This window comes from Camellia sinensis, chromosome 10 (assembly GCF_055761805.1).
Source record: "Camellia sinensis isolate YWXY chromosome 10, ASM5576180v1, whole genome shotgun sequence".
In the NCBI taxonomy this organism is placed as follows: domain Eukaryota; kingdom Viridiplantae; phylum Streptophyta; class Magnoliopsida; order Ericales; family Theaceae; genus Camellia; species Camellia sinensis.
This window is the reverse complement of record NC_138970.1, coordinates 119620065-119692153: the sequence shown is the minus strand read 5'-3', so window position 1 is coordinate 119692153 and position 72089 is coordinate 119620065. Positions and strand designations below refer to the sequence as shown.

The 72089-nt window shown below is 39.0% G+C and overlaps 2 protein-coding genes across 5 annotated transcripts; both read left to right on the top strand.

Moving 5' to 3' along the window:
* The first annotated feature begins 2528 nt into the window (after nt 1-2528).
* LOC114295905 (beta-D-glucosyl crocetin beta-1,6-glucosyltransferase-like) lies at nt 2529-4514 on the top strand. The gene is made up of 2 exons (XM_028240207.2): nt 2529-2967; nt 3092-4514. The coding sequence occupies exons 1-2, from the start codon at nt 2529-2531 to the stop codon at nt 3997-3999; spliced, it is 1347 nt and encodes a 448-aa protein (XP_028096008.2). The 3' UTR covers nt 4000-4514.
* A 25547-nt stretch (nt 4515-30061) lies between these two features.
* LOC114323586 ((S)-coclaurine N-methyltransferase-like) lies at nt 30062-68242 on the top strand. 4 transcript variants are annotated; one of them, XM_082892158.1, is made up of 10 exons: nt 30062-30362; nt 33208-33316; nt 35114-35338; nt 35544-35643; nt 35737-35847; nt 35989-36072; nt 62629-62713; nt 62887-62919; nt 67008-67792; nt 67964-68242. In XM_082892158.1, the coding sequence occupies exons 1-7, from the start codon at nt 30176-30178 to the stop codon at nt 62638-62640; spliced, it is 828 nt and encodes a 275-aa protein (XP_082748284.1). In that variant the 5' UTR covers nt 30062-30175; the 3' UTR covers nt 62641-62713; nt 62887-62919; nt 67008-67792; nt 67964-68242. The 4 variants fall into 4 exon arrangements, with proteins under 4 accessions (XP_082748284.1, XP_082748282.1, XP_082748283.1 ...); XM_082892156.1 differs by having other exon boundaries at nt 67008-67086; nt 67742-68236; XM_082892157.1 differs by lacking the exon at nt 62887-62919 and having other exon boundaries at nt 67008-67086; nt 67742-68235.
* Nucleotides 68243-72089: the final 3847 nt, after the last annotated feature.

Genomic DNA, 72089 nt, shown 5'->3' with positions numbered 1-72089 from the left:
CATTATCTCAAATGTTATTGGAGTTATGAGACATTATCTCAAACTTAAGTGCATGGTGTCATAATTTAAACTTTGGTGTAGTTTATAAAGTTGTTTGTAATTTTTTATTTTATTTTGGAAGTTTGTAATAGAAGATTGTCACAATTTCAGTTGACAATTTATGAGGCAAAAATAATTTTAAAAATTAATTCTTAAGAAGTTAGGAGATGAATATTTTTAATTTTTACTTTTTTATGAGGAAGGGTTATGTGTAGGTACTACTAGGTGGACTAATTGTGCATTTATTGTCTAATAGGTCATATGATAATTAATAGCGTTTTTCACTAAACACTATTAAAAAATGTCATTAATTGTTAATTTTTAACAACAGTTTAAAAATTTTATCACAAAAAATATCATTAATTATAAGTTTTAGCGACTGTTTAAAAAAATTGTTACAAAAAAAAAAATTACTAATTTTTAACTTTTAGCTACAGTTTAAAAATGTTATCACAAAAGAAGTTACTAATTGTAAGTTTTCGCAACAATTCATAAAAATCGTGAAAAAAAAATGTCACTAATTGGAATTTTTTTAGTGACATGTGCAAAAATTGTCATAAAAAATTATGGCTAAATTACCAATAAGGTCCTAAAAGTTAGACTTAATTTCTATCAAGTCCTATTAAAAATAAGACTTATTAGTAAATCATTGCTAAAAATAATTTTTAGTGACGATTTTTTACATATGTCGTTAAAAATTGACAATTAATAATTTTTTTGGTCAAGATTTTTATAAATTATTGCTAAAACTTACAATTAGTGACGTTTTTCAATGACGAATTTTTCAAATTGTCACTGAAAGTTAAAAATTAGTTAATTTTTTGTGACAATTTTTTTAAACCATCACTAAAACTTATAATTAGTAATAATTTTGTGGCAATTTTCAAACTGTCACTGAAAATTAACAATTAGTAACGTTTTTAAATAGTGTTCGATGAAAATACCATTAATTCTCACATGATCTATTGGACAATAAGCCTACCTATTAGAACTTACATGTAAGTTCATCAAAAATTATTTTTAGTGACGATTTTATTAAGACTTATTTTTAATAGGATTTGATGGAAATTAAGTGCAACTATTAGAACCTATTAATAGTTTACCCTTTTTGGGGTGTTTGGGAAGCCAAAAATTGGTTTTTTGGGGCTAAAATCCGAACAAAAAAATAAAATAAGCTAAAATAGCTAATAAGATAAAATGTCACATCAAACTCATAATCATCTCATTTTTTCTCTCATAAACATCACATTCAACTATAAAAAAATCCAACATTCTTCCCAAATATAAATATTTTAGCCTATTAAATTAGTCAAAAACTAAAATAGTTTACTAAAATAGGTGGGGGTGTTATGTAAAAATAAATTAAAGTTCCAGACAGTATTAATTAGCTAAAACAAAGCTAATAAAGAGATTAGGAAGGCTGTTCACACTAAATATAAGGGTTGCACTGACCTATATTTTAAGTTAAACAAGAGATCCAAAATAAAATAAAATAAAATAAAAAAATAAAAGAGGAAGAAGAAGAAATATAAAAATGGGCAAGGATAAGAGAAAGAAAGGGGTGGACTTAACAATGTTAAGTGCATGAAAGCGGAGGATGAGAAAGTGATGGTGAAGGGAAATGAGTTTAATTTAAGAAACAATAGAGGTGTAATTTACAGAAGTTATTTAATGAAAATCGCATTGGGAGCGTAAGTTTAGGAGAATAACTTGGGCAATAATGTCAACGATTTTCTCCCAAAAAAAAAAAAAGGGGGGGGGGGGGGGGGGGTTAGAAGAGCTAAATAAGGCTTTGAAAAATAAAAAGACAGGAAAAGTTGTAGAACTCAATGAAATTCCTATTAAAGCTTGGAAATGTACAAGTGATGAAGGAGAAATTCAGTTGGATAATTTGTTTAACAAGATTTTATAAACTATGAGTACATGTCAAATGATTGTATGATCATATCATAACCAAAAGGGGTGCACACTACCGATTTTGCTTCCCGCTCTTATTACAATGGGATGTGCTCAAAATTACAACTCTCAAGTCCTCAAAGTTACAACTTAACTAGTGAGTTTTGATTCACTGACATAATGTGTTGAGTTGTAACTTCAAATACATCACATTGTTAGCTTAAAGGTTAGAGATCATTATGTCCTAAACGAACTCGAGATGGTGTTTATTCAGCCATTCCCCTATAGTATTATATGTTTCCATAATCAGTGAACATAAAATCATTCTAAATAAAAAATACATCACTACAGTTGCAATATATTCCCAATGATTTTTATTCTTTCCTTCTTTTCTTTTCTTTTTTCCCCTTTTATTCACACTTAATGAATTATTTAATCCCTCCATATTTTCCATTTTAGCCCTGTAACAGTTGCTATATATCGAACAATATGGATCAAGATGTACACACCTAGAAAAGAGAGAGAGAGAGCATTCAGAGAGAGAGAAAGAGAGAGAGTTAATGGCGTGTGAGCAGAGAAAGATCAAAGTTTTCATGTTCCCATGGCTAGCACACGGACACATCTCACCTTTCCTAGAGCTAGCCAAGACACTTTCAAGCAGAAACTTCATGGTATACTTGTGTTCAACAGCGGTGAATCTTAGTTGCATTAAGAGAAGACTCACAGAGAAGGATGCAAATTCCATACAACTAGTGGAACTCCATGTTCCGACCTTGCCTAGTCTTCCTCCAAATTGCCACACAACCAAGAACCTCCCACCCCATCTCATGCCTACCCTCAAAAAGGCCTTTGATTGGTCACGCCACAACTTCTCCAAAATGCTAAAAACCCTAAAACCAGACCTCCTTATCTATGATACTATTCAACCATGGGCCCCGATTATCGCTTCTAAGCATGATATCCCGGCTGTGGTTTTCATAAGCACCAGCGCTACAATGACTTCCTACATGTTTCATTACTACGACAATCCAGGTACAGACTTTGTTATTCGCTATGAGTATATGTGAATCTAGTTGAGAAATGTTGTTTTAATAGTGAAAAGTACTTTTTTTCTGAGTTAATAAAAAAAATTTTGTCAATCAAAAAAACAATCCAGGTACGGACTTCCCTTTTCCGGAGATACATCTTAATGCTTATGAGGAAGATAAGTTCATTCATTTGATTCAATCTTCTGAAAATTACTATAAAGAGAAAAACCGCTTCTTTGAAACCCTTAAAGAATCATCGAGCATAATTTTGATCAAGAGTTCGAGAGAGATTGAAGGAAAATACATCGATCACCTCTCCCTTTTAGCTGAAAAGAAAATTGTACCGGTTGGTCCACTTGTCCAAGCCTCTGTCAATGACGACGAGCACTTGCACATCACCGAGTGGCTCAACAAGAAGGACCGAGGCTCAACCGTGTTTGTTTCCTTTGGAAGTGAGTATTTTCTCACCAAGGTAGAGATGGAAGAGATGGCTCATGGGTTAGAACTTAGCAATGTCAATTTCATATGGGTTGTTAGGTTTCCAGTGGGACAAAAAACTAGGGTTGAGGAGGCACTCCCAAAAGGGTTTCTTGAGAGGGTAGAGGGGAGAGGATTGGTCATCCAAGGGTGGGCCCCACAAGTAAAAATTTTGGAGCATCCAAACGTTGGTGGCTTTGTGAGCCACTGTGGGTGGAGCTCAGTAATGGAGGGGATCAAGTTTGGAGTCCCTATAATATCTGTGCCTATGCACCTTGATCAGCCAATCAATGCTAGGCTCTTGAGTGAAATTGGTGTTGGTGTGGAGATCATGAGAGATGATAATGGGAAGATTTTAAGAGAAGAAGTGGCTAAAGTGATCAAACAGGTTGTGATGGAGAAAAGTGGTGAGGCTGTGAAGAAGAAAGAGAGAGAATTGAGTGATGAAATAAGGATGAGAGAGGAGGAGGTGGTGGATGGGGTGGTGGAGGAGTTGGTGAAGCTTTGTAAGAAGGGGAAGAAGAGGCAATTGAATGGTCCGTCTGCTATAGTTGCATAATGTGGGGCTGAGATGACTTGACATGTTCATTTTCCCCTCAACTAGAGGCATGTTGCTATGGACTTACTATGAGCACATATTGCAGTTGAAATTTTGTTCCAACTGCTTTTGTTTTTTTTTTTGTTTTTTTTTTTTTTTTTGGGGTTTGGTTTCATGTCCTAACTGCTTCTAGTTTTTAGAAAACTTACAAACTGAGTTTGTCAATTCCTTCTAAGGTAATGAGAATTGAAAACATCCTTCAGTTTTACTTCATAGCATTTTGTGTGTTTTAATTACTTTTCTGTTTTTTAGTTTTATATCATTTTAGAATGTGCATTGTTGGGAAGGACTGACTTGTTAAATATTTTTCCTGACTCATTTTTGTTTGAGAACTATTATATATCACTAGATAATTTCAGCATTTTTTTTCACCTTCTACATAGATTATGCAACAAACGTTATATGTACATGTAGGACATTAATATTCTTATTTCCCTTTTTGTTTTGTTCATATATCCCAACTGTTTCTAATCTATAATAACTTAAAAGCTGATTTTATAAACTTCCTATTAATGTAGCAATTAGTGAATGAAATATAAGATAATTTTTTAGACAAATTATATAATAGTCAGAAGTTTGTTTCTTGTGTCAATATTTTTAGATAAATTGTACCTATAGTCTCTATAGTTTATTTTTTGTGTTGATTTAGTCTTTATAATTTTAATTGAATCAAATACTTGATTCAAATACAACCTTAAAATATTTCACAAATTTATTTGAAATGAAAATTTCAGCATCAGTTTTTTCTCATTTCTAAGAAAAGGATTCTATCCAAGCTTTTCTCAAGACAATTTCTAAGAGTGTCTAGTAGGATTGCATTACACAGTGCATGACTTTGTTTTCAATCTCGAACAGGTGAGATCGAGGGAGTGGTTAGGTGCTTGGTTTATTGAATTAGTTTTGTGTGTTTTTTTATTGTTTGGTTTGGTTGTGGTGCAAACATAATTGGCATTGCAAAGTCTACCCAGGATTGTTTTTTTATATACATGTTTCTTCATCAATAAAGTTCCCTTTTGACTATCAAAAAAAAAAAAAAAATTATATACACAAAGTCACCAAGAGTGCCTTGACGAGATAATTGAGTTGCTCATATATGACATGCAATACTCGAAACTCTCACGTGCATAAGAACAAAATTTAAAATTGAAAATATGAGAAAGCCTCTATTTTCTTCCATTTCTATACTTCCCTCTCCATAGGAGCCTTACTTCCCTCACGTGCATAAGAACAGAATTCAGAATTCAAAGACAACTGACTGAACCAATCAAAATTATCTCAATAAAATTAACAATTAATATATAATCCAACACATATATATTTTAATTTTATTGAGATAATTTAATATAATATATATTATGTGTTGGATATGATATTTTATTATCATCATATATTAAGTGTTGGATTAGATATTGTTAATTTTATTGAAATAATTTAATGTAATGATATTTTATATTATGATATGTGTTGGATATAATATTTTATATTATGATTTGAGAAATACTTATTTTTCATATAATTTTCAAGAATCACAAAATGCTATAGTTCTTGCATATAATTTTTGAACTTATTCAAAAGTAATTCGTGAGATATTGTACATTTTCTTTTCTAGTTATAAAGGGAAAAAAGTATAGCTAGTTGGATCCAGTCTATTTTTGAAATAAACAACTCGCATACATCCCTTTTTTCATAAAAGACCAATACACCACCAAGTACTACACTTTAGATTTATTGGATTTGTGACTAAAATATCGATATTAAACCCAGTACTCCCGAAGGATGGCCAGTAGTCCAAAGAAACAAAAGAATTGGTTATATTTTTCGTATGATCTCCTCTTATGGATAGACTAAAAAAACCAAACAAAGCTCTTTTTTATCACTTAACCACTTTTTTCTTTTCTTTTTTTTTATATATAAATTTTCCAATTTCTAAATAAAATAAATATTGTTAATTTATATATGTGTTGGATTAGATATTGTTGATTTTATTAGATATTCTTAATATGTAATGATATTTTATATTATGATATGCGTTACAAAAAAAAATAATATTAATTTTAATTATTTATTTTAACAATTTTACCCTTATCATTCTATAAAAGTACACTTGAATACTTATATATAATAGATTTAGTTAAATTATTTGTGTATTTTGATGCTTTTAGATCTATTATGCTATAAAAGTGTAATTGTTATATATTGATTCTACATGATATATATTAAACTAATTATGTAGAGTATTGATTTTTGCTTTAATATTTGTTTTTGAATTATTCATACATATTGTATATAGGCATATAAAATTTAAATTAAATATAAATATTTTATAATAAATAATCTCATGTTAAATAAAAAATTAAATATAAATTAATATTAAGAGACAAAAAAATAAAAATATATATAAAAGAAAATTAATTTGATTAGTGCGATGCACATAATTAAGTACATTCTGTCTTAATTATTTATTTATTTGTATATCGAGTAAATTTTTTTCAAATATCATAATAATTAAATTAAAATATCAACTCTACAAAAGAAATCTTACAACAACAAAATTGAATACACAATGACAAATATATAAAAAAATGAGTATTTCTCAAATAGAGTCCATATAAAATTGGTTATTATAATTGAAATTAAGTTTGTGTAGGGAAAAAAAAAATTTTGATTAGCAAAGAAAAGAAGACTTTATTGATGATTTTCAAACATGAAGAAGAACATACATCAACAAAGTATAGACAAGAGAAAAAGAACATTGCCATTTTGTATCGAAGGTATGGTCGTCCCTGTTACCATGGTGGGGTCTGTATTGGGCTATGCCTGGCACAATTGATTGCTTGTTACATTGGAGGAAGAGTGGTAAGTTTAAGAAGAAAGAGAAGGTGATTTGGAGAAGTGTCCCTCTTGTAACCCTTTGGTCTATATGGAAGCAAAGAAATAACTGTGTATTCAATAATGCAGAAGCTGATGTAGAGGTTCTCTCTGATCTTATTAAACATACAGTGGCTCTTTGGCTCAGAACAACATCTAGGGAGTGGCAGTATCCTGATTGTGACTTCATACACAATCTCAATCAGATTAGAAGGTGTATTGGTAGGGGTTAATTGATCCATTGATTGTTTGGTCTTTTGTAATTTTTTGGTTTTTCGACTATTTTCTTTATTTTCTTGTTGGTGCCTCACCAACTTGGACTAGAGATAACATTGTAGAGATGGTCATCTTTGTGCCAACTTAGTTGGGATTTGGATGGGCTGCTTGTGTAGAACTTTATATATAAATAGAAAAAGTTTTAGAATGTACCACATAAGAAAGGGAAAAACACTATTTTTATATATATGATATATATGATGTGATATTTTAGAGTATCTCCACCCGATACTTAACAAATGATGTGACACTCCAACGATCATATTTTGGCATTAAGTATCAACTCCACTGAGTGTGCCAAAAGATAATGTGGCATTTGGCATTTACCCATTCATGCTAATTTTGAGATGTTCCTACTTCATACATTTTTTTGAAATAAAAAAACTTTATGTAAAATAAAAGAGTTCAAATTTAAAAAATTATTTTACATATCAAGTGAAGAACTTCTATATCAAATTAACATATGTGAATTTGCCACCTAAACTTTTAAAAAATTTTAACATATCAACGTTTGAAAGTTTGAGCGAAAATGCTCTCGCTATAAATTTTCACGGCATGTGTTAGGATGACGTGTAAAGTATAGACATAGAAATATTCAAATATCAATCATCTTGTTTGGTTTGATTGATTTTTTAAAGAGTTTATTATACATTTTACCTCTAAATTATGGTCAAATTATCTATTTAGTCCATGAATTATCAATTGAATCTATTTAGTCCCTAAAGTATATAAATCAAACTCTATTTAGTCCATAAAATATTTAATTCAAATCTATTTAATCCTTAAAATGATTACACAACTAAAATATATGCCCATACGTATTATAAATTAGCAAAAAAGACGCTCCCCAATTAAGATTTTATTACAGAAAAATCTTTTAATTTTTTAATTTGTCTTTAAAAGATGTATTATTTCGTTGTATGTTTAAATTAATATTAGAATTTGATTTTTCAATCTTGTTAATAAATTATATGAATATTAGATATACTAAAGAAGTAGAATTAGATAATTTAAATAATGACACTTCTCTACAAATAGTAATAGAACAAAATAATACATTAATTAAGCAATAAAAAGAACTTAGCAAAAAACCTAAAAACAACCAATTAAAAATTATAAACGAAATCTGACATATAATACTAGATAAGTGCAAGCACGTATTCATTGTAGAAGATAAATAAGAAAATATTATAGATAACTATCCTTATCTATAATCCTGATGGGTTATTATGGGCTGTAGATTTTTCAGGATTGTTCGGTATTTCTTCAGTTTACAATTGGTGTGAGGCTAGTCTTGGGCCTGCTTTGGACATGGCAGGATTAATTTGGAACAATTGTGCTCCACCAAAAGTGCAATTTTTTTGATGGTTAGCCTAGCTTGAAAAGGTTAAAACTGCTAGTTTTCTTCATAGAATTAGTATTTTGGGTGGTAATGTTAATCTTGCTTGTGTCTTTTGTCATAATGAGGTTGAATCAGTGGGCCATGTTCTGCTTTTCTGCCCTTTTGTGTAGCTGCTTTGGTCTAACAGTGTAAGATGGTGGAGTTTTTAGTGAGTCTTGCCTGGCTCTGTGAATGGATTGCTGATGTGGTGGTCTGGTTGCAAAATGAAAAAGCTGGAAAAGAAAATTTGGATGGCTCTTCCCCTAGCTATTCTCTGGTCTACTTGGAAGCATCAGAATGAGTGTGAGGTCAATGGTACTCAACCAAACTTGGATGAACTGTGTGACCTTGTTAAGGTGAGAGTAGCATTGTAGATCAAGGCCTCTCCAACCTTTATGGTGTTCTCTGTCAATGATATTTTGTCGAATCTGCAACAAATGCAGTACTGCATCAGGAATGGTGGCTGAGTTGGAGTGTTGGGTTAGAAGGTGCCTGGGTTAGTAGGAGCAACAACAGCAGCTTTCAGTGGTTTTGTACATAATCTGTTGGGAAGGTCTGGTTCGCTATCTGTTATGTCTTAGAATTGTGGATGGAGGGGTATGTTGCTTGGACCCTAGTTTGGGTCGGTGTTGGTGAAGAGGCACTGCTGCTGCTGTTTTGTTACTACTGCTGGTTTGGTTTGGTAGCTCATTATTTATTGATGTTGCTCTATTGTTGCATTGCTGCCTGTTTTGCTGTTCTTTTTTTTCTTTCTTTCTTTGGTTGCTTTTGATTGGTTTCTCACCAATCTTGGGTCAAGTGCTAGCAAATGATTGTGCTTCCTTTGCGGTGCCAACCTAGTCAGGATTGTTAAGGTTAGTTATGATGCTCTGTGTATTTTCCTGCTTTGTTGATGTAAATTTTACATGTATTGTGTTTTTTCGTCAATAAGGCTTTGTTTTGTGGAGCCAAAAAAAACTGTGCTTGTTCTTATAAAGGAAATTCAATATATGGATTGACACCCACTTTTGAAATACAGAATAAAAAATTAACAATTTTTTTAACTAGATAGAGTCTTACTAATTTATAATATTTATAAGCTTATATTTTATTTTTGTAATCCTTTTAGAGACTAAACAAGTTTAAATTAAATGCTTTATAGGACTTAATGGATTTAATCGATAATTTAAGGACTAAATATACTTTGATTTATATACTTTAGGGACATAGTATACACAATCAATAATTCAGGAACTAAATAAACAATTTGGCGATAGTTTAAGGGTATAAAATGTAGGGATATTTACCAATACGTCTCATCTCACAAACAATTACTCCAATTAGTCTCAAGTTTTTTCTATTGATCTGTTAAGTCATATTAGTGGAGAGTTTCTTTTCGTATGGTTCTATTTTCAATTTTGGTAGTATTTTGGTGGACGACTATACCCTTTTATTAATGTGGCAGGTATTAATATAACACTCTAATGTGACGGGTATGATGTGACACTCCAAAAAAATTAAAAATTCCTTCATGTATTTTTCTCAAATGTGAAAACGTTGCGGGTATGATGTGACACTCTAAATCTTTTACTCAAAAAAAATTAAAAATTCCTCAGCATACTTTTCCCAAGTGTAACGACGTGACAGATATGATGTGACACTCTAAAAAAACTAAAAACTCTTTAATGTACTTTTTTCAAATGTGACAACGTGGCGGGTATGATGTGACACTAAAAAAACTAAAAACTCATTAGTGTACTCTTTCTAAATGTGACAACGTGGCAGGTATAATGTGACACTCTAAAAAAACTAAAAACTTATTAGTATACTTTTTTCAAATGTGACAACGTGGAGGGTATAATGTAACAGTCCAAAAAAATTAAAAAATCATCAATATACTTTTCCCAAACGTGACATGTGACACTCTAACGTGGCAGGTATGATATGACACTGCAAAAAATTAAAAACTTTTTAGTATACTTTTTTCCTAAATGTGACACTCCAATGTAGCGAGTATAATGTGACACTAAAAACCTCCTTAGTATACATCGACTAAAAAGGATGGAGAAACAAGGAAGCCAGAGGTCATTAGGTGAATGGAGGTCACATGGTGCCCAACAGGGACGATGGAGGTCACAAGGCGACCAACAAGGAGGATGGATACCTGTTCTGAGGCAAAGGGGGAGACAAGGAACATGAAAGAAGGAAGAAAGCATAAATGTCTTCACTGTGTTTGTGGACAACCTACTAAACTCAGTGAATCCAAAGAGCCTCTTCAATCTTTTTACAAAGTTTGGGGTGGTAAAGGATGTCTTTATCCCACATAAGAGAAGAAGGGTTACGAATACAAGATTTGGCTTTGCGAGGTTTGATTGTATTGCGGCTGCCATAATTGCAGTTCAAAAAGCAAATTGTCTATGGATGGATGATAAAAGGTAAAGCATGTAAATTTTGGTAAGGAAAAAGCAAATGATAAAGCTGTAAAAGGTCTAGTGCGTACTCAAACCAAGAGTCTAAATGTCCAAGGTGGGGTAGGAAGAAGTGAAGTAAAACCATTTGCAGATCAAAGATCATATGCAGTGGTTATAACAAGACAAAGGAGTGGTGGTGAAAACATTACGTTGAAGGTAGAGGAAATTGGAAATGGGTGGTTGTATGAAAGTGTAGTGGTGCGTTTGAAGGCCAAATATGCCAATATTAGCTTGAAACAAGAGCTTCAATCAGTAGGTATTGAGGATATTATGGTAAGAGAAAGTGGAGGACGTGATGTAGTTATAACATTCAAATCAAAAAAGGATATAGGATTGAAACTGAAGCCAATAAAGGAGTTGATCTTGGACTAGTGTGATGATATTACTAAAGGGAAGTCAAGGGTAGTGTTGGAGCATGAGAGAAATGTTTGGATTAGTTGTTATGGTATCCCACTAAATTTGTGGAACAGCACAAATCTTAAAAGGATTGGTGGATTGTAGGGACAAGATATAGGCTTCGATGGTGATACAAACCAGCCAGAGTCATTTGTGTGTGCTAAATGAAGATCTCCACCAGATGTATGGAACCAATTAATAGGGCCGTTCATCTGGAAAACAGTGGTTCACTACATCCTGTGCGTATATGTGTGGAGTAGTTGGTAATGGTAAAAACAGTGATAAGAAAGTTTGGGTGTAATAAGCATCAAGATATGGAAGAGAATTGCAATTCCAATGCGCTGAAAAGACAAGAGATGGAATGGAGCAGCAGTGAAGAGGAAGAAGATGATGACATGGAGGATAAGTCAGGCCTTGAACTGGAACATCTGTCTAATGTGGCACAAGATCATAGGCTAGGTAGACAAAGTAGGAGTGAGAAAATGGAGAAGGAGGTGAGCTGGAGGAGTGAGAATGAAGTTACAGAGTCAAGAAGTGGTGTGGGAAAAGAAGCCAATAGAGAGGAATGTAACATCACGATGAAGGCGAGAAACCAAAGAAACAGCTCAATAGATGAAGCTGGTGGGAGATAGAGAATTAATGGCCAACTACTCATGCCTAGTTATGTTAGAAATTTGAGTGGATCGAATCTGTTTAGGCCTAGTGTGAATATTGAAGTGGTATTAGGCCAAAATCAATTATCAAGACAAGAACATGGGTTGTAATATGTCCATAATGGGCCTACAATACAAGTTACTAATACAACTGTAAAGAATGGGGCAGTAGGACCAGTTATTAGAAACTCAAGTATGTCTAAAGCTTATGATTAAGTGCCCAGTAGTAGACCTGAAAGCAAGAAGAAATGAAAGATGAAGTTAAGTAGCAGAAGGAAATACAATCACCAGTGGGCAAAGAAGGGCTACTTTGACTTAGCTAAGAGGTATGGTTGAAAGGGGCTTCAGCAAGTATATCAGCTCCAAAGACAGCAATTTGGAGAGCAGCAGTGGCAGCAATCTCTCTATCAGCATCGATTGAAAATGAGAGGGATAAAGGGAGGTATGTTTTGAATGAAGCTCAAGAAACTCTAAAAATGGGGGAAATTTTGGGACTAGAGTACAATGGGAAAGAAGCTGAAGTGCTGACCAAGATTGTGGAGCTAGAAATGAAGGCTATGGAAAGATTGGAAGGGGGAAACAGAACAAGGGCTTAGGATTCTTTAATTAGGGTGATACAATGGAGTAATATAATGTTATGATAAAGCTTTTATCATAAAATGTCAGAGGAATGGGCAGGAAGGAAAAGCAAGGTAAAATTAGGAAGTTATTGAAGGAAAGAAAGGTGGATGTTGCAATGTTTCAAGAAACAAAAAAGTCACAAATCTTAGAGGCTGAAGTCAAAACATTGTGGGCAAAGGACAAAATGTAGTTTATGGCTGTGGATGCAGAAGGTTCAACAGGAGGTCTCTTATGCATCTAGGATTTAGATATCTTCCAAATGTCAGAATGCTACAGTAATAGAAGGTTTATCATTATCTCAAGTACCTTTTTCAATTCAATTGATTGTACTTTGTTAAATATTTATGCACCTAATGAAGTGGGTACAAGAGGAGAATTTTAGGATAGACTGGTAAACTTAAAAGAGGAGTTCCCTAAGCCTTGGTGCATAGCTGGGGATTTTAATGAGATTAGGAATATTGGTGAAAAGAAGGGGTGTTCTAGAAGAGATAGGAGTATGAAAGATTTGAATGAGTTTATAGATGAATATACGGTGTCTGATTTACCACTGTTGGGAAGAAAGTTTACTTAGTGCATATCAGCAGATGGGGAAAGGTGGAGTAAAATTGATAGGGTCTTAGTTGATCCAAGATGGCTTGAAGTGTTTAATTTAAAACTATGGGGATTACCTAGAGTAGTCTCGGATCATTGTCCTTTACTGCTAATGGAGGATGAGAGGGACTGGGGTCCTAGACCATTTAGGGTTCTAAATGCATGGTTTTTACATAGAGACTTTCAAGCTTTTGTGGAAAATAATTGGAAAGAGGCTAATGTAGTAGGTTGGGTTGGGTATGTATTACATAATAAGTTGAAGACTCTGAAATTAGGTCTAAAGAAGTGGAATGTGGAGATATTTGGGAATGTGATCAACAAATTGAAGATAGCAGAGGCAAATTTGCATCCATTTGATCTTTTGGCTGAGGATAGAGACCTTAATGACTCAGAAAAAGCAAAAAGGAGAGAAGTCAGAGAAGAGGTGTGGAGATTGAGTAGAATGGTGGAATGGATGTGGCTCCAAAAATCAAGACTTAACTGGGCAATGAAAGGTGATAGAAATACAAGTTTTTTTTCCATGTAATGACAAAACGTAGACAAGCAAGAAATGAAATTAGCTCTATTACAGTGGGGGAGGTGGTGTTTGAGGATCCTTGTCATGTGAAGGCTAAAGTACTTGAGCATTTCATTATCCAGTATTCTGAACATTGGGCATCAAGACCTCAATTAGGAGGGTCTTTTAAATCAGTGGCAAGAACCATGGAGTTTGGTATGTTGGAAGCAGAGTTCACAGAAGCTGAAATAAGAGCAGTAGTGAAGGAATGCGATGGAAATAAAGCACCTGGGCCAGATGGTTTTAATATGTTATGTTTTCAAAAGTTTTGGAAAATAATAAAGGGTGAGGTGTTAAACTTTGTAAAGGAATTTCATAGGCATGGAAGATTGGTGAAGGGGATCAATAGCTCATTCATAACTCTTATACCTAAGAAGGAAAAGCCAATAGGGCTATCTGATTATAGGCCTATAAGTTTGGTGAGGTCAATTTATAAGGTCCTAGCCAACTATTGGAAAATAGGTTGAAAGCAGTACTGCCTCACATAATCAGTGAAACACAGATTATATTATGGTCTGTCTAGAAGCATCGTAATGAATGTGTGTTCAGAGTTGTTATTCCAAATCTGATCGAGTTATGTGAGTTGACCAAGATTAGAATTGCTGTGTGGATGAAACTATTATTGAAGGATTTTAACTTTTCAATTCACGACTTTAATTTCAATCTTACACAGATCATGAGGTGCTTGGGAAATTGGCAATCTAGCTGAGTTCTTAGTCCAGCAGGTGTCCTATTTTCTTCTTGTTCTGTTTTGGGCAGCAACAATTAGGTGTTTAGTAGTAGTATTGATGTCTTCATGAGGAGCTTTGGGCTGCTGCTAGTGTTGTTATCTGTGTTTTGTGTTATTGGTTTCTCACCAACATTGGGTGGTGCTAGCAGATGATTGGGTAGCCTTCGCGATGCCAACCTTATTGGGATGGCGTAGGATACTGTGATGCTTATTGCACCCCTCCCTCTTTTTGATGCATCTTTTGTAATAGTTGGTTTATTCATTAATAAAATTCTTTTTTTTTTTTTTGGCTGATCAAAAAAAAAAAAAAAAACTCCATAGTATAATTTTTTCAAATGTGACACTCCAATGTGGTGGATAAATGAGTCATTATACATAAAAAAAGAACTAAATGGATCACAAGAAAAAATATGGGACTATATGGATTACAAGTTCAAAATATATGACTTATTGATCAATCTTCCTAAAATGTAATATATCCTCTTTTTAAAAATTAGCTTTTATTTTTATATTTTATGTTTTTTGTTTCTATTAAAAAATAATATTTGTGAAAAAATTCAGTTTTCTAAAAATTGAATCTTTTATTTTTCATATTTTTTTGTTTTTAGTGAATATATTTAAAATTTTAAGAAATGTTTTAACTTTTTTATATGCACTTTACTTAGATGTATCTAAATAGTAAAATATTTGTGAAAAAATATTCTAAAAAATTAATAAATACACAAAAAAATATGAAAAATGTACTGAATTTTAGTATTTTTTTATTATATTTTTGGTATTTAGTGAAGTTTTTAAAGATTTTTTCACGAATATTATACTTTTTAAGTGTATTTATGTTAGATGTATCTCAAAAATTTAAAAAAAAAAATTCTTAAAATATTAAAAAAATTCATTGAAAAAAAATATGGAAAACAAAAAAGTAAAATTTTTTGAAATGTGTTTTCTGAAAACCAAAACCAAACAAACTGACTATTATTTTTATTTTGAATATAAAAATAATAGCACCTTTTTATTCTTTTTGGATATGAGCTTTTCATTATTTGGCGTTAAATTTGAATTTTTCAATAAAAATTTTCATGATATGCTAATACATGTATAAAATTACGATATATCACGACGCGAAATGCATACCGTCTTAAGTGCAAATATCTTGTAGATCTTACAAGTATAAAATTTTTATGACATATTTTTACATGCTATAAATATATAAATCAACAACTTACATGATATGTATGTCGTTAAAGATAAAGCATTAATGACTTACAAAAAAAATGTCATAGAATACATTAACTACGACACGCATTAAATGCACTCCATAAACTTAAAGTCATGAATAGTCAATTTTGTTGTAGTGACAAAGAGATGTGAGAGAAAGTATTGAGGAATTTCATAAAATGAGATACAAATATAAGACAAAGTTATATGATTCATTGGTGTGAAGTCCACATGTAATAACTATTTTTTGTTCCTAATTTATATCTTATTTTGTGAAATTTTTTTGTACTCCTAGCAAACCTACTTCCATTGCCCTTTTGTCTAGAATCACAAAATAGCTACGTGCACATAAGGAATTTCACGAATCCAAAATATTTACAATTATAATTTTAAATGTTTTATCTCACATTTGTGCATTCATAGCTTTTTGGATCACAAAATTGGCTCCATTATCATAGTATTGACAGCACAAATGAAACGAGACAACTCATTTTATGAAATTCCTCAATACTTTCTCTTACATCTATTTACAACTATTTATACTTAAAAAATACTATGAATCCTAAATAAATTATCAAATAAATTAACAAATCTGTCGTATGGGTGTGGGAGCCACACACATGTGATTTGTATGGGTCTCACACCCATGTAAGAGATTTAATAATTTATTTGATAATTTATTTGAGATCTCCAGCATAACTCTTTACACTTTCCGTGCACATAGTTTTTTGGATCACAAAATTGGCTCTATTATCATAGTACAACAATGATTGAGACCTCTTTTTTTAGAAATCTCTACAACTCTTTTGGATCTCAACCATTGATAGTGTGAGCCCTACACATACATGAGTGAGTCTTACAATGGGATATCCAAAAACGGAGTCCTAAGTATTTTTCTATCATAGTATTGACAGCACAAATCAAATGAAACGAGACAGCTCTGCATTACATCAACAAATCCAAATTTTGAAAAGCTATATGCATTCTGTCTGTATCTTTCCTAGAAAATTTCTTGATTACTATCACTTGAAACCTAACAGCTTTTCTTGAATAGTAAGACACCTCCTCTTCTTGCACGATGACAAACCCATTCACTGGGAAGCCAATTTCAAACACTCTTATTCTAGATTCACATGTTACATAGAAAAATTTATTCTTTTTGAATATGAGCCTTTTCATTATTTGGTGTTAAATTTGAATTTTTTAGTAAAAATTTTCATGATATGCTAATACATGTATAAAATTACGATATATTACGACGCGAAGTGCATACCGTCTTAAGTGTAAATATCTCATGGCAAATTTTTGTAGATCTTACAAGCATAAAATTTTTATGACATATTTTTACATGCTATAAATATATAAATCAACAACTTATATGATATGTATGTCGTTAAAGATAAAACATTAATGACTTACAAAAAAAATTGTCATAGAATACATTAACTACGACACGAATTAAATGCATGCCGTAAACGTAAAGTCGTGAATAGCCAATTTTGTTATAATGACAAAGAGATGTGAGAGAAAGTATTGAGGAATTTCATAAAATGAGATATAAATATAAGACAAAGGTATATGATTCACTGGTGTGAAGTCCACATATAGTAACTGTACGGGGACAAAATATCCTCTGCTTTCCGTACTCCTTGGAGTCCAAGCTTCACGTGACGGCGCCTAACCTGGCAACACAGAGAACGGTGAGCTGCCCGGCGGTGGTGTGCCAGATAGACCCTCCAACGATCAAGTCAGATCACTTGAAGAAGAAAAAGAAGGCCGTTAGAGAGAGAGAGTGTGTGTTTTGGATAGCGCAAGTTGCTTACCTCTAACGTTCATCCCCCCTTCCTTTTTCTAGGCTAGCCATGCCGCCTCAGGATTGTGCACGCACTACCTCTGCTATCCTTCCTTGGACAGTTGGCTGTGCTCGCTTCCCACCACCTTACACGTGTAAAGGCCAGATCCTCTATCCAGTACATGCAAAACTGCCAAACGGTACTGACGCGTGCCTGGAGCAGATATCCTCTCCCTCACGCCATTGGCTCAAGTGACACACCTGACCGGCATACCAAGACCGGCCTATTCCTGCGGAGAAAATCACAACCACAAAGAACATGACCGAGCTTCCGAGCTATTCGGTCGGGCGCACGCCGACCTCTTCCCGGCCTAGACTCTTTCCGGACTGGCATCTGCTCGGTCGCGCCGTACTAACGCGCCCTACCGCCGAACACCTAACAACAATAGCCCGGCCTGGCCTTAGACCATGCCTGGTCGGCAAACCTAGCTCGGCCGTGTAAGACAGGTCGAAGGACCGTGCGATTGAGGGGATAGCTCCGCACCGAAAGGTTTGCCACACCTGCGTTGCCGTAGCTCAGCCATACTGTCCGATGCAAATCTGCCTTCTCAATTACCTCCTAATCCCATCCGAGCTAATCGTGATTGGGGTTACCACCATAACCGAGCTAACGGTCCCTGAGTTGCGCCAGTACCAAGCCGAGCGTGATTGGTTTTAAAGTCGTTACCGAGCTATCCCATTTGGTCGGTCATTGCTTCAGTAGTCTTGTCAAGGGTCGTACAGCCGTACTGACGGAGTCGCCCTCGCGGTGCCACATAGCCTCACGCCATTGGTGACGTGCAACCCTACAGTTGTCTTTTCGTGCGCGAAATTCAAACGACTGCTGCCCATTGGCTTTCCCACCACTTTTATACACACAAACGAGGGGTCAAACACCCCCCACTGTTCATCTCTAACCACGAGCCTCCAAACCCTAGCTCTCAAGACCTCCCAACCTCTGCCATTGCTGCCGCTGTTGCCCCCTTGGCTCCTCTTCATCCGTTTTTGCACCCTCAGGAGCTGCAATCGAGCTCGTGATCGACTGACCCCTTCTTGGACTCCGTCGTCGGTAAGCCCCTTCCCCCTTGTTCTTCGTGTTCTTCACGTTTTCACGCCTGTGTTCTTCATGTTCGTCATGCACTTTGTTTAGGGCAATAGTTGCATACCCTAGGAAGAATTGGAACTGGAATCGGAAAAGCAGATGGGGCTCCCATGCCCCTTGTTTCTTCGAGTAAAACGTACCAACTTTGAATCTAGGATGAACAACTTGAATCTAGGTAGGACCGAGCTAAATAGGTAACTTGGATCCATAAATAAAACTTCAGCCGAGCAAAGATCAGTTTGCAGCTTCCCGTTGAGGCCGCGACAGTGCTGGATATAAGGAGTCAGAACCGAACTAGGGAGGCCATATCGGCCGAATAGACGAGCCGAGATAGGGGTAGACCGGCCACATATAACGGGGGATTTTGACCGGGCTAGGAGAACCAATAGGAGCCGTGCAATTTATGCCGCACTAACCCTTGGGCTTATTTTTTAACAATGCAGAACTAGGATTGACCAGGTCCCTACAGCATTACCACTGGTAGAGCTTAAAGTCCGAGCAAATACACCAGAATTTTCTGCCGAGATATAAATTAAACCACCAAATAAGTAAAACCGAGGTAGATGGGGAAGTACCGGTTCATGGTGAGCTCGCTCGGTGCACTAGCTGAGTTTCGTAGGGAGTACAACATTCCAGACGATGTCCATTTAGAGCTGGCCAAGAAGGGAGATACCCCCTGGGGTGACCTAGATCGGTGCCCCTTCACGGTCGTATCCATCGTGGAAGGAGGGCTTCGCTTCCCGGTCCAACCCTTGATCTGCGAATTTTTGAGGTAGACAAGGCTTTGTTCGACCCAAGTCTCAAACAACACGTACAAGATAATAAACGGTGTGGCTGAGCTGAATAGGAGGCTCGGTCTCAATCTCGGTCTCGCCGAGATATTACATCAATACAGCCTTAGCAAAAATAACGGTGGGTTTTGCTGGTACCTGAAGGTCAAGAAAGGCCGAGCAAAATTCATAAAGGGTAACCCAGATAAGGAGACAAACGACGATGACTTCTTGTGGGTGTCCGGTCGTTATGAGGACACCGAGGCGCCCATACCGAGCTGGTATATTAGGAAAGATTTTGGCAGTGCTGGTGAATAGCTCGGCAAACTGCACTACTTTCTTTTTGCATTGATTTTCTTCAGCCGATCTAACACTTGTCCTCCTTTTTGCAGATTACAAGCTCTTGGCCGACGACTACTCCCGAGCTAATCAAGAGGCCATCAGAGTTCTGCTTCGTCACCCGGCCGAGGAAAGGGAGTCTCCAAAACTCCTCGGCTTCGAACCGACCTACCACTACACAGCACCGCGTAAGAGCAGGGTGACTGACTTTCTTCGTGCGCCCTCTCCAGAACCAGATCCAAATCTCCCAGCGATCAAACTTGTTCCCCTTATTGCCGAACAAGAAATGGCAAAAATCCGGGCAATCATATCAATGATCACCGGAGAACCGAGCGACTCCCAGCCACCGGAGGTACCTAGGGGGACTTCCTTCACTCCAACCGAACAAAGGGAGGGGGTTGTGCTGGCTCTTGCAAGCGAACATCCAACAGGCCAGTCGAAGAAGCGACCGAGAAAAGACCAAACCGGGCAACAACTAGTCGACAAAGATTCAACCGAGCACGCATCCACCGAGTTGGGTGACCAGACCGAACAACTAAGCGGGCCATCCAAAACCCCAACGACCCCCCCGGTCTGGGCGCCCGAGATTAAGTACAAAGGTCGGGCTGTCTCTGAGGCCGATTCAGTGTACGCAGACAAGGATTACTCCCTCGGTTTCAACATGACCAAGGGTCTGATCCTTCCCGCCGTCATGAAGAAGCACGACGAGCTGTTCGACCTGAAGGCGCTTCACTCGGCAGCAAAATCGATCGTTTTGGTAAGTTCCACTATTTTTTCTGCAAGTTGTTGACCGATTTTTGCTCGGTTTTCTGAACGTTTACAATCTTTCATTTGTTTTCAGGCCACGCAAAAGAACTATTTAGCGCACGACCGAATGATGCAGTGCGGCAGAGCTTGCGGGATGCCATAGCTGAGAACAAGGCCCAAAAGGCCGAGATAGCGAAGCTGAAGGCCGCGCAGGAAGCAGTTGTGGCCGAGCGAGATAACCTGAGCCAAAAGGTTGACCGAGCTGAAGCAGACAAACAGCGGGCCGTGAAGTCGACCAAAGCCCGGTATCTCGCCGAGCTGAGGAAGCTGCGCGATGCCCATAAAGAGGAGAAAGATAAGGCGGTTAACGACGCCGAAGACAGGGGTTATGCTCAAGGCGAAAAAACGTATGAACGGCAAGTGCAGGCGACCAAGGACATCTTTTTCCAGTGCGGTTGGAAAGCTACCATGGAGAAAGTTGGCCTTGGTCAAGATGCTGACATGTTCCTACATCCGCCTGCGGCCTTCATACCGCACTATATGCAGGCCTATGCGAGCGTCGCGCAGAAGAGGCTCATAGAGGAGGCCAAAAAGGAAGCCGCGGAAGAAGCCGTCGTTGCGCAACAAACCGAGCAAACTTCTCCTGAAGCATCTCAGGATGCCGAAGTAGCCGATCGGGAGGTTATCACAGTGGAGGATGCGGATGATGAGTCAGACGAAGGCTTGCCCGAGCACACTGCAGAGGTTGTCGAGCAGACTGTGGAGGTCGCCGAGCAGACGGTTGACCTGGAATTGGATTAAAATGCCCCCTCCTATTTCCTGCTTTGTTTTCGTTTCTTTTCTTTCTTTGTTTAATGTAACCGGGCTAGGGCCCCGCAATTGTAATGCAATTTCCTCAATCAATGAAATTTGAATGTTTTGCCCGCGGATCTTCACTTTTTGTTCGGCTGCAACGTGCAAAATTTCCTGATTCAAACTTTAATGTACCACAACTGATAGGCCGGCTAGCCGCGCAATATGCCAAGCTAAAATCAGAATTTCTTCAACTTAAATGTTCGCGGCTACTCTCAGCTCGTTTTTTTTTTTTTTTTTTTTTTTTTTTTTTTTTTTTACGAACCCAAAAATTTTCATTCGGCCGAGCAAAAATTACCACTGTCGTTCTGGCTTTGGCAACATTTCAAGTCTCGTATTTGTGCAGGCAAAAATCAGCTCGGCCCTAAAGGAAGTTGGACAAATCACAGTTATTTCACTTCGGCCGGGCCAAACCAGCTCGGCCAGTAAATTGGACAAAACACCAATATTCCGACATGGAGTTGGATAGAACGCCAACATTCCCTTTCTCCGAGCGAAGTCAGCTCGGACTCTTGTAAGTTGGACAAGGCACCAACATAGCGCTTGGCCGAGCAAAGTCAGCTCGGCTATTATTTGTTGGACAACACCAACATTTCGTTTTGGTCGAGCAGAATCGGCTCGGCCTTAACATTGGGCAAAACACCAATATTTCACTTAAGTTGGTCATGACGTAATACACCAACTGTTGGTGCGGTCCGCTTCTATACCGGCGAGAGAAAATCAGTCCGGTCCCATTCAGGTCGGTCCCTCTGCCCCTGGCATCCACAGTGGCCTTGTATCCTTGCGGTGTCATTGTACAGAAAGATGTGATACAAAACAACAAGAGGGCTATTTTTCATTACAAAAAGCAGTGCTATCTTTACATCAAATGCCAAAAGGCTAAAGGTCTAGAAAGCTAAGCAATTACATTTTAAAAGTAAAAGATCTTAAGGTTGGCTGCATTCCATGGTCTGGGGAGAGCTTTGCTATCTAAATTTTCCAGATGGTACGCCCCTTTACCAGCGAGACCAATCACCTTGTATGGTCCTTCCCAATTTGCACCGAGCTTTCCTTCGCCAGGGACCACCGTGTTGCCCAGCACTTTTCTTAAGACCCAGTCCCCGATCTTGAACAGCCTGGGGTGCACAGCCTTGTTGTATTTCTTGGAGAGTTTTTGCTGATAGGCCGCTATGTGGATTAGTGCCCGCTCCCTCCTTTCCTCGGCAAGGTCTAGCTCCAATGCCACTGCTTCATTGTTCAAATCTGGCTGGAAGCTTTCGGATCGGATGGTTGGCATGCCAATTTCCAGCGGGATAACGACTTCTATGCCATAGGCCAAGGCAAACGGAGTCTCTCCGGTCGATCGTCTTGGCATACTGCGGTACGCCCAAAGTACATTAGGGAGTTCTTCAGCCCACTTCCCCTTGGCCTTCTCAAGCCGCTTCTTCAGCCCGTCCAGGATGGTTTTGTTTGAGGCCTCTGCTTGACCATTTGACTGAGGATAGGCCGGCGTTGAATTGTAGAATTCGATCTTCAGCTCTTCGCAAAATCCGCGAAAGAGTTTCCCATCGAATTGAGTGCCATTATCTAAGATAAGGGCCTTAGGTATACCGAAACGAGTGATAACATTTTGCCAGACAAACTTCTTCACATCATTTTCCTTTATGGTCGCCAGTGGCTCAACCTCAACCCACTTTATGAAGTAGTCGGTGGCGGCGATGAAGAATTTGCGATTGCCCGAGGCTGTTGGGAGTGGCCCCACTATATCCAATCCCCAGAGTGCGAACGGCCAAGGACTTGTAAAGGGGAGCAATTCTCTCGCTGGCTGGTGGATCTGGTGAGCAAATTACTGGCATTTTTCACATCGGCGAACGTATTTCTGCGCGTCTACCTGCATGCTCGGCCACCAATAACCTTGGGAAATTGCTCTGTAAGCCAATGACCTACCCCTAGTATGGCTGCCGCAGATGCTTTCATGGATCTCATAAAGGAAGGCTTCCACCTTAGCGGGGTGAACGCACTTCAGATACGGCCTGATAAAAGACTTCGTATATAAGGCTCCGGACGGGGAGAGCCAAAACCGCTCTAACTTGGCCCGGATCTTGTTGGCCGCCTTCTTCTCTTCTGGTAGAACTCTATCTTTTCAGGAAGACGATGATGGGGTCCATCCAGGAAGGACCCAAGTCAGCGCAGAGCACCTCGGTCATTTCTGGTTCCTCAATGCTTGGCCGAGGTAAAAATTCTATCATCAAGGGGTTAGGAAAAGCTGTCTGAGCATAAGCAAGTTCGGCCAATTCATCAACCGCGTTGTTTTCCTCGCGGTTGATTTGTTCCATCCTTATTGCGGCGAACTTCTTGATCTCTGCGCGTACCAGCGCCTGATACTTGGCCATTCTTTCGTCCTTTGCCTCATACTCCCTCGAGACCTGATTGACCACCAGCTTGGAATCGCTGAATACCATCAGCGTTGACGCCTTTATTCTCAATGCGCTTCTTAGTCCGGCAAGGAGGGCTTCATACTCCGCTTCGTTGTTGGATGCTGGGAAGCCGAGCGTAATTACCTGCTCGATAATCAGCCCATCCAGTGAAGTCAATACGATACCCAGCCCGGCCCCATGCCTGTTGGATGCCCCATCGACGAAGAGCTTCCACATCTCGCCAATAAACAGCTTCCAGCAATCAGAGGGGTTTTGGGAGCTTCTCAATTCCAAGTCTCTGATCGATTCATTCTGGTCTCTTTTCTTGTCTTGATTGAGCACGTCTTCCAAGAAGTCACCCGGTTCCTCTAGTTCGATCGCTCTTCGGCCTTCTCCCGCTTTTGAGCCAATACTCGTCTCTATTACCGGAACCATGGGCTGCGCTAAATCCGCACCAGCCAAATCAACCGGGCAAACTGGATGCGTTCCAAGGGCGAATTCCGCCACAAAGTCTGCAAGAGCTTGAGCCTTGATTGCGGTGCGCAGGTAGAACTTGATATTGTACTGCCCTAATTCCACGACCCATTTCAAAATTCTTCCGGTGAAGTCTGCCTTTTAAAAAAGCACCTTAAGTGGGAACTCGGTTAACACGACTATTGTATGGGCATGAAAATAGTGCGCCAGCTTTCTTGATGTCATCATCAGGGCCAGCGCTAATTTTTCCAGCGGAAGATACCTCATCTCGGCTGGGAGCAAAGTCTTGCTTACATAGAAAATGGACAAGTGCTGGATGCCTTCAACGCAGACTAGGACGGCGCTCACAGCATGTTGAGAGACTAACAAGTAGAGATACAACTCTTCGCCCGGCCGAAGTGTGACTAAGATAGAGGCTGAGGAAAGGTATATTTTTAAGTCTGCCAGTGCACGGTCACATTCGTCATCCCAAAAGAACTTGGCCTTCAAAGTTTTAAAGAAGGGCCTGCAACGATCTGAAGACCAGCTGATAAATCTGTTCAGTGCGGTTGCCATCCCGACAAGATGTTGCACGTCCTTCGTGGAGTTTGGCCGCTCCAGCTCTTGTATAGCCTTGATCTGTGATGGGTCGGCTTCAATCCCTCGGTTTGTGACCAAAAACCCCAGAAACTTCCCGGTGCCGACTCCGAAGGCGCACTTGGAGGCATTCAAACGAAGTTTGTGGCGCTTAAGTATGACAAACATTTCTGCTAGGTCGGTGAGGTGTTGAGACTTCTCCTTACTCTTTACCACCATATTGTCGATGTAGGCCTCCATTGTTCGGCCCAAAAGAGGAGCGAACATCTTTGTCACCATCCTCTGAAAAGTTGCCCCGGCGTTCTTCAGTCTGAACGGCATGACTTTATAACAATAGAGGCCTCTAGGAGTAGTGAACGACGTGATCTCTCGGTCCGGTTTATACATGGCTATCTGGTGGTAGCCGCAATATGTGTCCAGGAAGCTAAACCTCTGATGGCCAGCGGTCAAGTCCACCAGCTGGTCAATTCGAGGGAGGGGGAAGCTATCCTTTGGGCATGCACGGTTAACTGTCTTGTAGTCAACGCAGACTCGCCATTTGCCATTCTTTTTTGGGACTACCACCGTGTTGGATATCCAATGAGGGTATTGCACTTCTTCTATCGCTCCTGCTTCCAACAGATTTTTGACCTCCTCTGCCACTACCTCGGCATGGTGCAGAGCCGAGCGGCGAGCCCTCTGAATGACCGGCCGCGCATTTGGGAAGACGTTCAACTAATGGCAAATAAAGTTAGGGTCGACGCCAAGCATATCGTAAGGCGTCCACGCAAAAGCCTCCATGTTTGAAACCAAGAAGTTGACATAATCCAACCGCTCGGCGTTAGGCAAAGATGATCCCAAAAAGAAGAACTTAGTCGGGTAATTCTCGTCGATCCGCACTTCCACCAAATCCTCGACCGATTTTTCCTCGGCCTTTCTTCCTACGTCTTCAAGGACCTCCTTTCCCTCGGATCTCTCAATCATTTGGACAAATCCTTTAGCTGTTTGGCTGCTATTTACCGCAACGAAGCATTGTTTCGCCATTACCTGGTCTCCCCAAACTTCCTCTATTTGTCCGTTTGGCGCCGAAAAGCGCAAGACCTGATGGTAAGTCGACGCTACTGCTTACATGGCGTGCAACCAGCCCCTGCCTAAAATTAAGTTGTAGGTGGATGGGACTTTGAGCACCCAGAACTCTACTTGCTTCGTGACTGAACCCACTTTGACCGGCAGTATGATTTTCCTTACCGGCCACTCCGGCTGAGAGTTGAAGCCAACCAAATGGGACATCACAGGGGCCAAGTCCTTGTCCTCCAACTTCATTTGCTTGAACGCGTCATAGTACATAATTTCGACCGAACTTCCCTGGTCGATCAAGATCCTCTTGATGTCAAAGTCTTTGACGCGAAGAGTTACCACTAGGGCATCATTGTGGGGCATCTGGATTCGCTCCAAGTCCCTGCTCAAAAACGTAAGAATGTCCTTCTCCTCGGTCTTCCCTTTCTTTACAGCAAACCGAACGGAGAGCACTTCCCTCATGTGCTCGGCTTTCTTAATCATCCCTTTGAGCTCGCAAACCCTTGCTGGTTCAACGATGCCATGGATGACGTTGATTACGCCTTGGGGTGCTGCCTCTAGGGCGGCTAGGCCGTTTGGCTCAGTTTGCCCCAATGGCGCGGCTTTCATACCCCTATCTATGTATTGGTCAAGATGTCCCGCGACTACTAGCTCTTCCAAATGTTGTTTGAGTGGCAAGCAGTCCTCCGTTTGGTGTCCCCGTTCCTCATGAAAGGTGCAGCGATACCTTGAGTTGAAGCCTCTCTGTGCATTCCCCAACTTGGCCGGCCAGCGGACAAAAGGCTCGCCTTTGATCTCACTCAAGATGCGGTAGATAGGGATTTTAAAGACCGTGGTGATTCTAGTCCGCGCCTTCAATTTTCTCTTAGCATCCTCCGTTGCATCACGGGGAGCGTCAGCTCGGTCATTTCTGCGACCCTTGTTTCTGTCATCGCGGTTTGGGCTACGTCGTTGATCTTTTGGCCGGTCGCTTGGGCGGTTATCCTCCTGCCCGACCGAGTGAACTTTCCCTGCTACCCTTCTGTCCACTGCGACCGGATTAACCTTCTCGGTCGCGGAGGCGACATCATCCTCTACACGAATGTACTCATTGATCCGCTGCATCAAGGACTCCATGGTTGTGGGTTGGTGCATTGTGAGTGAGTCCCGCAGCCTATGCCCGACTGGGAGACCCCGCTTGTATTGAGTGATCGCCAAATTGGTAGGGCAGTCGAGGATTTCGTTGTAAGTTTCCCAGTACTTCGCGTTGTATGCCTTCAATGATCCCCCTGACTCCATCTTGACGCCCAGAAGATGATCGACCTCCTTCGGCGTTCGAATGTTGGTTTTGAATCTGGTGACGAAGGCTTCCGCTAGTTGCTGCCACCCCTCTATACTCCCTTATGGAAGCCTTTTGAACCACTTCAGGCCCAGTTCTCCCAAGCTTGCCGGGAATATGAGGCACATCAAGGCGTCATTGCGCCGGTGGCCAGCCATTACTTGCCGGTAATGACTCACGTGCATGTACGGATCCGTTTTGCCGTCGTACAAGGTGAACTTAGGCTGGTGGAATCCGGCAGGGAGCAGTGTACTCTCGATCTTCGGAGACAACGACGTGGCTCGCCATCTCTTTGTCCACTGGCGCATGGGCCATCACTCTGGGCGCTGGCATCGCCACTTTTTTGCTACAATGAACGGGGGCGCTCAATCTCTGCTACGCCGGCACTCTCTGAGCCTCTCGACAGCGCGCCCTCTCCTCCAATACATCCCTCAGGTCTTTAGAACGGGTGAAGAAAGAGTATCGTGACGTCGGAGAATGGCGTAAGGGACAGTATGTGCTGTCTCGAGTGAGGGATCTACCCTCTCTTCGGTCGGAATCTCCAACCCCATAGTTCCTGGTGATGGAGAGAGAGTGGGTCCTCTCCTAGCGGCGACTGCTAGAACGAGGGGACGGGGTGCGCTCATTGAGATTGCCCTCTCCAGCAACATCCTTCCCCTTAATCTGACGTTTCAACATCTCCATCTCCGCCGCCATTCTGCGAATGAGGGCGTCTTGGTCTTTGAGTTTGTGCTCCAGGTGCTGTGCATGGGACTTCTCCCGCCGCCGACAGCCCTCTGGACTCTTCGAGCGATCAGTACTCCTTCCGCGTTTGTCTCGCGCACCTCACGAAGAGGTTTCTAGGCCCGCCATGGCTGGAACATTCAGAGGGCCTTCTCTCCGTCGGACAGACTCTGGTGTGACGCCATCGACGATGGACAGTGGAGTTTCGTCGTTGTTGGCCATGGAGATGGTTGAAGAAGCTTGAAAAACAAGGTTTGAGTATCAAAGAACTTCCCACAGACGGCGCCAATTGTACGGGGACGAAATATCCTCTGCTTTCTGTACTCCTTGGAGTCCAAGCTTCACGTGACGGCACCTAACCTGGCAACACAGAGAACGGTGAGCTGCCCGGCGGTGGTATGCCAGATAGACCCTCCGACGATCAAGTCAGATCACTTGAAGAAAAAGAAGAAGGCCGTTAGAGAGAGAGAGTGTGTGTTTTGGATAGCGCAAGTTGCTTACCTCTAACGTTCATCCTCACTTCCTTTTTCTAGGCTGGCCATGCCGCCTCAGGATTGTGCGTGCACTACCTCTGCTGTCCTTCCCTGGACAGTTGGCTGTGCTCGCCTTCCACCACCTTACACGTGTAAAGGCCAGATCCTCCATCCAGTATATACAAAATTGCCAAACGGTACTGACGCGTGCCTGGAGCAGATATCCTCTCCCTCACGCCATTGGCTCAAGTGACACACCTGACCAGCATACCAAGACTGGCCTATTCCTTCGGAGAAAATCACAACCACTAAGAACACGACCGAGCTTCCGAGCTATCCGGTCGGGCGCACGCCAACCTCTTCCCGGCCTAGACTCTTTTCGGACTGTCATCTGCTCGGTCGCGCCGTGCTAACGCGCCCTACCGCCGAACGCCTAACAACAACAGCTCGGCCTGGCCTTAGACCATGCCTGGTCGGCAAACCTAGCTCGGCCGTGTAAGACAGGTCGGAGGACCGTGCGATTGAGGGGATAGCTCGGCACCGAAAGGTTTGCCACACCTGCGTTGCCGTAGCTCGGCCGTACTGTCCGGTGCAAATCTGTCCTCTCAGTAACTATTTTTTGTTTCTAATTTATATCTTATTTTGTGAAATTTTTGTGTACTCCTAGCAAATCTGCTTCCATTGCCCTTTTGTCTAGAATCACAAAATAGCTACATGCATTCTGTCTGTATCTTTCCTAGAAAATTTCTTGATTACTATCACTTGAAACCAAACATCTTTTCTTGAATAGTAGGACACCTCTCTTCTTGCACAATGACAAACCCATTCACTGGGAAGCCAATTTCAAACACTCTTATCCTATATGCACATGTTACATATTCATCTGCCACGTAACCCCACTCCACTCCCTAATCCAAAATAAATAAACTTAAGAAAGTGTTCATCAATCCCACTCCACTCCCTTATGTCATCTCTAATGGTTTATTAATTCTGTCATTAAATTTAAATTTGATAAAAAAAAAAAACATTTTTTCTGTTCTAATAGTTTCATTAAACGAGTATCAAATTGAGAATATAAAAAATCTTTTACCAAATTAAGGACGCTTGTAAGCTTTCATCAAATCAATGTTTATAGACGTTAGATTTTCACCACCGGATGACCACTTCTAGGCAAAAATTTATAAAAAAAATACACTAACCAATCGACTAGCCAGACACTACCCAATCGTCAGCCTGAATGTCCCTTAATGACCACCTATATGCAAAATTTTGTAAAAAAACTATATTAACTGGTTGACTAACCGAGCATTCGCTCAATCGCCTGCCCAATTGATCGGTATATTGATGAAAGCTCAAAAATTTTCATTAAAACCCTTAATATCAAATGGAGTTTTTATTCAAATTTAGTAAAAAAAAAAAAAAGATGCACTTCATAAAAAACAAAAATAAAAAAATGGCAACATCAATTTTTTAATTTACCTTTTTTATTGTTCTATCTTAAGAACAATTTTTGTATATCAATAAAATATTTGGTAACACTTTTTTTCACTAATTACAAATATATATGCACATTATTATTATTCAAACACTTCTTAAATCAATCACACCCGTAGAAGTTACACGTGTCACAAAAATTTCTCTCATTTTAGGGAGAGAAAAAGATATGAGAGAGAGAGAGAGGGGAAAGGGAGAGAGAAAACGGGGATCAAATCTTCTTCTACTTAGAGAGTGAGTGGGAGAGAGATGGATGCGCTAGTGAAAGTACCGTATGATGCTACAGCGCGGCTGATGGTAGCTTCGCTGGAGCGCAACCTACTACCGGACGCAGTGATAAGGAGGCTCACTCGCCTTCTATTATCCACTCGTCTCCGTTCCGGTTACCAACCCTCTTCCGACCTTCAACTCTCTCACCTCCTCCATTTTGCCCACTGTAAAAAAACTCTCCTTTTACTCTCTCTCCCCTCTCTTTCTCTAAATGCGATTTCTCTCACAGTAATGCTCTATACAAATTAATCAATGTTATCACTTACCAAGCTTTTAATTTATATTCTAATCTGAGTTTGGAGTACTCTACATAAATTGAGCTTTTACCCAATTTGTTACTTTCTTTTGAATAAAAGGAGATGGCCAAATTAATAAACTTTTGTGAAGTTTGTAACATTTTCTTTCTTCATTTGTTGCAATTTGCAATTATCAATTATGAATTGTGCGAATTAAAGCACTTTTTGATGGTTGATGGTGGGACAAACACTTTTTTGATTAACATGTTATAACTGTATCCATTAATTAGACAAAGTTTATTTGTGTATGTACTTGTTACTTCCATGGAATAAATAGTTCACATGGTTCGTCTCTGAGACTACTTCAAACACCAGTTCACAAGGAAATAGAGTGTCTTATTTGTGGTTCGGAAGCAAGATGGGTGGACATGTAAAAGTGTTCGAAACATTAACTTGTTTTTTGTTATGATTTGAGATGCTTTTCTCCATTCAGTTCACGTATGTGTTGTTAGTGGGTTTGAGAGACAAAAAGAAAAAAGAAAAAAAGAGAGAGCATTTTCAATTTTGCAAAGAGCGATTCACCAAGAGATTTGGAAGGACTTTGTAGAGACAAAATCTTTGAGTCATGCTTGGACCTCTCCACAGGTCAAGTACTAGTGTCCGACACGTGCTGGGCACAGACACGCTCCGAACAAGTGTTGGACACACTAGAAGGAGTGGGACACATTGAGACACGTGGGGGACACGGTGGGACCCCATTTTTTAAATTTTTTTCATCAAAATAGCATACCTAGGTTGATGAATTTGGTGAGAATTAATATTTAATATAGAATAAATATATAATATTAAAAAATATTACATAATAATTATATAAAGTTATATTCTTTGCGTGTGTCCCTTACGTATCGTGTCCTACATTTTTGAAATTTTCCGTGTCCATGCTTCTTTGCCTCTAATCATCGAGGAGTCCTTTTTCCCATTGAGTATTGGGTATAGTGTTGTGAAGAAGACGGGTTTAGAAAGAAGAGGGTGATTTTTAAGATACACCATTGGAGGACGGAGAAAAGTATCATCCCATTGGAGTTAAACAACCTTAGGAGGCCAAAGTTCAAGGAAAATTTGAAAAAGAAGGCAAAAAGGAAGAAATGAATGATGAAGTTGAAGAAAGGTTAGAATTTAATTGAAAATGAAAATGGATTTTGTAAAAATTCTGAAGTTAAAGAAAAGGAAGTTGTGGAAATTGAGTTGAGGAGTGTGAAGAAGAAAATCAAGAGGTTCATGTCAACCAAGTCATAGAACTAACACTTTCAGGCATGTCTACTTTGAAAGGGGAACCCGTATTTGACTTATTTTCTATCTACGAAAGTGAAAAGATGTTCATTCGCTTATTAAACTTTGGTCAAGAAATTGGCAGGTTCAATTGAGTTTACAATGGTGGACTTGAGTCTTATAAGTAGTGATGCGCTGTTTCATTGAAGTATGAGAATAAATATCAAGAAGTTAGGTTTATAGCAGTTGGCATTTGCAAAGTAGTTTGGAGAGTTCTATTTTTGAAGTAGTTTGGAGACTTCTATTTTTGACTTAGGCTGAGTGGATGTGGAACATTTTTTTTTATCCTCAACAGCAAACAAAAGCAAAACTCAAGAAGCATAAAAATTCAAGAATAAAGATTGATAGAATGCCAATGTGAAGGAAAAACTATAAATTTTGTATTCAAATGCACTATACAAGCATGTGAAGAAGAAACGCAAGAGTGTTTATAGAAAGATCAAATTCAAGATTCACGCATCTATGAAGATGGCTATAGAAATTGTTGCTATTGATGGTGGTGGATTTCAAAATGATATCAATTGTTGCTATACAAGTATATGTTTTTTTTGCAAATTTAGGAGTTTGCTTGGATTTGGAAAAATCAAGTTTGATGGTGTTTATGTTTTTCTACATAGAGTTCATGCATGTGATGGTGTTAGTGGGTTGGTGGTGTGTTAATTTTGCAAGTGATGGTGGAGTGGTGTGTTAATGTTTTTAGTAATTACAAAATGCAGGGAAAGTGGGTGTTAATCTAAGAATGTCATGAGTAACTTTTGAACTTTATATATGGCATTGTAATCTAACTACTTGAAGTATGAAAGAATGAAAGAGTTTTGATTCTCTTCAATTTTATTTTATTTTCAAATTATTTGAGTGAGTTTAATATAGTTCTCGTCTCCAACAAAAAGTGCATTGAAATGTGTGAAAAATGTATAGAACTACAAGAAAGTTCTGTCAAATGTGCTAAAATAACTTAAGAATCATTTACTTTTTTAGTTTTTTCCATTTTCTCCCCTGAATTTTTTTGGTTCGGTGAGAATTGGCATTTGTTTTGGGGCAAAACTTTGCTGCAGTCATGGGGGACATTAACATTTTGTGAAATTTGATGCGTCTTTTTGTAAATATTACATTTACCAAAAGCTAATATCATTAATTGATTTTGGCCATAACATTTCATACCAAACAATTTCATGCTCGGAATACTTTCAAAAAGTTCTGAACTAAATGTTTGACAAATCAAATGGTCAAAGAACTTAAAATAAATTTAGTTTTCTTATTATGATTAGCATCTAGGCAAACTCTTTATAATGATCATTCTTGATTTTTTGAAGTAAAACAAAAAATTGCATAAACAAGAATGAAGGACACGATTGTACTATTTCTGACACTAGCAAACTCAACACTTGTTTTAGACTACAATGTGTTCAATTTTATGCATTTTGATTAGTTGTTCCTCTCTTGCAGCTTTGAGAGAAATGCCTATAGCCATCAAGACTGAGACTGCAAAATCTCAACATTATGAACTACCTACCTCTTTCTTCAAACTTGTTCCTGGAAAGCATCTCAAATACAGGCAAATAATTTCTATACTTTGGCATTTATCTTCTTCTGTGGCTTGTATGTCTGATATGTATCACTTAGAAAAATATTTTTTTTAATGTGATGGCACTGAACATAGGTTTTTTGTTCTCATTTGAACATGGGCAAACAAGAGTTTTGCTTGATTTTGAAATGCTGTTAAGGTATTTGCTAAATGCTAGAAAGCATCCAATGATGAGAATTGGTGCAGAGTGGTAACATAATTATTTCTGGATTTTACCTCATTTTGCTGCTAAGTGAATTATGATATAGAAGGTGAAGGGTTATGGAAGAAGGGGTAGGCTACCTGGGAATTAATAGTTCTTTGATCTTAATAACCAAAATTGCAGGTGCTGAAGGATGTATATATACATGTACATATGTATGTGTGTATATATATGTAAGTGTATATATTTATATATATGGCTTAATATATCATTAAATTAGAAATTAAGTTAAAAAGTTTTGATTACTTTTTTGCGTTAATAAGCTATAGAATTCGCAATTAGGTTAAAATGTTTGTCTTTCAAATCTGATTCATTTTGCAGATAAGGGATGAAAACATTAAGGGTATATAGGTCTTTTTGCAAATAATTTTACTACGAGTTAGAATAGCACTTTAGTAGAAAACCGCATGGGAGTCTCCTGCCTGTATTTAAAGCATATGGGGGTAAAGTGCTTCTGAGGTAAACCACAAGGGGGTAAAGTGAATTTTACCCCCCAAAAAATCCTCAATGGCTTCATCTGCACCCGTACTTGAATCAATGGGGTGAGCATGTCACCTAATAGGGATACAACTAACAAGTCTAATATGCTAAACATGTGGCATGTGAACATGATGTATTCCGTACATAAAAATAAAGATGTTACCATTTTGAAGTCCTTTCTCATACTTAAGAGACAACCTTAACACGGGAAACCCTTCGGGATGTGTACCATATGCACCATGCTTTTTTTTTTTTTTGGTAGAATTACGATAATTTGTGGTTCAAAGTTGAAGTTACACATTGTTGTGGTAATGTTACCCATTTTGTGGTTAAAATATGTTTGGATAAAAAAAATGAATAATATTGCCACAAAATGCGTGACTTCATTTTTGAACCACAAATTGTTATAATTTTACTAGAAAATATATAAACATTTACCACAAAACTGTGTAACAAATACAACAAAAATGGTTAACAACAGTGCGTATGGTAGGGTGTGTATTGGATGCCTAGTAGGTGTTGTATGTGTTGTAAGGCAAAAGAAACAGTGGATCACCACTCCTTTGTTGCCCTGTTGCAAGAGTGCTGTGGGTTTTTTTTTCCTTGATCGTTGGGGCATGTCAGGTCATGCAAAATTGAGTCAATGATGTTCATGATTGTTGGGGTAGTGATTGCCTGGAGGAAAGATAAAATGATGGCTTGGATGGATGCTCCTTCTTGCCTTACGTGGAGCATCTGGAGGGAAAGAAATTGATTCATTTTTTAAGATTCAGAGTTAAGGATCCATCAGCTTGAAATGGGCCATCTGCATACTTCCATTTTTTGGTGTAAAAGGACTACTTTTTTTTCTTTTTCTTTTTTTGTTTGTGTGGATTTTTGCTGACTTTATAGCTGAGCTCAATTTTGTTGTGGAGCTTTTTACATTGTACATGCTTGCACCCTTCGTGGTGTTTTTGTTATAGTGATATAATTCAATTTCGCCTTTACTTAAAAAAATAAAAATCTCTACTGCATTTCCAATCAATTTTGCTTGATTCTAGCTCGTGGCACTTGAGCTGATCTGGTATACCTCTGAACTGATGCAGCTGTTGTCTCTTCACTGATGCGTCAAAGACCTTAGAGGATGCTGAGAAAGCAATGTTAGAGTTGTACTGTGAGAGGGCACAGATAAAAGATGGTCACTCTGTTCTCGATGTTGGATGTGGGTGGGGATCACTTTCTTTGTACATTGCACAGAAGTATAGTAATTGCAAGGTTACAGGGATTTGCAACTCAACGACGCAGAGAGCATATATTGAGGAGCAGTCTCGGTATGTTCCTAAATAATTTGCCATTACGTTGGACTTCTCATTCAGATTCATTTTCATTTTGACTTATAAATTTATTTCCTCACAGTTGATTGATTAGTTTAACTGGTCTGTTTTAGTAGACTAGTTTAAGTTGTACGTGATGCTAGCTAAAGATGTTGCTAGCCGATGCTTTCCCAGATATTACCATGCATGCTTCATTTCATAGGGATCTTCTGCTTCAGAATTTGGAGGTCATTGTTGCAGATATTGGCACATTTGATATAGATGCATCCCATGACAGAATATTTTCCATTGAAATGTTTGAGGTATGTTATGCAATTCTTTTCATACCCTAGAGTAAGTAGTAATGTGATGTTTATTCTCAATAGTCAAAATTCTGTTCTGTCCTTTGAAAACAGCATATGAAGAACTACAAGGATCTTCTTAAGAAGATATCCAAGTGGATGAAACCAGATAGCCTTCTTTTTGTACATCATTTCTGCCATAAAGCATTTGCTTATCACTTTGAGGTATACCTGATTTAATTTGATTAAATAGAACTTAATTCATATTGGTAATTCATGTAAAAAATTATATGGGGAATTATATATATATTAGCTAGCTTTTTAGACACGGTGATTTTAAACCTGTGGCATATTTTCATTTTGCAGGATGTCAATGAAGATGACTGGATTACTAGGTACTTCTTCACTGGAGGTACAATGCCTTCAGCAAATCTACTTCTTTATTTTCAGGTCAGTTCAACAATCTTTGCAGCTTTTAATTATTTCCTCTGATTTCTTTGTTCTTGTTAGAAGACTTAGTTTCCCACTGTCTTTTGTTGTGCTAACTCCAGAAACAATAATTGGTCATTTTTATCTTTCTTTGTGCACACAAGTCCAATGCATGTGAAAGTACAGTTGTTTCTTCTCAAATAGCAGTGTCACTAATCATATGAATTATGTCTACCTTATGGAATATGTAGGATTTGATTCTCTAGAATGGAATGGAATGGAATGGTCATTCCTTAGCCTTTGTGTAAAATGACTATTCCCTTGCAATTGCGAATGATGATTCCATTTGTAATACATTTTCCATCATTTTATAAGTGAACCAAATGTACATTAGGATGAACTGATTATTCCATGTCACTTCATTCCAGTAAACCAAATAGAAAGAACATTAGGGTACACAATTAAAGCTTGGATGGATCGCAAATTGTATAAAAACTTCCCACATGAAAAGAGAAAGGCATTCCCTCATTCATGTCCTTACAGAACCTCTACTACTAGGAATCACAATGTCTTGACATAGGATCAGTAGACCATTTCATTACTATGAATCATCATGTCTTGACATATGATCAGTAGACTCTTTTACTACTAGGAACCATCATGTCTTAGCATATGATCAGTAATCTGTTTAATACTAGGAACCAAAATTTTATAATTGGTAGCCAGTGGTCTAACACCTCCTAGGAATCACCAGTTTCCTATCTTTGTAAACAGTGATCTTGAGCTCACTAGGAACCACCAATTTAAGAATATATTTAGAATTATAAATATTCAAAAAATACATTTACCCACCCTAATGGGTTGTCTCATCTTTACTTTCAAGCAAAGTCACATAGCAATCATACATGTTATAATTGGCACAAGGATAACATACTAATTGCCTCTGATAAATTCAAAGATATCATCATGCAATCATAAGATTTTCTTTAATCACATTTGATCTCTCTAGATCTTCCTTAAGAACCTTGCAAGGTTTCAGGTCGTCAGGTGGAACAACATTTCTTGTTGTCACCTCTTGAAGCCATTTCTGAAAAATCACAACAGAATTTCACTATTCTATTTTTTCACGAACTAAACTTAAAGCTAGAAAATCCCAAAGTTTGAAATTTAATTTAAAGCTGATCTCACTACTTACCCTAGAATCGAACATGGTCAGGAAAGTTTCCAAGAAGACTGGAGGGGTCACACCGGTCCCACTTAAGACCCAGTTAACTTTAGACAAAATTTTCAAGAGCGTGTTGACTTTTAGACCATGAGAAACAAATTTAGAATTAAGTTTTTTAGGGGATAACTAGGTTAAAACAAACCAAGTTCCCAAAACTAACAAGCCATTAAAACTTGCTATCAGAATTACACCACTCATAAAAGTTAATCGGTACTCCCAGAAAAAAGCCCATTATTTCTGAATAAAAATCAGAAATATTTTAGCTAATGCTAAAATTTGGTGTTTTTTTTTTTCTTCCCCCAAAACAAAACACTTATGAAATAAATCAAATTATAACCAAAGACTTTCTCAAAACTTGGTTTTCTACCACTTTGGGATTAAAAAGATTAAACCCAAAGACTTCCTCTAATTACAAAGGTTTAAAACCAAATCCATCATAGTTTCTGTACAAGTACAAAATAATCTTCTCGTATAATTTTATTAATCAAGTTTACACTCCTCCAAACGTCGTCCCTTTGCTACCTGAAAACACAAACGTGAGCTAGCCAACTGGTGTATGCTGAGAACCTTTCTGATGCCTAAGTCAGCAAATAGACAATAGACACAAAAGCTCTGTGTGTTTGAGAATAAGAATTGCTATACCTGTACATAGGTCCTATCATGAGCTTTTATAGAATCCGCTTAACACAATCCTAGTAGGACTCTAACTTTCCTTAATAGAGTCCTCCTAGGAGTCACATGTCTAATTATAATGCCTATCCTCATAACACCTCCATCACTACAAGCAAAGTGGGATGGCTTAGACCTTTTACCTCGGTTGGCGCTACGGTCAACCGAGTTTCCCTGGCTCCATGCTACTCTAAACAGAATCGTGGTAACCCTTACTGCAAGATGGCTCTATACTGAGCTAAACTCAGCTCGGTTCGCTCCCTTGTTAACATCTTGGTCCATATCGAGACCTAGCTTTATGTAGCGCGGTCAAGGCCTTAGAGACTCCTCTAACTGCCTTGGTGCCTGAATGGTCTACAACCGGGCTATCATAGCTCCTACCTTGGCCCACAGCTCGGCCCAATGTCTAAGAATGATGGACTTAGCTTGGCCCAATTTACTCACATAAATTACCCTCTTAATTGCCTTTTAATTCCTTCTGCGAAGCATGATTGGGATTTATTGTCTTCTAGCCGCGCTAAGATATTCAATCTAACCGAACCAAAATGTTCTATCCAACTGAGCTAAAATGTGCATGCCAAGATTAGCTCGATTTCCAGAAACTGTGCCGGTCGTACAACCCGTCATCCCATGTACCTGACATCGTGTCCTTACTAGGACACGTGGCATGCCCCGATTGCCCCTTTGTACTGTAACAGTCGTTTCACACTGCCAAAAAAATTGAAAAGACCCACCGTTTTGCCTCTATTACATATATAGCCCCTTAACTTCGAACAGTCACCGTTTACTATTCATCTTCTAGCCCCAAAAATGCTTACCATCAAAACTCCAATCCTGCACTTGTCTGTGTTCAAGCCCTAGTACCGTCGTTTTTGTCATCGAATCCAACTCAACACTGTTGCTGGAACGTATTTGCTGATCACCGTCACACTCTCCACTCAAAACTTGTAAGTTTTATGTTCTTTTGAACATTTCGTATGACTCTTCATGTTTTTAGTGTTTTTAACATTACAAACCCATCATAGTGATACTACAATAATACCTTCAGTATTGTTTATGCGCAAAAATGAGTTTAAAACTAAATTAGCTTCCCGAACTTCGTACCTTAGGAAGAACTCCCCCTTACTGGAACTGAAATCAAACAAGAACTTTGGCTTTGATCCAAAATCACACTGAAACCGAGCTACAAACATGTTTGTGGTCACTTAGATATATCTCGCCAAACTAGGAGAACATCATCTAAACACTACTGGGCTCCCACTTGGCCCTTTACATGGACCAAACTAAAAACTCGCCTTTTTCCCAGGACTAGGCAAAAACCTTGCCTCAGCTTTTTATCGAGCTACACGTCTCACACACTCTCAAGACCAAGCAAACTAATTTACACTATGCCTTAGCCCAGTCACTAGTTGGCCTTAACACATTCTATGTTCTTCACTGTGTAGACTTTGACTAGGTTTATTCAGGCACACCAAGCGCTACAATGCCAGGCTAAGGAGTCGAGCAGATATTCATAAACAAACTAAGGCCACACCCATGGACAAATACTAGTTCCTTGTGAGTTCGCCCAATGCTAAAGCCAAGTTTCGAAAGGACTACCACATCCCTGACGGCGTACAATTTACCCTAGCCGAGCTAGACACCACACCATGGGGCAAGCCCAATTTCGTCCCTTTTACCCTTATATCCATCGTTGAGGCTGGGCTTCGGTTCCCCATCCAACCCCTTATCTATGAATTTCTTAGGCAAACCAGATTGTGTCCTACTCAATTATTCACCAATACGTACAGAATAATAAATGGAATCACTGAGCTAAACTGTTGTCTCAATCTCAACCCTAGATTCGCCGAGCTATTTTACCAATACTCGCTTGACCAAAATGACGATGGTTGGGCTCATTACCTCTGAATCAGAAAGGGCTAAGAGAAAATTGTCAAGCGCACACTAGACAAAGATATAAACGACGACGATTTTCTTTGGGTCTCTGGCAATTTCGAAGACTAGGAGGCCCAAATACTGGGCTACAATATCAATTGGAATAAAGGGACCCCTAGTGAGCATAGCTCGGTTGTTTTTTTTTTTAGAAAATTATACTGTTATGTAGCCATGCTAATACTTGGTTATTTTTATAGATCTGAACCAATTGAAGGCAGACTACGCCCACGCCAACCAAGCCGCACTATGAGCTGTCTTACGGTATCGTCACCGCGATTGGACCAAGCTGTTAGAAGTAGTATCATCCTATCGCTATAATGGCAAGAGGAAAAGTAGAGTTAGAAACTTGAGTCTTCACCTGAACCTGATCCCAACATGCCCCATATCAACCTTATTCTCCTTACAAAAGTGCAAGAGATGGCGAAAAAGAGGGTCGTACGAGTTCTTATCACCGAACAGACCTCCACCGAAGTCCAAATCGAACAAGTGTCCTCCGGTCAACCACGTGAGACAATCGTCGCCCTCCCTACCACCAGGGCAACAACGTCTCGGCAAAGCAAGCATGCTCGCACCTTGTCGACCGAACAACAACGTTTGGTGGATGAGGAAGAGACCATACTTCCTGATCCCGTACTATCGAACCCAGAGCCTGCCCATTCTGGCTGAGCAAGCCCTTCTTCCCCTCTGGTATGGACACCAGTCGTGTCCTACAAAATCGTGCTGTGTCCACCAAAGATTCAATGGTTGCTAAGAAGGACCCCATGCTTGCTTTTAACCTTTCAAAAGGCCTCTATCTTCCGGCAAACATGGAGCATTACGACCACTTAACCAAACTCAAGGCCATTTGGTTGGCTGCCAAGTCAATGGTGCTTGTAAGTCTTCCATCCATTTATTTACATCCATTTTGTCTAACTATTTGCTCGGTTTATCCTAACAACTCTTACTCTAACCGCAGGCCGTGCAAAAAAGCCACGTAGTCCATAAACGTGTGCTTGAACTGCGAAAAACAGCGTTGTTAGCCATAACTGATGCTGACGCCAAGGTAGCCGAGCTGAAGGAGGTAAAGGCGAAGTTGACCGAGCTAGCTACTGAAAATGAAAGACTGGCCGAGCTAGTTAACGCGACTGAGACTGATAAGCAAAAAGCCGTGGCCGAGAAAAAAGATCGCTATCTGCGCAAATTGGCCAAGTTGGAGAAGAGAAAGAACACCGAGGTCCAAGAGCTAAAAAGAAGATGGAGGACACCGAGGACCATGGTTTCAAAGAAGGTGAGGAAACCTACGTCTAGCAGTGTGAGGCAGCTAAGAATATCTTTTTTAAGTGTGGCTAGAAGGGGTCAGCAGCAAAGCTCAACCACGGGCCCGACTCTAAAGTGTTCTTGAATCCTCCTCCCCACTTCATTTCGACGTACATGACTGAGTATACTGATGCTGTCCAGAAAAAATTCTTACAAAAGGAAGAAGACATCCCAAATCCAGCAGATGCCCCTCCCTCCAACACTGACCTCGGCTGCTCAACAATATTGTCAGCTCGGATGGAGGTGCCTAGTCAAACCGAGCCACCTTTGACCGGCGGAGGAGATATCACCGACTTGACTCAAGATGGTAAAGCTGGCGAGGTGCGCGGTGACCTTGATACCGAGCTGGAGGATCTCTTTGTGTGATCAAGTTACCATTCTTCTTTTTGATTTTTGCTTTTATCTGTTTGCCTTTATGTAACCAGGCTTGTTTACTTTTATGTAATCGGGCTATATGCCCCACCTTCTGTAAGCAGCTTCTAATTAATGAAATCTTTTTTATCTTTTTGCATGGCCATTACGTTTCTCATGGGATATTCCATACATTTTTCAATGTATGCTTGGCCAAACTAACCATCTCGGCTATACTCTATCCTGCCATCCTTCTTTAAAGTTTACAATGTTGGGTTGGTTAAACATGCCAACCTTCTTCTCGGCTAAAGTTTACAAAGTTATGTTGGTCAAACCTGCTAACCTTCTTTGGCTGAGATCCTTATCTCGGCTAAAAGAGTGCAAAAAAATTTTGTTGGTCAAACCTGCCAACTTTCTTCAGCCTAGATCCTTATCTCGGCTAAAGTTTACAAAGTTGTGTTAGTCAAACCTGCCAACCTTCTATGGTCTAGATCCTTATGTCTGCCAAAGAGTGCAAAAATTTGAGTTGGTCAAACTTACCATCCTTCTTTGGTATAGATCCTTATTTCGACTAAAGTTTACAAAGTTGTATTGGTCAAACATGCCAACCTTTTGTGGTCTAGATCCTTATCTCCGCCAAAGAGTGCAAAAATTTGTGTTGGTCAAACTTGCCAACCTTCTTTAGCCTAAATTCTTATCTCGGCTAAAGAGTGCAAAAAATTGTATTGGTTAAACTTGCTGTAGACGCGCCCCGAGGGCCTCATGCTACAGTTCGGACTCAAATATCACGGTTTTTAATCTGATCTTACAATATGCAATGTGCGATTGATAAATCACCAAAGAGTCCAAATCCGGCAAATCGTTTTGGAAAACTGATTTTTAAGAAAGAAGTGCCAAACATGGACTGCTTTGCCAGATACAGAGTCGCCACCTAAATATTTTATTTTGGGAGAATTTAGGAAACCCTAACTCGTTGCCTAAGGCCACGTGTCCGTCATCACCAAAGTTGCCTCGGCTCGGGAACTTGGGTACGATTGGGGAAGGTCATCTATGAGCACCCTCGCTCGCCCAATCAAAGATCGGCCTTTACTAAACATGATATTTTGTTTTGAAAACATGTGCGTTCTTATTCCGATTTATTAGTTAGAATTTACTATGTGCGTAACACACAAGTATAGATTAGATCGCCTAAGTTGGAACAAAGTATCTTATGTTTGTTTGAAAATGGTTTGAAGGTGCTACTCGCAAGTAGGCTAAGACATGGATTTGCCACCCTCAAATGGGCTTTAGAAAACATGATTTTGCCACTCTCAAGTGGACTTAAAACACACATTTCGATGAATTGTTCCAATTCAAGTAATCTGACCTTCACCCACAGGCATTCAGGCAGTTATATCACATAAGCAAATAGCATCATGGCAAGCATGCTATCATGGCAACACTCACACTCATGCAAGGATGCTAAAGCATAAACACTCACCGAGTATTCGGAGCTAAAACAAAAACTAGTTAGTAATCAATACATGATCCTAGTTCATGTTAAGATGGCTAATGCAACACATACAAAATGCAACTAGAAGTAGGCTCGGCTATTCTAAAATGTCATGTGAAATGCAACAATTGATACATGTATTCAACTTGGTATTGAAAAAAACAATGCGGTTTGTATGATGCGCTGAGACCGGTGCATGCAATACGAATGAATGTATGCAAACATGCATAGCATAAGGATGCTAATTGAAAATGACTCTAAACTAACCATCAAAAGCAGGTAAGTAAAAAGGAGAAAGAAATGGGGTTGGAAGATATTCACACACTCACACACACTTATTACAAAATTCACTTTCTCGACGGAGGGTCCGAAAGAATAATACAAATTGACTAATTAACTAACTAACTAGTTAATTAATTATTACACAACACTTAACTAATTAAACAAATTAATTAAGCTATTAAAGCGGTAAAGAGGCCTCGGAAAGAGGGACAAATGTATGCATGCTCGGCTCCGCTCGGAAATCTATCGCCATGCTCATGCTGCCTCTGTTTACACTGCTCTGCACCTCTGAAAACTGTGAAAGTCTCAAGGATGCTTCTGAATCACCTTCTAGGTGCTGTGAGAGGCCATCGGCCAAGTGGAGAGGCCATCGGGGAACTAGTCATCCCATTTGTGAGGATCTCGGCCAAAAATGCTTAGTCGATTGGCACTGAAGATGGCCGGCCGGCCATATATTCCTGCAGAATGCTGTTTTGCTGCAGCAGAGGACAAACAGATCATGGCAATGCATTTTCAAAGCAATGTGTGCACAACCATCCTTCCTATCATGTCATGAACTCAAGGGAGTATGGTTCTTGACCTTCGGGCCATCAATCACGCATTTCAATGCATGATGCCCAAAGGAGCCAAGTGTGCAAATCAATATGGAATGAATGCACAAAACACATGAAGGCCTCACACTCTATCATGTTGGATCAAGAGCGTCGGCGACTAAGGATTGAGGCATGTTTCGTCACTTCAAGTACGAACGTTCCTCGCTCCTCGTGTTTGGTTTGACACCCCAAACCAAACACAATGCAATGCATGCAACCAAGTACAATGCAACATGGAAATGCAAGGCGATGTAACATGAGCATGGCAAATGCAATGCAATGCAACCTAGTCAAGCATGTGACAAAATGCAACCTAGTCAAGCATGTGACAAAATGCAAACTAGCAAGCATGCAAAATGCGACCTAAATGTACAACATGCAATGTAATAGGCACGCGACAACAATACCCACAACAAGGATGCAACAACATGCAATGCGATAAGCATGCAACGACACACAAACCGCATGATCCATGGACTTACACTGAAAATGGATAGGCCTCAACCACACCAAAACAGTGGCCAAAATGATGAAGTGATAGAATGAAACGCACAATGAGCATGCACATGCAATGGTCCAAGAGTTAAGGCATAAGGTCACAACACCCGAACCTGAGCAAGGGGTGACAATCATGGTAGTATGGTGACACCATAAGCTCTGAAATTATGTTAAGAGTGATGCCAAATCAAACACATAACACAAGCAAGGCATGCTAATGGACTTCAAGTTCAAAGCTAGCCAATGTACTTGAACCATGGCCATATCAACCAACCCCCAAAGGACCAAGGTGACCCAAAACAGTCCCAAGGCAGTCCAAAACAAGGCTAGAACATGCATGGGATGAGGCCAAAACATGCTAGAAAGGTGAGCACAAAACAAGACGCATACAAGGCCAAAAAGGGCAATTGCACTACACCTATTACAACCAAACATGGCATGACTTAGGCCAATAAAATCAGAGTTATGGCATGTTAGAATGAGCCAAAAAATCCACTTAGATGGCATCCCAAAGGCCTAAGTATGATGGCATGCACAATGACCTATTCTTAAGGCATGAAACACAAACTATCCAAAGCATGGAATAGGTGATAAATGCAAGTGTGTGACCATGAAACATGGACTGAAATTACATTTCACATGATGCTAAATCATGAAAATACTTCAAGTAACACATGCTAATGAACTCAAGGCACAAAGCTTACAAGCTAGAATGAACCAAGGCTATGCAAAACAATGCATGCATGACCAAGACAACACCGAACAGAGTTTAATCATGGTAAAACATGAGGGAAAGCTCCTTGGAGTCGAGCCAAAACATGCAAGAATAGTGGTCCAAACACAAGATGCATGTTATGCAAACATGCAAGATTACTCTATAAGTATGTGAAGCATGCAAGATGCCGTCAAACCAACATGGAATAGAGTTAAGGCAGGTCCTAAAAGCCACTAAAAAGTGCTGAAATAGAACCAAGACATGCTAAGTAAACATGCTACTCTTATAAGCCAACAACACAAGCATATGAGACATAAGAAGAAAGGGGTGTCCCCCTCCTATACAAGACTCCAAAACCACTTCTCCACCACTGAAAATCCTCTGGATTTTGGTGGTGGGAAGGTCAAAATAAGATGATCCCAAAGCTCAAAAGTAAAGGCACAAAATAAGGCCAAACAAGGCCTAAGAGGGGGTAGACAACCCCCAACCAAAAAGTGACCTTAAGCAACCATAACAAGCATACAAAATCAGAACTTTTTGTAGTTTAGAGTCAAGCTTGAAACAATATAGAAGTATGTGTAAAAGCTTAAGCAAGAATGGGATATCTAAAGTTTAAAATCTCACCTTTGAAGAACAACTTCAAGAACACAAGACCAGCAACTCTCTCTGATCAAAACCAGCTCAAGAACCTTAAAACCAACCTCCTAGTACCTCAGCACACAAGGATGGTGTAACTCTAGGTATTCTAGTGCCAAAGTATGAACAAAATGCACACACAAATGTAGAGAGAGGGAGATATAGAGATAGATAGATATACAACTTCTCCTCAGATTTTTTCTCACCCTTGAGAAGGGAGGAGGAGCTCCCTTCTTATAGGAATCCAATTCCAAGGCTTCTTTAAGAAGCTAACACAAGGTGAAAATCCCTCCATACACGTGTATGGAGGGGAGGGTCTGTGCTCACCAGCTGGCACAGCTGGTATGCACAATGCCTGAAAAAGACAAAGAAAAGGCCTCGGCCAGAAAATATGGCCGATCGACCAAAATAATGGCCGGCCGACCAAAAAAAGTGCCAATCGGCCAACACTTTTGGCCAATGGCAAGAAAACAAGGCCGATGGCTTCAAGCCTTGGCCGGTGGGTTGAGGGGATGGCAAACAAGCCACCGTCTTCCCTCAAAAGCAAAACCACAAGTCCTTGGTCCACAACCAAGTACAAAACAGACAAGTTGAGAGATCCTAAAGCAAGGCACGCAGCCGAGACCTTCGGGAATTCAAAACGAACACGAGCATGGATGATCATCGAGTGTTCAAACGATGACGTCCAAGTCTTGAGGATGGTCAAAAATGGGGTGTCTACACTTGTCAACCGTCTTTAGTCTAGATACTTATCTCGGCTAAAAAGTGCAAAAATGTTTCGTTGGTCAAACCTGCCAACCTTCTTTAGCGTAGATCCTTATCTCGGCTAAATTTTACAAAGTTGTGTTGGTCAAACCTGCCAACCATCTATGGCCTAGATCCTTATCTCGGCCAAAGAATGCAAAAAATTGTGTTGGTCAAACCTGTCAACCTTCTTCAGCCTAGATCATTATCTCGGCTAATGAGTGCAAAAAGTTATGTTAGTCAAACCTGCCAACTTATATTGCCCCCCGGTCGGGCAATGGGTACAAACAATTTTACAAATAGAGGAATACAAGTACTGAAAGAAATTATACTGAAAAAATGTGTACTTGTTTTATTGAAATGTCAAAAAAGAAAATTACAAGTGTCTGAAGAGACAAAAATAAAATATTTTGAGATTTGCAGTGTTCCAAGGCCTTAGGATAGCTCGGTCGTCCACAACTTCAAGGTGGTATGCTCATTTTCCTGCCAGACCAGTCACTATGTACGGTCCTTCCTAGTTGGGTCCCAATTTACCATCTCCAAGCACTAGAGTGTTTCCTATTACTTTGCGCAGCACCCAATCTTCAATCTTGAATTGCCTTGGATGCACCACCTTGTTGTATTTTCTGGACAATTCTTGTTGATACGAGGCACTGTGGACCAATGCCCTTTCTCTTCGTTTGTCAGCCAGATCTAGCTCCAAGGCTATGGCCTCTCCATTCATATCAGGATCAAAATTTTCGCTTCTAATAATGGGGAGGCCAACTTCCAGGGAGATCACTGCCTCCATGCCATAAGCCAAGGAAAAAGGTGTTTCGCTAGTCGACCGCCTAGGTGTAGTTCGGTATCAGTATGCCCATAAGACGGGAGGAAGTTCTTCAGCCTATTTTCCTTTCGTTTCTTCCAGTCTTTTCTTTAAACCATCTAAGACTACTTTTTTGGAGGCTTCAGCCTAGCCGTTGGCTTAGGGGTAGGCCGACGTGGAGTTGTAGAAATCGATTTAATGCTCTTCACAAAAACTCCTAAAGATTTTTCCATCAAATTGAGTGCCGTTGTCAGATATCAAGGCCTTGAGAATTCCAAACCGGGTTATGATGTTCTGCCAGACAAACTTTTTTACGTCCTTTTCTTTAATGGATGCAAGCGCCTCAGCCTCTACCCATTTTGTAAAGTAGTCTGTTACCGCAATAAAAAACTTTCTATTGTCCAACGCGGTTGGAAGTGGTCCTACTATATTTATGCCCCACATTGCAAAAGGCCAATGGCTGGTTAAAGGCAAGAGCTCTCTAGCTGGTTGATGGATTTGATGCGCGAACTTCTGACATTTCTCGCATTTCTTGACATATTTCTCTATGTCTGCTTACATGTATGGCTACCAAAACCCCTGTGAAATAGCTCGGTAGGCCAAAGATCTCCCTCCTTGGTGACTTTCACAAATTCCCTCGTGGATTTCAAATAAGAATGCTTCGACCTTGCTTGGATGGACACATTTCAAGTATGGCCCTATGAAGGACTTCTTGTACAGTGCTAGGGATGGGGAAAGCCAAAATCGTTGTGATTTACCACGAATTTTGTTGGCTTCCTTCTTTTCTTTAAGCAAAAAGGCATCTTTTAAAAACACTATGATGGGGTCTATCCACGAAGGACCTAACTCAGCACAACATACTTCTGCCGCTTCAGGTTCTTTAATACATGGTCTTGGCAAGTGTCCATTAGCAGTGGGTATGGGATAGACATGTCTGCCATCAACGCGAAACCGGTCAATTCATCTGCCTTGCTATTTTCTTCTCGACCAATTTGCTCTATCCTCACCACTTCAAACTTTATGATTTCCCTTCTGACCAACTCTTGGTACTTGGCCATTCTATCATCTTTTGCTTTATAGTCACCCAATATTTGGTTGACCACTAACTGGGAGTCATTGTATACCATTAGCTCAATGGCTTCCATGCGGTATGCTGACTTCAAACCAGCTAACAATGTTTCATACTCAGCCTCGTTATTGGATGCTAGAAATTCAAGGTTGATTGCCTGTTCAATGGTCAAGCCATCTGGTGAGATGAGAACTATGATAAGTCCTGCACCGTGCATGTTGGACACTTCATCCATGAAGAGCTTCTACATCTCTCCTACGAACAACTTCCAGCAAGTGGAGGGATTTGATGACGCCTTAGGATCAGAGGCATTGGCGATGTCTTCTTCTATGTTATTGTCCATCGTTAGGATCTGATCCTTACTGCCTAACTGTCTTAGGATTTCTCTTTTAGGTGAGTCCTTGCTTGCAGTAATACGATCTGCTCCTTCTTCCCTTTTTACAAGGCTAAGTGGTTCGCTGCACAGGTGAGCGACTTGCTACGGGGGCTAAGCTATCCCTGCAGTACTTTTCCCAATTTGCTCAGTTGCCTTGGTCAAGTCGACCGGGCAAACATGATTACTTCCTAGAACAAACTCGGCCATGAAGTCTGCCAAAGCTTGGGCCTTTATTGCGGTTCTTGGTTGAAATGTAATGTCAAATTGTCCTAACTCCACGGCCTACTTCAAAATTCGCCCAGAAAAGTCCGCTCTTTCAAACAAGGCTTTTAAGGGAAAGGCTGTTAAGACGATCACGGTGTGGGCATGGAAGTAGTGCGACAATTTTCTTGAAGTCATCATCAAAGCTAAGGCCAACTTCTTCAACGGTAGGTACCTCGTTTCGGCACCCAGCAATGTCTTGCTTACATAATAAATAGGCAGGTGTTGTATTCCCTCAGCTCATACTAACACAGCACTAACCGCATGCTGGGAAATTGCTAAGTATAGAAAAAGTTCCTCTCCTAGCACTAGGGTTGCCAACAGTGGTGGGGTGGTCATATATTCTTTTAAGCTCTCCAGAGCTTGGTCACATTCGTCGTCCCACTCAAACTTGGCCTTAAGTGCCTGGAAGAATGGTCGGCACATGTCTGACGACTGACTTATAAATCGGTTTAGCGCGACAGCTAGGCTCGTGAGATGTTGTACTTCCTTAACTGTGTTGGGCCTCTCCAGATCTTGAATGGCTTTGATCTGAGAGGGGTCGGCTTCTATACCTTGATTGGTTACTAGAAAACGCGCATTTGGATGCATTTAGTCTTAACTTGTGGGTTTTCAAAATTTGAAACATCTTCTTGAGATGGTCTCCTTTGCTTTTGCTCTTGACCATCATGTCGCCTATGTAAGCTTTCATTGTTTTGCTTAAAAATGGCTTGAACATTTTGGTGACCATTCTCGGGAACGTTGCTCGTGCATTCTTTAGGTTAAAGGGTATGACCTTGTAGCAATACAATCCCCTAGGTGTTGTAAAGGATGGGACCTTCAGTTCAAACATAGCGATCTGATGGTATCCACAATATGCATCAAGAAAGCTGAGTAAGTTGTGACCTGCAGTTAGGTCCACTAGTTGGTCTATCCGCAGCAGAGGAAAACTATCCTTTGGGCATACTTTATTAACTATCTTGTAGTCCACACATATGCACCACTTGTCGTTCTTCTTTGGCACCACCACGGTGTTGGAGATCCACTTCGGATAGTAAACCTCTCTGATTGCCCTTGCTTCTAGCAGGTTTCCCACTTCCTCAGCCATTATCTCTGTGTGGTGAAATGTCGATCTGTGCATTCGCTGTATTATTGGTCTAGCAAATCGGTGGACATTAAGTTGATGACAAATGAAAGTTGGATCAATGCCAGGCATATCATATGGTGTCCAGGCAAACACCTCGATGTTAGAGATCAAGAACTCCATGATCTCTATTCTTTCGGTGCTAAACAAAGACGAGCCAAGTAAAAAGAACTTCTCTGGGTTTTTCTCGTCTATCTTTACCTCCACCAAATCTTTTACTGCCTTTCATTCGGCTGCCTTGCTGACGTTTGTGAATAACTTATTTCTTTCTGGCTTCTCTACCATTTGTATGAACCCTTTGGCAACTCGGATGCCATTTACAGTCACGAAGCATTGCTTGGACATGATTTGGTCTCCTAAGACCTCTTCAATCATTCCGGCTTCGTTAGGGAACCGCATCACCTGATGGTAAGTTGATGCTACCGCCAGCACGGTGTGCAACCATGCTCTTCCCTAAATTATGTTGTAAGTGGAAGGGATTTTCAACACTCAGAATTCCACTTGTTTTCTCATCGTTCCAGCTCTGACCGGCAAAATTATCTTGCCTACCGGCCATTCTGGCATTGAGTTGAAACCGACCAAGGGAGATGTTGCGGGTGCCAAATCTTTGTCCTCCAATTTGAGTTGCTTAAAAGTCTCATAGTACATTATCTCGCACGAGCTCTCTTGATCTATCAAGATCCGCTTGATATTGAAATTCTTAACACACAGAGTAACCACTAGTGCGTCGTGAGGGCTTTGCAACCGTGTTAAGTCCTTGTCAAAAAAGGTGATGATGTTTTCTCTTCGGTCTTCCATTCTTTCACAGTATGTTGTACAGTTTATATTTCCCTCATATGCTCCGCCTTATTTATCATCCCTCTCAGCTCGCATACTCGTTCAGGCTCGATGATCCCATGTATCACATTGATTACGTCCTGAGGCGGTCCGTCGGCAGGCATCCTGTCTGGCCTGTTATAGTCCTAGGGGGCTGGCCGAGCTCCCCCTTCAATGTACTGGTCCAAGTGGCCTGCGGCCACTAATTCTTCCAAGTGCTACCTTAGCGGTGTGCAATTTTAAGTTCGATGCCCTACTTCATCGTGAAAGGTACACCGATATCTATCATCATAGCCCCTTGCGTTTCTCCCAACTTGGTTGGCCGCCGAACGAAGGGTTTGTCGCATATTTCGCTAAGAATTCAGTAGATGGGTTTATTGAACACTGTGGTGATGGCAATGCGGACTCTCAACCTCCTTGTCTAGGAGTCCTCACCGTTCAGTCGTCTGCCCCGACCATTTTTGTTCGGTCATTCTTCCAAGCCAATCGTGTTAACTTTTGCCGCGAGTTTTTTGTCCGACATCGCTATTGTGCCAGACTTTGCCTTTGCGAGAGTGCCATCTTCGTCTATTCTGATGTGCTGATGCACTCTCTCTATTAGGGTTTCCATTGTGAGGGGTGACATCATTGTCATGGAATCTCTTAATTTAATGCCCGCCGGCAAACCCCGTTTGTCCTATACGTTAGCTAGGTTTATGGGGCAATATCTGATTTGATTAAAAGTCTCCCAATATCAGTTGTTGTAAGACTTCAGTGTTTCCTTTTCGTCCATGTCGATGGAGAGCAATTGGTCTATCTCTACCGGTGTCTTGGTGTTTATCTTAAACCTGTTGACAAACGCCTCTGCTAATTGTGCCCATGAAGTTGTGCTGCCTTCTAGCAACCTCTCAAACCAAGTCAAGCCCAGGTCGCCTAAGCTCGAGGGAAACAAGATACACATTAGAGCCTCGTTCCTTCAATATACGACCATAACCTAGTGAAAGTGGCTCAGGCGCATGTAAGGGTCTGACTTCTCCTCGTAAGTTGTGAACTTAGGCTGGTGAAAACCCAAGGGTAATGGTGCGTTCTCTATGGCAGAAATGAACGGTGAGCTCTGCAACCTTACTAATGCTTTGTCTACTGGTTCGTAAGCAAGGCACGGTACTGGCATTTCAACCTTGACACTTCCATGTGTCCTAGGAGCCAGCCGCTGTAGAGTAGAGACCCTTTGGGGGTCGCGTGCTTGGGCATCCTCTCTCCTTCGTGCCCTTTCTTCCAGCACTGTGCGCAAGTCTGTTGACCTAGGCAACTCCGTGTGCCTAGATGTCATTTGGTGCGTATGCGTGGGCCGATGGTTGTTTCCTTCATGCAAGACCTTTCAGTCCTCATTCTCTCAGACCTAGAGTAACGAGTCCTGGAGATTCTCGATTGTGTATCGCTCGTCCTGAGGCTTTTGCTTTCAAATTGTGATGGTGTAACTTGCCTATCACAATCTCTTGAGTGATGAGAACGCGTTCTACCTTTGTGAATCTATTTTCTAACCACCTCTTTGCCCTTCATCTAGCGTTTCATAGTCTCCATATCAGCCGCCATTCTTTCTATCAATTCGTCTTGCTCCTTCACGCGATCTTCCAGAACCTAAGGATCCATCATCTGCCTCTGCCGATCAGGGCTATGAGAGCGATGAGGACTTGAGCCTCGTCTTTCTCGTATGTCTCTTCGTGGATTTCATCGTGGGCGATCCAATTCTGCCATTAACGAGACAAAAGGCAAACCTGCATGCCTTCTGCTCCCCTCTGGGGTTTGCCCATCAATAGCAAAATGGGGCAAATTTTGTCGTGCGCCATTGAAATCAATTTGAAGGAAAACTTAATCAAAAGGTTCGTTCTCTGTCGTATTTTCCATAGACAGCGCCAATTGTGTGAATACAGAATAATCTTCTCATATAATCCTGTTGATCAAGTTTACACTTCTCCAAACGTCGTCGTTTTGTTACTTGAAAACACAAATGTGAGCTAGCCGGCGGATGTGTGCCGAGAACCTTTCTGATGCCTAAGTCAGCAAATAGACAATAGACACAAAAGCTCTGTGTATTTGAGAATAAGAATTGCCATAACTGTGCATAGGTCTTGTCATAAACTTTTATAAAATCCGCTTAACACAATCCTAGTAGGACTCTAACTCTCCTTAGCAGAGTCTTCCTAAGAGTCACATGTCTAACGATAATGCCTATCCTCAGAACATCCCCATTATTGCTAACCAAGTGAGATGGCTTATACTTTTTACCTCGGTTGGCGCTACGGTCAACTCTAGACAGAATCGTGGTAACCCTCGCTGCAAGATGGCCCTATATCGAGCTATAGTCAGTTTGGCTCGCTCCCTTGTTAACACCTCGGTCCATATCGAGACCTAGCTTTATGCAGCACAGTCAAGGCCTTAGAGACTCTTAACTGCCTTGGTGCCTGAATGGCCTACAATCGGGCTATCATAGCTCCCACCTTAGCCCACAGCTCGGCCCAATGTCTAAGAATGATGGACTTAGATTGGCCCAATTTACTCACACAAATTACCCTCTCAGTTTCCATTTCTAAACAAATCAGAAATACTCTTTAGCCAAGGCTAAACTTTGGTTTCTATTACAGAAAACCAAAACACTCTGGGAATAATAAAATTAATCCCAAAGACTTTATCTAAACCAGAAGGTTTATGGTGAAACTATTACAAATTAGAAATTAAAACTACTATAAAAGGAAATGCAACTGTTACAATTACAAATTATCTAAATCTGCAAAATCAAGGTTCATGGTTGCGTCTGAAATGGTCTGTTTAGCCAAGAACACACTCCTCCACTTGAAACCATCCTTTTGGATTGCCAGGTTATCTTTGTATAAAATACAATACAAAAATTAAACTCAGTGCTCTATTCCATGTAAAAGGGATGTGTACAAAACTTTATTCACGTTGTCGCTAAACCTCCATGCTCACTGCTTATATACATACTTGGATACAAAATGAGTTATGTGGGAGCCTAATTTTCGGCGCTCAATAAGGCCGAATAAATGTATGAAGACAGCCCAGGAAGGAAAATGTATTCGGCCATGATCTAGTCAGTCGACCACAAAGCCGAATATTATAATCGACATTTTAACCAGCCGAACAAAGGCCGAATAAATAAACGTGCAATTTACTAAAGGTGGGCCCGAAAACCTAAGGCCCAAGGGGAAGAATATAAATAGAGGAGCATAAGCCAAAGAGAGGTACGTGAGAACAAAGACATCTAACTTAAAAGAGAAGTAACCGAGAGATTATACACTGACTTATCCGTCGGAGTGCTAATTCCGGCAACCCCGATCGGAGTGTTCATTCTGTTTCAGGTGACTAATTGACGACCTTGAGCATCACATTGGATTAGAAGAGTATTTCCAAACTACTTCTCCACAAGTTACTAAATCAATAACTCATATAATGCATATTACATAACTAATTTAAACTATCATTCACATTATGTAATTCAAGCAGCTATAGATGTATTACAGTTATAAGAATGTCATGAGTTTCATAACTATGAAATAATTACATATATAAGACTATTGTGGTCATAACACTGTGTTAGCATATTATATTAACCGAAAGTGTTAGCATATTATATTAGCCGAAAGTTACACTAGGGTCTGTAATCATTTTGTGCCCTCAGGGATCATCTTGTAATTGTGTTTCTTGTAAACCCTAATCTTCATTTATAAATAGGGGGTGATATTCTATCATACCCTAAGCTGGTTACCCAAGCTTCATGGTATCAGAGCTTCACCTCTAGGGTTAGGATTCAAAACATACCTAGTTGGATCATCTGCTGGGTCGATCTTCAGCCACCGTCGTCATTCTGCTTCGTCTTCGTCTCCGTCTCAGCTTCGTCACTCGTCGATCTTAGCTCCTCAGCTCGTCGATCAGCTCCTCTGCTCGTCGATCTCAGCTCCTCCAGCGGTTCGTCGCTCATCGCCCTCGTCGTCCTCTGTCGTCTTCGTCACTCCTCCCCAATCAGCCCACTCATCCCCTTCGTCGCTCGTCTCCACCCCCCCTCGTCGTCCTCTGATCTCCTAGCCAGGTATATATAACTATATCTATCCTGATATATCTATAAATCTAGCCTAATATCTATATTTATATATAAATACATGTATATATAAATAACTCAATATATATATAATAAAAACAAAAAAAACAAAAAAAAAAAAAACAACAAAAACCAAAAAAAAAAACAACAAAAACCAAAAAAAAAAAAAAAAAAAAAACAAAAAGAAAAAGAAAAAAAGAAAAAAAAAAGGGAAACAAAAAAAAAAAAAAAAAAAAAGGTTTCTTAATGTCTTTATAGTGATCATTGTGCCTGTTATCTACCTTCTGGGTTTGTGATTGCCACTAGTTTTGTTGCGGGTTCGGTAGTATTGTATCCATGACAGATTCCACCAGTGTGTCCCCTTCTTCTCAAACACCAAAGAGTGAGAGTCCCATTCTACCTACTACCATGACTGAGAACCCCAACCCTAGTCTGAAAATCACCACCTCTCTATTTAATGGTCAGAACTACCTCGCATGGTCTCAAAGTTTGACTATGTTCTTGAAGAGCAGAGGGAAGATGGGGTATGTTGATGGCAGGATACAGGCACCTAGTACCACTGACTCAGGTTATGACCAATGGGAGATTACCAACTCTTTGATTATGAGTTGGCTTATCCATTCGATGGTTCCAGAACTTGGTGAGAGCTACTTGTCTATGGAGACTGCCCAGGACGTTTGGGAGGCTGTGGCTGTTACCTATTCCCGCAAAGGGAATTTTTCACAGGCATTTGAGTTGCGCCGCTCTATTGAGAGCTCACTTCAGGGGGAGCAGACTGTTCTTCAGTACTTCACTTTCCTCACCAACGGCTAGAAACGCCTTGACCACCTGGAAGACTATAAACCCGTTTGCCCTACTGATTCTGTCGGGTACAAGAAGTTCATCGCACGGGAACGGGTCTTTAAATTTTTGGCCGGCCTAAATGTGGAGTATGATCTAGTTAAGGGTCGAGTTCTGAGTATGGACACTCTTCCTTCACTTCAGGAGGCATTTGCCTATGTACAAAATGAGGACAGTTGCCGATCTGCTATGATGTCCCCTGTCTCTACTGACCGTTCCGCATTACTATCTACTCCTCGAGATGGCCTCAGCCTGCCTCCTCCGTCTGTTGCTAAGGAGTCTGTCTTCTGTGATTATTGCAAGAAGCCGCGGCATACTCGTGAGACGTGTTGGAAGCTTCATGGGACTCCATCCGGGGGTCGAGGTGATCGGTCTGGTTCTCGAGGAGGTCGGTCAGGCCCATCTAGAGGACGTGATTCCTATTCCCGGGCTCATCAGTCTAGTGCCGTTGATACCCTTGACTCTAATTCTACTTCTGTTACCCAAGCTTCTGATACTGAGCTGGAGGATGCTTTGCGCCAATTGTTGGACCGCCGATCTTCTACTGCTCTCAGTACCGCTTCCTCGTCCTTTGCCCGCTCAGGTAACTTAGCATCTTCTCCTTGTGCTTTCCTGTGTCATACATCTTTGCCTTGGATTATTGATTCTGGTGCCTCCGATCATATGTCTGGCTCTTCTGATCTTTTCTCTGTCTATAAGCCCTCTTCAGGTCAGGACAAAGTTAGGATTGCCGATGGTATTGTTTCTTCCATTTCTGGAAAAGGTCTAGTCCAAGTCACTCCTACCATACATCTATCTTCTGTTCTCCATGTTCCCAAGTTTTCTGTTAATCTATTACCCTTAAGTCGTCTTACCTAGGATTTGAATTGTAGTGTGACGTTTTTTCCTGATCATTGTCTTTTTCAGGACCTTGTCACGGGAAGGACGATTGGCAGTGGTAGTGCAGAAAATGGTCTCTACTTCCTAGATCAACCAGACAAACTTGCTTATTCTTCCAGCACGTCTTCTACTACCCCTGCTGATTTATGGCTGTGGCATCGGCGTCTTGGGCATCCCTCATTTCATTTACTTAAGCATTTATTTCCTTCTAGTTTCGCAAATCATCATGTGTCTGACTTTCTTTGTGAGTCTTGTCAACTTGGAAAACAACATAGAGCTTCTTTTGCTCCCAGTTTGAATAAAAGCTTCGTTCCTTTTTCATTAATACATTCTGATGTTTGGGGTCCCTCTCGTGTTCTGTCTGTGAAAGGTCATCACTGGTTTGTTACATTTATTGATGATTTTTCTCGTGCTACTTGGGTGTATCTCATGAAAGATAAGAGTGAGGTTTTCTCTGTGTTTCGCACTTTTCATAAGATGATTTGTACTCAGTTTGGGGCCACTATCAAAATATTTCGTTCTGATAATGGCGGGGAATACATAGCTTCTGGGTTAGGACAATATTTCTCTACTCATGGCATTATCCATCAGACCTCTTGCACCAATACCCCTCAACAAAATGGGGTGGCCGAACGCAAGAATCGGCATCTTCTTGACATGGCTCGGTGCATGTGTTTTTTTATGCATGTGCCTCGGCCTTATTAGGGCGACGCTGTTCTCACCGCTGCCCATCTTATTAATCGTCTCCCTACCTAGGTCTTGAACAAACAGGCTCCGCTTCACGCCCTCCTCGGTTCTCCGTCCTTGTTTTCTATTCCTCCCAAAATATTTGATTGTGTCTGTTTTGTCCATGATCACTCTCCCTCTCGTGGTAAGTTGGACCCTCGCTCCCTCAAGTGTGTTTTCCTTGGTTACTCTCCTACTCAAAAGGGGTATAAATGTTACCACCCTTCTCCTCGTAAGTGGTTTGTGTCCATGGATGTCACTTTCTTTGAGTCCCAGTCCTATTTCTTGTCCTCTCCGGTGTCACCGTCCTCATTTCCGGGGGAGCCTTGGTGTGAAGTGAGTCCTGTGCCTCCTATGGTGGAACCAGTTGTTCTTGCACCACCCTCTACTACTGTGCTTCCTATGGTGGAACCAGTTGTTCTTGCACCCCCCCTCTTCTACTGGGACTATAGGACCCACTGTCACCAAGAATAAGGACGGGCATGTTTATGTCTGGGACATAGACAGAAAACAAGTTAACTGGATACACGGGACCGTCTCTGCTACTCCACTGCCATCTCCTGCTTCTGATAAGAGTCTAGGTAACTTTGAATCTCTTGAGTCCATTGATCTTGATGTTCCTATTGCCAAGAGGAAGGGTGTGAGATCTTGTACTCAACATCCTATCTCACAGTTTGTATCATACTCTCATTTGTCATCCTCATATAGAGCGTTTGTGTCCAATATTTCCTCTGTTAGCATTTCTAACCATTTTCAGGATGCTCTTGCTACCTCTGAGTGGAAACTAGCCATGATTGAGGAAATGAAAGCACTTAGGAAGAATGGCACTTGGGAATTGACTGAGTTACCTACGGGCAAACGACCTGTAGGATGTAAATGGGTATATACTGTGAAACACAAAGCAGATGGGTCTATTGAGCGTTACAAGGCAAGACTTGTGGCAAAAGGGTTTATTCAGACATATGGCATTGATTATCAGGAGACCTTCGCACCCGTGGCTAAAATGAATTCAGTCAGAGTACTTCTCTCTCTAGCAGCTAATCTAGATTGGCCGCTTTATCAGTTTGATGTCAAGAATGCTTTTCTCCATGGTGACCTCGAAGAAGAAGTATATATGGACATTCCTCCGGGTTTTGAGGATCATCAAACAGAAGGCAAAGTATGCAAACTTCAGAAGTCATTATATGGTCTCAAACAGTCTCCAAGGGCTTGGTTTGAGAGATTCACTCAGGCTATGGTTAAATATGGCTTCAAACAAAGTCAGGCAGATCACACATTGTTTGTGAAACATTCCTCACGCGGTAAGACTACAGCACTTATTGTTTATGTAGATGACATAGTTCTTACAGGCAATGATAGTGGGGAAATACCTCTGTTGAAGAAATATTTAGCTCAAGAGTTTGAAATCAAAGACTTGGGAAGCTTGAAGTATTTTCTGGGAATTGAAGTTGCTCGCTCTAAGGATGGGATATTTATCTCACAAAGAAAATATGTGCTTGACCTGTTGAAGGAAACTGGGATGCTTGGCTGCAAGGCATGTGCCACCCCACTGGAACCCAATCAGAAATTGGGGGATGATGAAGGAGGAGAAGTTGTGGATAGGGGGAGCTATCAACGATTAGTGGGTAAGCTCATTTACCTATCTCACTCCCGTCCTGATATTGCTGTTACTGTCAGTGTAGTTAGTCAGTTTATGCATGCTCCTCATCAGATTCACTTTGAGGCTGTCATGAGAATCTTGAGGTATTTGAAGTCAGCTCCTGGTAAGGGTCTGTATTTTTCAAAGTATGATCATCTTCGTGTAGAAGCCTATACAGATGTTGACTGGGCTGGGTCAGTAACTGATAGGAGATCAACTTCAGGGTATTGCACATTTGTTGGCGGCAACCTAGTTACTTGGAGGAGTAAGAAACAGAATGTGGTTGCCAGGTCAAGTGTAGAAGCTGAGTTTAGAGCTATGGCACAAGGTGTGTGTGAACTTTTATGGATCAAATTATTGTTGAGTGATCTAGGTATTGATCAGACGGACTCCATGCGGTTATACTGTGACAATAAGGCCGCCATCAACATCGCTCACAATCCAGTTCAACATGACAGGACAAAACATGTTGAGATTGATCGCCACTTCATTAAAGAGAAACTCACTAGTGGTACCATTTGTACTCCTTTTGTCCAGTCTGGTGAACAACTTGCTGACATTCTCACCAAGGGGATTGGGAATAAACCATTTCATGAAATATTAGGCAAGCTGGGCATGAGAGATATCTTCGCACCAGCTTGAGGGGGAGTGTTAGCATATTATATTAACCGAAAGTGTTAGCATATTATATTAGCCGAAAGTTACACTAGGATCTGTAATCATTTTGTGCCCTCAGGGATCATCTTGTAATTGTGTTTCTTGTAAACCCTAATCTTCATTTATAAATAGGGGGTGATATTCTATCATACCCTAAGCTGGTTACCCAAGCTTCACACTGGCATTCCAACCATATAACTATGAACAAATAGTCTTATAAACAATAGAGTTAAATTCCTACAATACACAATAATGTTTGGAGTAATTCACTTGATTATACACATCAAGATATAGAAAAACTCACAACCAATACAACAATTAATTAATAGAATGAATATAAAGTAAAGACATTATAATGCAAAATATTTCACCATGCACTAATACTCTCTTAAGAACCCATCCACCTTATAATGCAACATAAATATTATATTAGAAAAATCGAAACTATTTTGCTAAATTTTCTCCCAAAACAAACTTGTTTGGAGATTTTATATCATTGGAAACCTCTCAACTAGTCGAATCTCTTAAAATTCTCAACCAAAAAAAAAAAAAAAAAATCCAACTCTTTGTTTTTTCCAAAATTTAATTAATCAAATTAAATTGAAATTGTTACCAAACTTTCAAAACAACATACGGAATAAATCTAAAATTAACCTAAACTATAAAGCAAATAATTAAATTCACTAAAATTTCGAAGGTCCAAATTATTCCTTATTCCAAGCAAAGGTAATCCTATTCAAATAAAAATTAGTAGTCCAATTTATTTTATTTGTTTATATTATATATCCTCCTTTCGCGTTTAGGTAACCTGTAGAGAAAGTTAGCTATAAAAGAAAACAAATAACAAAAAAATCAAATAAATTAGTAAGAATCTTAAGAAATAAATTTCTTATTTTATCTTATTAGTACTTAGTAAATCGTGCACTAACAATCAAATTACTCATGCAATAACAACTAATTAACATAAAATAAATTGCATGAATAAATTGCTTAAAACAAACAATTCAAATTCCAATAACTCTAGGCAATTAAATTAATTTTAATTCCAAGAGTCACTGGAATAAAATTATAACAAAAACTAAATTGTTTTATCAAAACTATTTATAATGAATATGTTTTTCCATAAAAATACAAGAAAAATATATAAAATGAATTAAATAGAAATGACAAAACAATTATTATTATTATTATTATTATTATTATTATTATTAAAGAATGAAATATACAATAAACTATAGAACTAAAAAACTCCAAGAATGAATTAGATTACACCATTGAATATATTACAGGATGGATTCATATAGACATATAAAATAATGGGTATGGCTTCTGTCCAGTCCGGGATCGGTCTGGACCATGCTGTTGGGCCCTTGGGGGCCCACCACGGATCCTGTTTTGATAATCTGAACCGTTCAATGTGTAGAACTCGTCGAGTACTATATGCCTGTAAAAAATCACGTTGATCGGATATCGATAGCTATATGATCAAATCAGTTTTGTATTAAAAAAATTGGACGGTGAACAAATTAACGGTTGACAAAAATTGTTTTGATCACATAGCTATCGATATCCGATCAACGTGATTTTTTATAGACATATAGCACTCGACGAGTTCTACACATGGAACGGTTTAGATTATCAAAACGGGGCCCGTGGTGGTCCCCCACGGGCCCAACAACATGGTCCAGTCTGATCCCGGACTGGACAGAAGCCATACCCTAAAATAATATACGAGAAATTATTTAAATTTAAAACTTTGAAAAACAAAAGATAAAGGATGCGAACCGAAGGATGTGTAATACCACAGTTTCCTTAAAACAGATTTACCACCTCTCGATGGATGCTAGAGGTACGCCGGCGTCTATCTCATATGATATGACAGTCGAAACCAACTAATGCAGAAGCACCTCCTGAATAGCTTCGGTAAATTTGATAATGGTTGCACTCTCTCTAACAAGAACCAAAGAAGGCGCGAGCAAAAGAAGATAGGAAAATTTTTCTTTGGTAGAAAAAAAAATATCTCTAACTTTTTATCTCAAAACACCATCTCTATTTTCCATAAAAAAATCTGTCGAAAATTCTCCTACTAAGTTGGAGTAGAAAGACCTCTATTTATACAAGTAGACTATAGGAAATATATGATTTAACGGCGTTTTTTAAAACGCTACTATTTTTAAAATTTAACGACGTTTTATAAACGTCACATTTTGTTTAATTAAAACGATACTGTTTCAGAAATAGAAGTCATTTGAAAAGGGCCTTCAAATGTGTTGTAGTCTCTCTCTCTCTAAACCCTCAAATCTCTCACCAACTTATTTGAATCTGAGAAACCCTAGAGTCTCAGAGAAACTCAAATTTCTCACTCTCTCTCTCAACCCTTCAGCTCCTTGAACTCGATTTAACCTTCTTCAGCTCGGTGATTCATCATTCGGTTAATCCAATCTCAGAATGATTTTGATTTCGAAGCTCCACCGCTACCGCCACCACCATCTGCATCTGCATCTGCATCTGCATCTGCATCTGCATCTGCATCGTCTACTAACCATCTGCACAATTTCAATTTCAATCCAATCTCAGTTTCGTCGGTTCTTCTCTCTCTCTCGATCTCTCTCTCTGTCTCTGTCTTCCTCTCTGTCGATCTTTCAATCTCTTTCGATCTGTCTCTGTCTTCCTCTCTGTCGATCTTTCAATCTCTTTCGATCTGCCTCTCTTGCACAATCTCGTTCTCTGCATACACATTATCTGTACTTTTTTTGGATAATTTTTTTTCTCCTAAAAATCTCTCTATACAAGTGTATATATGAATTTATATATGTATCTCTATGTATTGATTGAATAATCATCCTTATTTTGTTTTTAGGCTCTCAAATGATCCAATCTTTGATCGGCAGTGACGGGAAAAATAAACTCCTGTGAGAAAAGAAACCCTAACTTTCTCATTGGAGGTAAGTTCTAATATATTTGTTTACATGTTTGTTCTGGTTTTGACCTTGTTTAGATTTTTATTGAACAACTTTGTGTTAGCTTTTTGTTCATTGTTTGGGAATTGATATCAATTTATTAGCATTTGTAGTTTGAATGCCATGTTTATTGATAAATGTGTTCATTAAAAATACAGCTAATTTGATGGAATTGCAACACGGCATTTTAGGTATGTTCATATGAATTTTTCATCCAGCCAATATAAAATAAATACCTGATAAGTATGTTGTCCTGTTTTATTAGTAGGATTCGAAGTAGCATTTCCAGATTCTAGTCCTCCATCTTCATTATCAGCAGCAAATATTTTACTTCCAGTAATTTCCTTCAATTTATACCCTGAACAAGGCTTCCTGAAAGCAGCGTATAGTGAACATTTCCAATAAGCCAGTGAAATGAAAGCCATACAAGTCAAAAAAATTGAGGTGCCTAATGGGGGCCATTTCCCAATATAAGCCATTTTTGTATTGTATTTCCAAAACTAGGCCAACTTCTGACGGAATTCCAAAACTAAGCTAAAGCGCCATTACTATTCGCGCTTTTACTGTTAGGAGGCAAAAAGTTGATGAATAGTGAAATCGCTATTTGAAATCGCGATTTTAATTAAGAAAACGCTGTTCCAAATCGCGCTTTTAACATAAAAAAAATTTCTGAAGAAAACGCTATTTAAAATAGCGTTTTTACTGTGCATATAATAATTTTTTTTTTTTTTTTTTTTTTTTTAAAAAACGCCATTTGAAATGGCGTTTTTCCTGTTGACTCACAACAACCCACACACTCACACAAATATGCACACCCATAACACTCCAACAGTGAAATAATATAATTTATATATATAATAATAATTTATAATAATTAATTATATAATTTTTATAATTTTCGTAAATATAAATCATTTTTAGGTTATGAATGGTTTGATTTATAATACGTATGTAAGGATAAAAATTTTTATAATCAAAAATAATTTTTTCAATTTTTATAATCAAAAATAATTTATAAATTATCAAAAATAATTTATAATACGTATGTATTATTTAAATCTTTACATTTTTTATTTAAATTTTTTTACAGTAAACCGATCTTCACATTTTATAATACGTATGTATTATTCAAAAATAATTTATAAAAATTTATAATTAATACGTATGTAAATAATTTAATACGTATCTTCACATTTACATTTACAATAAACCCATCTTCACATTTACATACGTATGGTTTAAGGGTAAATTTTTTTATAAATGACTTAAATGATAAATCAGACCATTCATAACCTAAAATTTTTTACCCTTACATACGTATGGTTTAAATAATTTATAAAAATTATTGTCATACGTATGTAAAAATCGATTATAAAAATTGCAAAAATTGATTATAATTTTTTTTATATATAATAATAATTTATAATAATCAATTATATAATTTTTAAATTTTTTTAAATTTTTACAATTTTTACAATTTTTTTACCCTTTATTTTATAAATAAAAATTGTAAAAATTGTAAAAATTGTAAAAATTTAAAAAAATTTAAAAAAAATTTAAGGGTAAAAAAATTGTAAATTATTATTGATTATAAAAATTGTAAAATTTTTACAATTATAAAAATTATTATTGGTTATTGATTATAAATTGATTATAAATTTATACAATTTTTACAATTTTTAATACGTATGTAAGGATGGGTTTATTGTAAATGTAAATGTGAAGATACGTATTAAATTATTTACATACGTATTAATTATAAATTTTTATAAATTATTTTTGAATAATACATACGTATTATAAAATGTGAAGATCGGTTTACTGTAAAAAATTTTAAATAAAAAATGTAAAGATTTAAATAATACATACGTATTATAAATTATTTTTGATAATTTATAAATTATTTTTGATTATAAAAATTGAAAAAATTATTTTTGATTATAAAAATTTTTATCCTTACATACGTATTATAAATCAAACCATTCATAACCTAAAAATGATTTATATTTACGAAAATTATAAAAATTATATAATTAATTATTATAAATTATTATTATATATATAAATTATATTATTTCACTGTTGGAGTGTTATGGGTGTGCATATTTGTGTGAGTGTGTGGGTTGTTGTGAGTCAACAGGAAAAACGCCATTTCAAATGGCGTTTTTTAAAAAAAAAAAAAAAAAAAAAATTATTATATGCACAGTAAAAACGCTATTTTAAATAGCGTTTTCTTCAGAAATTTTTTTTATGTTAAAAGCGCGATTTGGAACAGCGTTTTCTTAATTAAAATCGCGATTTCAAATAGCGATTTCACTATTCATCAACTTTTTGCCTCCTAACAGTAAAAGCGCGAATAGTAATGGCGCTTTAGCTTAGTTTTGGAATTCCGTCAGAAGTTGGCCTAGTTTTGGAAATACAATACAAAAATGGCTTATATTGGGAAATGGCCCGCCTAATGGTACTTCATAGTGCTTCTCTTGATGCAGGCATAGGTTGATAACATACAGCCGATATAAGTTGAGGCAGAATTAAGATTCAAGGAACATAACAGGCCTCACAAAAGCTATGAAGAAAATCTCCAAGAAAATTAAAATTAAAAATAAAAAAGGAATCAAAACAAACAACTAAGAATTAAGCAATTCAATTTATAAATTAGGAGATCTGTGCCACATGTATATGTTCTGGTCAGTACAAAGTTCAAACACATTACCACTAGCACACGGTGCCCAACTCTCTACACCAGCATCACTCTGCTACTCACCCCTATTCCAAGCAAGTCCTGCCACATCTCAACCATTGATCTTGGCGTGACCCTCCTACTCCCTCCACCAGTACCATACTCCCTAGCTGCTAGAATGAGTGATATTCAAACATAAAACCTGTGGGAAGCAATTCAATTGGTTTGACAATATCATTTTGGGGCAACATTACATCCAGAAAATGGTGATATTCAACCATTTTTTTTATTTTTTATTTTGGCTTGAAATGGGTAGGGATTAGCTTTGGGATGCTTGGTGCAAAAGAGCATTTTTAAAGTGCGAGTGGCTAGATTGCAAGTTCATGTAGCAATTTGACCATTTGATAGCAAAACGATAATTAAAATGATTTTTGAAGGTTGTCAAATTAGTCTTTGGACCCACATTCGATCCAAAATAAACCAAACTAGCACAACTCAACCCAACACACTGCTATGCAGTGACCGACACTGTATTTTGACCAAATTCCTTTGCTACTTTTGGCAACCTTTTTTATTTTTAATTTTCTGTAATCGTAGCGTGATTAGGGAGTTATTATTTTAATTGTGGTCTTGATTATGATGTGGCATAACTAGCCATTTCCCCTATAAATAGCATTGTAAGCCATTGAAGCTAATAATTTATTGATTGAGTAACAAAAATTTAGAGAAAGTTGTCAATTTTATACTGTTCTTGTTTTTCCTTATGTATACATTCAATTTAGAACAGCAATATGAGAAACAAAATGGGATAATATTTTGAATCCGTGGTTGAAGTTAATAATCAAATTCGCAGAGTCGATGCAAAATGGCAAAAATTACATGATGGATTCGAAAATAGTCAAAACAAAAATGCATTTTTCAAAGAGATCTAAAAGTGTATTAAATAAGCAATAATACACAACATGCAAATAAAGATTTAAAAGTGTATTTAGGCTTTCAGCTTCTTCATCAGTAACTCAGCTGTGAGTCGAGGACTGTGAATTTGACCATCTCATGTTTTACCGTAATGGTTAAATCTTCCAAATACATTGTTGTAACTAAGCAATGTCTTTGGAAGTCTGAAATACTACTGAAATTGAAAGCTGATTACATAAATATTGTTGCATCAAGTAAAACTACAGAAGGGATTTGAAGCCCTTTTAACTGTTTGGATTTATGACGCAGGGTCAATAATTGTAACTCTTCTATAATAGTTGGATCTCTAAATCTGGACCTGCCTAAACTAGTTTGAGTTCTACATTTGTAAATATAGTGATGACTTAGACGGTCATGAACATGGACACAACAATGGAATGTTTATTTAATTAATGGAAGTTCTATTGTGACTCTTAAGTTGTGACTTTTGATAAGCCATCTATATTTTCTTTGTTGTTCCATTTTTTATTTCCATTTTTTATAACCTTCTGGTTGAGGTAGTGGGTGATGGACTCAACATCTCTCCCTACTATTCTAGATATATATATATATATATCCCATTTCTGTGTTCTCTAATCATGCCCAGATTTATTACTTAATGTCCTAATTTAGACGATTCTTCAGGATCATATTCACAACTAGCGGAAGACTACTCTAATCCTAACATCCATTCTGTTTCTGGCAGCTGGAATATGGTTTATAGGTAACGTTTTCAATCACTACTTTCCTGAATAAGAAACCACCTAAAATCAACCTTTGTTCATTTAGTAGCATCTGCAAAGGGTAATTTGGTATTTATGCAGCCTATTCTTATTTCCAAATGACCCTATAATCGACTATTTTCCCTCTTTTTTCTGTTGATATCCCTTTTCGTCTTTTGCATGAAATGCTCTGGGTTACTTTGGGCATGTTTTGTTTTGTTTTGTTTTCATTTTCTTCATTTTTGTTTTTTGCGTTCTTGAAATAAAACGAAAAGTTCGTGAGTGTCCATCATCTTCATTCCATATTGTGTGAACCATTTTCAAAAATTTAATTAAAATTTGGGTTGCTTTTCAAAAAATTTCCCGAAAAACAAGTTTGTGTTTTTAGAAAATCAATACGTAAAAGAAGAACAGGCCCTATTTCGGCCTCACTTTTTTCTCCTCCCCATTAGGTATTCTACCTAATGATCCACACGGGTGACAATGAATGAAGAGAAATTTTCTTCACAAATCACCCAACCCAAATTGACTATTATTTGTAATCCCTAAGGTTATGATGATCATTGATAACCATAGATCTTGCCAAGCTGGCAAGTTTTCAACGTCCACGTGTCAACTGGCAGTAATTTTGTGTTATCCATGTGTGTACTTTGGCAGGGATCTTTATAAGATTTTCACAAAGCCGTTGAGCATCCCAATCTTTATAAGGTTAGCAAAATCAAAACCCCTCCCCTTGTTCTACTCTTTTTTCTCTCCTTTCATTCTGGTGAATGATATTAAACTTGTTATTTATGGTGAAAAATATATTATTTTATTAATTTTTTAAATGTTCATTTCATCACTAGTTCTTTAAAGATTTGTGCATGTGTGTGTCTATAGGTTCAAGAAGATAAGTTAACTTGAGGATTGTATTACTGCATTGTTCTCCATCTTGAACCTCCCTGTTGCATTATGGTGTGATTAATTTAGATGTTGGTGTGATAGCCTTTTCAGACTATCGCACGGCTAAGAACCGACTATATTAGTTCTATGAGAATGACTTACCCTTATTTTGCAACCAAATGTATCAAGTATTGTTTCTTTTCCCTTCAATATTATCCCAATTTTGCAAGAACAGTAATCAAATTCATCATGTTATATATAATTGTAGAACCTCTTAGTATTTGCTTCTGAACGGAAAAGAATATACAAATTTCTGATTGGATTAAATAAGAATCACGATGAAGTCTGAGGGAGAATCTTAGGATCCAAACCACTGCTGAATATCCGGGAAGCATTTTCAGAAGTTCGTAGAGAGGAGAGTCGAAAGAAGATCATGATGGGCTCTCAAGAATCTGTGACAAATCCTGAGAGCTCAGCCCTTGTAGTTAGAGGAAATCCATACAACAACAATGACAACAGACCAAAGAAAGGACGGCCATGGTGTGATCATTGTCGACGTTCTGGTCACACCAAGGACACCTGCTGGAAAATCCATGGTAAACCTGCAGATTGGAAGCCTTCCCGGTTTGCCAATGACAAAGAAGGACGGGGCAATCTCGTCGCGGTGGATGAAAAACCATCAATCGAACCCATTCCCTTCAGCAAGGAACAACTAGAAGTATTACAGAAACTGTTCAGCCAATCATTGCCTGCCACTGCCCCCACTGTGGTTGGTATCGGTTCCTTGGCACACAAAGGTAATTTCTTAAGTGCTCTCAATGTTAAAAAGGAGAAGCTAAGTCCATGGATTATAGACTCAGGAGCATCAGATCATATGACTGGAGATGAGAAGATTTTTTCTACTTATAGTCCATGTTCTAAAAATTTAACTGTCAGGATAGCCGATGGTTCACTCTCAAAGGTTGCTGGTACAGGTTCTGTTAGAGTTTCAGAAAACATCACACTTGCCTCAGTTCTTCTTGTGCCAAATTTAAATTGCAATTTACTGTCCATTAGTAAACTCACTCGGGATCTCAATTGTGTTACTAAATTTGGCTCAAATTTGTGTGAATTTCAGGTCTTGGACTCGGGGAAGATGATTGGCAGTGCTAAGATGTGTTCGGGGCTCTATCTTCTTGAGGTTAATGATCCTTTTCAAGGAGCAACTCACCAATCTGATTGTTCAGTGTCCAATAGTCCTAGTTCTTTTTCTGTTAGTCGTTCTAATCATGATAGTGCAATTATGTTGTGGCACTATAGGTTAGGTCATCCAAATTTCTTGTATCTTGAGAAGTTGTTTCCTTCACTATTCCATAATAAAAATCCAAATGAGTTTCAGTGTGAGATTTGTCAATTTTCTAAACATGTTCGTAACTGTTATCCCAATCAATCCTACAAAGCATCCCAACCCTTTTCAATGATTCACAGTGATGTATGGGGTCCATCTAGAATCAAGAATGTTACTGGTTCTAGCTGGTTTATTTCCTTTATTGATGATCACACTAGACTTACATGGGTCTTCCTCATGAAAGAAAAATCAGAGGCAGGTCAGATTTTCAAAAACTTCAACACTATGATCCAAACACAATTCCAAGCAAAAATCCAGATTTTGAAAACTGACAATGCCAAAGAATATTTCAAATCCATCCTTAATGATTATCTCTTGAGTCACAGTATAGTTCACCAAAGTTCCTGTGTGAACACTCCTCAACAAAATGGAATTGCCGAAAGAAAAAACAGGCATCTTCTAGATGTTGCACACTCCCTTATGTTCTCTACCCATGTACCAAAATTTTTCTGGGGTGAAGCCATTCTCACTGCAGCATATCTCATAAATAGGATGCCATCTCGTATTCTCAACTTCCAAACTCCCTGTCAACTCCTACTTCAGTCCTTTCCCAATACTCGTCTCATCTCCACTATCCCCTTCAAAGTTTTCGGGTGCTCAACTTTTGTTCATGTCCATCAACAACACAGGGATAAACTTGATCCTAGAGCCCTTAAGTGTATTTTTCTTGGGTACTCTCCAACTCAAAAGGGATATAAGTGCTACTCTCCGGTCACTAAACAGTACTATTACTCCATGGATGTCACCTTTTTTGAGTACCAGCCTTATTATCCCAAATCTGATATTCAGGGGGAGCCTAATTTTGTCCAGGAATACCAGCTTTGGGATATTGAAGAATCATCTCACCTTTCTCCTAATTCTGACCAATTTTGCCCATCACTGAATCCTAAATCCATTCCTCTTCAACATCTCTTCCTAGAAACTCCTTCTCAAGCTCAAACCAACAATCTGCCTGTTCCTATTAATCCACCTCAAAATCTGGACACTATTCAATTAACAAAGAATGATGAGTTGATTACCTACTCACGGAGGAGAAGGAACCAAAAGGAGATGGAACAACAAGCATCTCCTGAGCAAGCCCAAGAATCTGATCCAAGTCCTAGATCAAGTGAAGATCCATCAGGTAACTCTAATCCCGAGACTTCACATAGTGAGTTAACTAATGATGATAGTGATATTCCTATTGCTGTGAGAAAAGGTGTAAGATCATGCACAAAACACCCTATATACACATTTGTGTCATATGAAGGACTGTCACCAAAGTTCAAATCATTTGTTGCCAACCTCGACAACATCCAGGTTCCCAATAACATACAAGAAGCCCTTGGCTCACCTGAGTGGAAATCAACCGTGTATGAAGAAATACATGCGCTTGAAAAGAATGGAACCTGGGAAATCTCAGAATTACCAACTGGAAAACGTCCAGTAGGCTGCAAATGGATATTCACAGTCAAATATAATGAAGATGGGAGTATTAATCGATTCAAGGCACGGCTGGTTGCAAAGGGATTCACCCAATCATATGGAATCGACTATGAGGAGACATTTGCCCCTGTAGCTAAGTTAAACACAGTTCGGGTTCTACTATCTTTGGCTGCAAATCTTGATTGGCCTCTTCATCAACTAGACGTCAAGAATGCCTTCCTAAATGGAGACCTAGCTGAAGAAGTTTACATGGAAATTCCTCCAGGATTTGAGACACAAACTACATGCAACAAAGTTTGTAAACTTAGAAGATCTCTATATGGGCTCAAGCAATCTCCAAGAGCCTGGTTTGAGAGATTCACAAAGGTAGTTAAGAGCCATGGCTATTCTCAATGTCAGACGGATCATACTCTATTAGTTAAACACTCTCCTGTAGGAAAACTTGCTGTCCTCATTGTATACGTGGATGACATAATTCTAACAGGAGATTATGAGGAGGAAATCTGCACTATCCAAAGTCTTCTAGCTACAGAATTTCAAATCAAAGACCTTGGGAATCTCAAATACTTCCTAGGCATGGAAATCGCAAGGTCAAGAAAGGAAATCTCTGTCTCCCAAAGAAAATATGTCCTGGATCTCTTAAAAGAGACTGGAATGCTCGGATGCAAGCCGGCTGATACTCCTATGGATTCGACAACCAAACTAGGAACTAAGGAAAATTGTGCACCAGTGGACAAAGGCAGATATCAAAGACTAGTTGGTAAACTTATATACCTGTCTCACACCCGACCAGATATCAATTTTTCTGTTAGCATGGTAAGTCAATTCATGAATAATCCAAATGAAGAACACATGGAGGCAGTGTATAGAATCCTAAGATACCTGAAACTAACACCAGGTAAAGGATTATTTTTTGAGAAGAATGAAAGAAGAGATATTGAAGTATTCAGTGATGCTGATTGGGCAGGATCAGTACAAGACCGAAGATCTACTTCAGGGTATTGCACATATGTGTGGGGTAAGCTTGTTATATGGCGAAGTAAGAAGCAATCGGTGGTGTCAAGGAGTAGTGCAGAAGCTGAATTCAGGGCAATGGCACATGGCATTTGTGAGGGAATATGGTTACGAAGGTTGCTAAAGGAATTAAAAATTTCAGATGAAGAAACTATGAAAATGTTTTGTGATAATCAGTCAGCAATCAACATTGCCAAGAACCCAGTACAGCATGATAGAACAAAACACGTGGAGATTGATCGACATTTCATAAAGGAGAAGATAGAAGAAGGGACAATCAAGATGATGTACGTGCTC

Coding starts and splice junctions, on each gene's coding strand:
- LOC114295905 (XM_028240207.2), top strand. CDS start 2,529: ATGTTCCCATGGCTAGCACACGGACACATCTCACCTTTCCTAGAGCTA. Junction 2,968..3,091: donor TCATTACTACGACAATCCAG/GTACAGACTTTG, acceptor AAAACAATCCAG/GTACGGACTTCCCTTTTCCG.
- LOC114323586 (XM_082892158.1), top strand. CDS start 30,176: ATGGATGCGCTAGTGAAAGTACCGTATGATGCTACAGCGCGGCTGATG. Junction 33,317..35,113: donor GGAAAGCATCTCAAATACAG/GCAAATAATTTC, acceptor GAACTGATGCAG/CTGTTGTCTCTTCACTGATG. Junction 35,644..35,736: donor TTTCCATTGAAATGTTTGAG/GTATGTTATGCA, acceptor CTTTGAAAACAG/CATATGAAGAACTACAAGGA.